At 37.4% G+C, this 55472-nt stretch overlaps 1 protein-coding gene across 1 annotated transcript; it reads left to right on the top strand.

Moving 5' to 3' along the window:
• The first annotated feature begins 8676 nt into the window (after positions 1–8676).
• Positions 8677–39681, top strand: YIPF4 (Yip1 domain family member 4). Its single transcript, XM_080812740.1, has 6 exons — positions 8677–8964; positions 20063–20216; positions 21507–21678; positions 24225–24302; positions 35949–36062; positions 39280–39681. Exons 1-6 carry the CDS (start codon positions 8886–8888, stop codon positions 39415–39417), a joined length of 735 nt encoding a protein of 244 aa, XP_080668866.1. The 5' UTR covers positions 8677–8885; the 3' UTR covers positions 39418–39681.
• The last annotated feature ends 15791 nt before the right edge of the window (positions 39682–55472 follow it).

Here is a 55472-nt window from a genome sequence, read left to right as displayed (position 1 = left end):
TATTTTTATTTATTTTATGACAAATTTTCTTATTTGATTATTGTTGACACACAATGTAACATTACTTTCAGGCGTACAACATAGTGATTCACGATCTCTATGTTATGCCATGTTCACTAAAGTGTAGCTACCATCTATTGCCCTTTAACTCTATTACAATACATTGACTATATTCTCTATGCTGTGCCTTTCATTCCAGTGATTTATTTATTCCATAACTGGGAGACTATATCTTCCTCAACCCTTCACCCATTTTCTGAGTGTATTTTATCAAGACACATATATTTACTGTTTGCTTCCCACACTGTGAAGTGTTTCACCCTTACTATGTCATTTAACTCTTACCTATGATGTGATTATCATCCTCAATTTAGAGAGGAGGAACTGAGGCTTAGAAAAATGAAATAACCTCCCCAGAGTAATATAACTAATACTTAGGATTAGAATTGATGGGCCATATGGTATAGCAGAAGTAAAATTTGAACAGAAATACATTAAAACTAAAAGCCAATGTTTCAGTAACTACCAAAATAAATTTGAGTTTAAATGTTCTTCATTTTCTGCATAAGGTCATCCAATTATCTCTTTATTTTTATTTTAAAATTTTATTTATTCATCACAGGAAGAGAACGAGAGCACAAGCAAGGGGAGTGGGAAAGTAAGAAGCAGGCTCCCTGCTGAGCTGAGAGCCCAATGCGAGACACCATCCCGGGACTCCGGGATCATGACCTGAGCAGAAAGCATATGCTTAACTGACTGAGCCACCCAGGCACCCCATCCACTCATATTTTTAAACAGCTTTATTGAGACATAACTCACATACCTTACAATTCATTAACTTAAGGTGTATAATTCAATAACTTTTAGTATATTCTCAGAATTTTATATCCATCATTACAATTTTAGAACATTTTCATTATCCCCAAAAGAGAATCTGTACTCCTTAGCTATTACCCCTAACTCCAATCCCCCCAACCCTACACAACCACTAATCTACTGTCTCTACACACTTGCCTATTCTGAATGTTTCATATAAATGGAATTACAATATGTGGTTGTCTGGAAATGGCTTCTTTTACTTAGCATAAGATTTTCAAGATTTATCCCTATTGTAGCATGTATCTGCCCTTCATTACTTTTTATTGCCAAATAATATTTCTTTATGTGGATGTACCAAATTTTACTTGTTCTTGTGGATTAGAACTTCTTCATTTTTGGCTATTATGAATAATGCTGCCATGACCATTAGTGTAGAAGCTTTTGTGTGAACATATACTTCATTTCCCTTTGGTATATACGTAGGAGTAAAATTGATAGATCATATAGATCATTTGAGTAAATGACATACTGTTTTCCAAAGCAGTGGCACTATTTTACATTAATGAGGGTAGTGTGTGACAGTCCCAATTTCTCCACATCATTTTAAAAAAGGATTTTTAAAATTTATTTGAGAGAGACAGAGAGTACAGAAGCTGGTGCATGGGAAAGCCAGAAGGAGAAGCAAGCTCCCCACTGAGCAGGGACCTCCGATGCAGGGCTCTATCCCAGGACTCTGGGATCATGACCTCAGCTGAAGGCAGACAGTTAACTGACTGAGCCACCCAGGCATCCCATCTCCACATCCTTGTCAACACTTTTCATTATGTGTCTTTTCTACTACAGCCATCTTATTGTGTGCAAAGTGGTATCTCATTTTGTTTGCATTCATTTGTTCTTTTACTTATTTTTTTTTTTGTAAAAAATAAATAAGTGCTACCCTACAACCTAGCAATTGCACTACTAGGTATTCATCCCAAAGATACAGATGTAGTGAAAAGAAGGGCCATATTCACCTCAATGTTCATAGCAGCAATGTCTACAATAGCCAAACTGTGGAAAGAGCAGAGATGCCCTTCAACAGATGAATGGCTAAAGAAGATGTGGTGCATATGTACAATGGAATATTACGCAGCCACCAGAAAGGATGAATATCCACCATTTACAGCGACATGGGTGGAACTGGAGGGAATTATGCTGAGTGAAATAAGTCAAGCAGAGAAAGATAATTATCATAGGGTTTCACTCATGTGGAACATAAGGAATGGCACAGAGAACCATAGAGGAATGGAATGGGAATGGGAATGGAATGGGAAAACTGAATGGGAAGAAATCAGAGGGAGATAAATCATGACAGACTCTGGACTCCAGGAAACAAATAGGGTTATAGAGGGGAAGGGGGTTGGAGAATGGGGTAACTAGGTGATGGTTATTAAGGAGGGCACATGTGGTGATGAGTACTGGGTATTATACACAACTGATGAATCGTTGAAAAGTACATCAAAAACTAATGATGTACTATATGCTGGCTAATTGAACATGATGAAAAAATAAATAAGTTAGTAGATAATAGAACAATGACATATTTGTGATAAGTGCTAGGAAAGAAATAATCAGGATACTATAATAGAGATTGATGTGTTAGCCAAGGAATCTAGAAAGTTTACATTTAAGCTGGAGTCTTAAGGGTGAATTTAACCAGCCCTGAAAATGCCAGGAAAGAACCTTCCAAGCAGAAGAAAGCAAGCACAGAGGCTTAGATGCAAGAAAGATCTTGGCTAATTCTAAAAAATGAAAAAAAAAAAAAGCCAGAATAACAGATTGCAAGCAGGAGAGTGACATGAAAGGAGCCTGGGGAGGTGAGCAAGAGACAGTAAGGAATTTGGATTTTACCCTAAATACAGTGGGAAGCCATGGAATGATTCTACATTAAACATGGCATCATGGTGTTTGTGTTTTATTTTTTTTAAGATTTTTTAAAATTTATTTATTTGACAGATAGAGATCACAAGTAGGCAGAGAGCCAGGCAGAGGGAGAGGAGGAAGCAGGCTCCCCGCCGAGCAGAGAGCCCGACATGGGGCTCGATCCCAGGACTCTGGGATCATGATCCGAGCCGAAGGCAGAGGCTTTAACCCACTGAGCCACCCAGGTGCCCCGGTGTTTGTGTTTTAAAAGTCTGCTTTAGCTGCTCCATCGTAAAACCAGTTAAAAAGTGATTGCAGTTGTTCGCATGAGAGATAATAGTAACTTGAATACGAGTGGTGGTATCAAAGATGGAGAGAAGTGCTTTCCAGCTCTGTGTGAGAGGAAGAACAAACAAGACTGGATGGGACCCCGGTGAGTGATAGACAAGAGTCAACAATGCCACTGAAGTTTCTGGCTTTAATGATGAAGTGGATGAGGGTGCCACTTACCAAAATAGAAAACCAACAAGTGAAAAATGATTTAGCAATGGTATGGCATACTGGTCCTTATGTAATGACCCCGCAATGTGCTTAAATACATTCTGAGAGCTTTCAATTCCATTTTTCCAGATTTACCATCCATTCCTTTAAGTGTACACAATATCTGCTTCCTTGGCTATAAGTTTAATGACAGTTGCCTGGGGTCAGGGATTTATTTACCTTTACACTACAGTTTTCGTGTTATATTCTTCTCTCACTAGCATTAACTAAAAATTGAAAACACTTCCTTTCATTCCCATTCAGATGTCTCTCCTACCCACTATTTAGATTCCGTCCACTTTTCAAATACTTTGAAGTATCATAAGGCAATTGAAATCAATGAAATGAAAATTGAAACAACAAAATATGTATCACTCATCAAATTAGCACGTTTGAAAAAATGATTATAGCTAGTGTTGATAATGGAAATGGAGCAGGGAAAAAAGTACTCTTACATTCAACCAATGGAGGTACAACTTCTTGTTATTTCTATAACAGGACAAGTTACAATATGTATTTAAACACTATAGATATTTGTACCCTCTTTGACCTCAGTTATTTCTCTTTGAAAATCTTATCCTAGGGCGCGTGGATGGCTCAGTGGGTTAAGGCCTCTGCCTTCAGCTCAGGTCATGATCCCGGGGTCCTGGGATCGAGTCCCGCATTGGGTTCTCTGCTTGGCAGGGAGCCTACTTCCTCCTCTCTCTGCCTGCCTCTCTGCCCACTTGTGATCTCTTCTGTCAAATAAATAAATAAAATCTTTTTTTTAAGATTTAAAGATCTTAAAAAAAAGATTTTATTTATTTATTTGAGAGGGAGAGGTCACAGGTAGACAGAGAGAGAGGGGGAAGCAGGCTCCCCACTGAGCAGAGAGCCCGACGCAGGCCTCGATCCCAGGACCCGGAGATCATGACCTGAGCCCAAGGCAGAGGCTTTAACCCACTGAGCCACCCAGGTGCCCAATAAAAAAAAAAAATGAAAATCTTATCCTAAAGAAACATTCACGAATATGTACAAAGCTGAAAGTTTATTTATCATGGTACTGTTTATAATTATGAAAATTTGGAAGGAAATCCAATGTCCAAAGATAGGGAATTTTCTTTAATAACTATAACATCTTCACTAAATGAAATAAAAGGCAGCATTATAAATATAGAAAAATATATGGTGACATTTAAAATATTAATGTTATAAAACTGTGTATGAGATAATATATTTTATATACAAAATCCTTAAAAAAAGGATTGTAAAAATTTACATGAAGATGTTAATGGTATTTACCTCTATAGGTAATATAATAGGGCTATTTTTCCTTTCTATTTTCTCTAATAAGTATGCATTAATTTTAAGATGAAAAAAGTTATAAAGACAACCAAAAAACAAGCCATGGGGTTCCCACTGGAGTTTGAGGTAATCTCAGTGACCATCACAGTTAAAGTTTCTTAGTCTGAGTAAACTAGCCCTCTTAAACAATAGTTAAAACATGAAAGTCAAATTAGCAAACGAAACATAGCATTTGAAGGTCAACAAAACCATTATTTAAAGAACCAAAAGAGGACATGAATTCCTGAAACAGGATTCCACAGACAAGAATCACAGTCTAAAAATCTCCTGACCTCAGCTGCCCAAAGTCTGGATTGGAGGAATGGATGTCTACAATTTACTAAGATTATATGACAACCCAGTGACTGAGAATACAGCAGCCCTTGCACAGCAACATCAAAACTACTCTTTTAAGTGCTGTTGTGGCCACTGCAAGTTGAATGCAAGGTGTCACATTCAGTAAACAACCAGAGCTGTGTGAAGTGACCCACTAACTGGAATAGAGCCAAAATCCAAACAAAACAAAACAAAACAAAACAGCACCACCATAAAACTTAAACATCAAAGGGGGAATAATGAACTCTGAAGAGTAGCAAAACACAATGAGGTTTCAGAGCATTGAGGTCGGAACCCTGGAGTTGGGTTACCAGGGTTCACATCCTGATTTTGCCAATGAGTATTTCCGTGATCTTTGGCAAGTGATTAATTTTTATATGCCTCATATTCCTTATTGTAAGATGGGAAAAGAATACCTACTTCATGAGTTTGTAATGAGGATTAAATGATGTAATGTAAAACATTTACGGTAGTGGGGTGGGGGAGGCACAGTTGGTTGGGTATCTGACTCTTAGGTTTGGCTCAGGTCATGGTTTTGGGGTTGTGGAAGTGAGCCCTGTGTTGGGCTCCATGCTCAGTGCAGAGTCTGCTTGAGATTCTCTCTCCCTTTCCCGCTGCCCCTCCCCCTCCCTTCTTCTGGAATAAATAAGAAAATCTTTTTAAAAAGCACTTAGAGTATTACTTGGCACATAGTAAGTGCCATGAAACTGTTAGCTAAAAGTATCCTCGAAGGATCACTATTACTGTTATATATCTAATTGGAGTTTCAGAAGGAGAGGAGAGAGAGAAGAGTAGTGGCACTATTGGAAGAGATAATAACTAAAATACTAAAATTTTCAGGAACTGAAGAAAGACAACAACCTTGAGGTTCAGGTTACCCAATAAATTCCAAACAGTATACCCAAAAAGAAATCCATACCACTTACTCATTTCCATTTCCATTCTCTGCATACAGAAAGGCAAACACATATTAAAAGCAACCAAAGAAAATAGAGAAATCATCTTCAGTCAAATGAAGCTCATTTCCCAACAGCAACTAGAAACGAAAGAGAGTGGAATATCTTCAATGTGTTGAAAATATTTTTAAAGATTTTTTTTATTTATTTGAGAGAGAGAATCTTGCTTCCAAAGAAAGGAAAAAGGAATGAAGAAAGGTGATCAGGGGTTTGTGGGGCACCATCGAGTGGACCAAATACATATTATGGAAATACCAGAACGAGGAGAGAGAGAGAAAGGGATAGAGAAATTATTTGGAGATAAAATGACTGGGAATGTGCAGGTTTTAGAAGAGAGAGTTGAAGAACCAGAGGAGTCACCAACTGATTGAGAAGCTAAGCACATCCAACTCCTGAAGTGAGCGTGACAGTTCATCTGGGTAACTATCACCTCTGTGGGGTCACAGCTAATTGTCTAGTGGCCTCTGTTGGTTAACAGGGTTTGCAAATAGCAAGAACACTTGAATGTAAACCACAGGACCATCAGGAGTAGCTGGAACTCACTGCATTTGTTCATCACCATATCTAAGAAGAGGCTCACAGTGCAATGGCTACTGCTTCACTTCTACCTTACAAATCTTGTACAAACTATTCTTTTGAGAAACTCTAACCTGAAGGCATATAGGAATATAAATTCTACAAATCATAGTTCCAACTTAACTGAGTGTATCCAGTACAAGTGATCACATCCTTCAAATGTTTGCTCAACTGTCACTTTCCCAATTTTGCCTATTCTGACCATCCTATTTTATTTTATTTTTTATTTTTAAAAATATGGAACACTTCATGAATTTGCATGTCATCCTTGCACAGGGGCCATGATACTCTTCTCTGTATCATTCCAATTTTAGTATATGTTCTGCCGAAGCGAGCACCTGACCATCCTATTTTAAATTGCAACTCATCTCACCTCCTTTGCAAGCTAACTGTTCCTAGATTGCCTTTAAATGGTGGTGTTCCAAAGAGTATCATTCTTGGTACTCTTCTCCCACTCACCACACTCTTCCTGGGACATCTCATCTATATTCATGGATGCAATTACCAACCATACACTGATGATTACAACACTTTATCTTCAGTTCAGAACTCTGTGCACTGAGTCTTTATTACCGAAGAGTAACTAGTCAGCTCAACCTGCATATTCTTAAATGCATAGTGTTCAAAACTTTCCCCTCTCCCCATATAAGGTCCTCTTCTTCCTCTTCTTCTGTTTCATCACTTGACAAATAACAAACACTTCCAACCACCTAAGCAAGAAACATGAAATCACACTAGGCTCTTTCCTCTTCTTTAATCCAAACTCTTCCTATTGATCATGAAGTTCTGGGAGTTCTTAAACTTAGTATATCTCATATATGTTTCCTCTTTGCCATCTCCAATGCTGCAACCATAGTCCAATACTTATATTTCTGCAAAAGTCTCATACAAGTATGTGCTCTCGATATCTGATATGTCATTCCTTTGCTTAATTCCTTTAATGGTTCCTCCAACACTTCCAGAAAAGAAGGGGGAAAAAGCCAATCTTTTGAATAGCATGCAAGATTATTAATGATCTTTTTAAAAAAGATTGTATTTATTTATTTATTTGAAAGAGAGCAAGTGAGCGCACACAAAGGTTGCAGGCAGAGGGAGAAGCAGGCTTCCCACTGAACTGGACCCTCAGTGCAGGACTCAATCCCAGGACCCTGGGATCGTGACCTGAGCCAAAAGCAGATGCTTACCCAACCCAGCCACCCAGGCGTCCCTTATGATCTCTTCTTTACCTATTCATGCAATCTCATCTGTAGCCATTTTCTCCTATGAGACTTAAACTCCAAAAAAATCTAAATGACTTCCGGTTTCCCAAGTCCATTAAACGATCTCTGGAATATTAGGACCCAAGCTGACAGCACCCCACCCCCCGCCTTCTTCCCCAGAAGTTTTCACCATCCTCTAGGTACCAACTTAATTGTTATCTCCTTTGCAAAAACTTTCAATATCTCCTTCTACTCATTGATGGCCATACCACGCCTTCCCATTGCTCTACTGCTGATGCATCATGCATCTCTGCAACTCTGTCTCATGTTTTACCCCAAACCCTCTCTCTCCAGATTGGAAGCCACAATGTAACTTGTATATTAAATTTAAGTATATTTATTTAAGCATTTAAAAACGTAGATGGGTCCGTAAATTTGGTTAAGTTTATCAACAGACAGGGCCTTGTAGTGAAAAGAGCACTGGACTAGAAGTCAGCAGATTTGAGTACCATCCTAATTCTATTCCCTCCTTATTTGGGCCTCAGTGGTCCCCCTCATAATGTAGCTAGAGTACAGCCCCAGTTTCCGGGTGGTAATTTACAACTTATCTGTTTCTTTATTATTACCCAATCCAGCCCCCTTCCTTTCACACGTGACTCTCGGAGGCGCTATATAATTTACTCAAAATCCCATTACAAGTAATCAATGTAATGGGAAAGCAAAGCAATCTTGGTATCCTAGACCGGAGCTGACCTCTAGGAACGTTCCTAGTTCTAAAATTCTGTAACCCATCCACTTAACAAAAACGTTGGAAACAAGTAAAGAAAAGCTACAAGCGAAGAGACATAAAGTAAACAATAGCAGCCAAAAAAGTAGGCGAAACATTGAGGTTCCACGAATTAGAGGCGAACTTCCCGTCCTTGGGTCAACTTCCGGAATCAACAACGGAGAGACCCAATCAGAACCTTTCTCCCGGGAGCCAATGGGAGAGCACATTACAAAGAGCCAATCCAAGGGCCGCTGTCACTGTTGTGGTGCTGTCAGGGCGCCGGCGTCGTGGTGCTTGGGCGGTCGCCACCAAAAGGACTTCGGTGGGGCAGTCTCGGGGGCAGCTCGTCTCCGGCCTCGCTGCCCGCCTGCTCTTCCCGGCTCGCGGGCCTCAGCGTAGGGTGTGCGTGCGGGCGGGTGCCTGGGCCGCCTTGGGGCCTGGGCCCAGCCGCAGAGGGGTCGCGAGATGCAGCCGCCGGGCCCGCCCCCGGCGTATTCCCCTACGAACGGGGACTTCACCTTTGTTTCTTCGGCAGACGCGGAAGGTGAGGCTGAGCCCCAAGAAGGCCTGTCCCCCCCAGTGGACGCGGGGTCCCACGCGGCGGGCTCTCTCTGGTGCTGAGGTGGTTGCGGCCGGGTGGGGACGGGCAGGAAGCTGACTGGGGACCGGAGCCCTCTGCGCCTGCCCGGCCTTCGGGAAGGGCCTGAGTGGCGGGCGGGGGACGTCCCAAATTACTCGTTTGGCTTCTGACTCGCCCCGCACCTCAAGTGAGCCCACGCAACAGTAAGATTTTATTTCTGCAGTGACTTGCTGTTATTCAAAAAAGCGGTGGTTGGATTGGCCAGGGTAGGTGTCAGAATGAAAACAGTGTAGGGGAGCGGTGTTCCTCTTGTATTTATGGATAACTTTATGCTGGAATTAGATTCGGTACTGCGAATACAAACTTCCCTCTGGGAGTTCGTGGGGGGTTTTTTGTATTTTGGTTTTTTATGGACTCTGATATCTTGCGGAGGTCCCAGTTTTCCTCCCGTTTTATAGTCTTTGACCTCAATATTCAGAGAAGTGGGCCCAAGTATGTTTGAAACTTCTTGTAATGCAGTTGGGTTGTTCCCAAAGGCTTTTACTTAATTCCTTGTCCTGTTGTGAGGAAGCAGTTCTGCTAGATTTTTTTTTTTTTCTACATCACAGGAAAGTTTGTTTTGCTCTTCTCTGTTCCTTACCAGACTCTTTGTAACCCGAATCTTTCTCTGCTAGTCAGTTTCAAATTTTACTTTTATTAGACTATGTATAGCGGACTTACTGCCTGATAATAAAAAAAAAAATAGATTACACATAAAGCTGTAGAACTTTCAGTCTAGAGAAGAAGAACCTGGAGTTTGCCGAGAAATCTGGTTTCAGGGGCGCCTTCGTGGTTCAGTCGGTTAAGCATCTGCCTTAGGCTCAGGCCAGGATCCCAGGGCCCTGGGATCAAGTCCCACCTGGGCTCCTTGCTGGGCAGGGAGCCTGCTTCTGCCTCTGCCTGCTGCTCCCCCTGCTTATGTTCTCTCTCTCTTTCTCTCTCTCTGACAAATAAATAAAATCTAAAAAAAGAAAGAAAGAAAGAAATAGGGTTTCAGAGTGCATCAGTTAGTGTAGCTTGTTTTCCTTTTCTCTGTTTTGTTTTCCTCTTGATTTGTGAGTGGTGGTGTTTGAAAAGAACCAATGTTGCACTGTATGTTAACTACCTAAAATTTAAATTTAAAAAAAAGAGGGGGGGAGGTGCCTGGGTGGCTCAGTGGGTTAGAGCCTCTGCTTTCAGCTCAGGTCATGATCCCAGGGTCCTGGGATTGAGCCCCGCATCAGGCTCTCTGCTCAGCGGGCAGCCTGCTTCCCATCTACCTCTGCCTGCCTCTCTGCCTCCTTGTGATCTCTCTCTGTCAAATAAATAAATAAAATCTTAAAAAAAAAAAAAAGATTTTCTTTAGGGGCGCCTGGGTGGCTCAGTGGGTTAAGCCTCTGCCTTCGGCTCAGGTCATGATCCCAGGGTCCTGGGATCGAGCCCCGCATCGGGCTCTCTGCTCGGCAGGGAGCCTGCTTCCCCCTCTCTCTCTGCCTGCCTGCCTGCCTACTTGTGATCTCTTGTCTGTTAAATAAATAAATAAAATCTTAAAAAAAAAAAAGATTTTCTATATTTTTCAGAGCACAAGCAAAGGGAGCGGCAGAGAGAGGGGGAGAAGCGGGCTTCCCGCTGAGCAGGGAGCCCAGTGTGGGGCTTGATCCCAGTACCCTGAGATCATAACCTGAGTTGAAGGAGGACGCTCAACCAACTGAGCCACCTAGGTGCCCCAAAAATGAAAAAAACTTTTGAAAAATGAAAAGCACACATAATATTGTGAGGTATTTAAGATGTGTATAAAAGCAAGTTCCTTAAGTACAAGTTAAAAGGACATGAGCTATGTATGAATAAGCCAGTAAATGAGTAAATAAATGAATAGTGAAATCCACCCTGAATACTCAAGTTGATAGTGAAAAACCGTATCCAAAAGCAGCAATGAAATGCATGTCCTTAAATGCAAGAACATAATGATATATATATGTAAAGTGTAGTATAGAAGTCTTCAAGGATCCTTTGACTTTATTGTGTATCAGAAAAGTAAGTAAGTCTTTAGCTGGTTTATGTCCTGGGCACTTAGTAATAAAGAATCTGCCTCAGTCAAAATTTGCATTTTAACAAGATTCCACTGTGACTCATATGCATATTAAAGCTTGAGAAGCACTGATTTAGAATGTTATGAATGGTTAGAAAGGGAGGAAGGAAATTTTTTCTAGCTGTAAGATCAGGGACAGTTTAATGGAGATATTTTGCCAAACTTTGAAGGATAGATAATGTTTTATATATAGGATGGACTAAGTACCTCCATGTGCAGGGGTCTGCTTATGAAGAAGTCCCTGACGGCAAGAAATGGTCTAATAAGAGAGATGCATTTCATTGTACATAGTAAATGGTTTAAAAAGTATGGTTCAAAGGAGGAAGTGGTTTCTGCAGGAAGGATGAAGGAAGTCTTCAGGGATGACTTATGAGATGAGGTATATTTTGAAGTTTTTTTTCCAGTTGAACAGAGGGAAAAACATTCAGTTAAGAACTGTGCAAGCACAGTACCTGTTGGAGGCTGTCCCTTGGTCTTATACTTTCTCATCTTCACAGACCTAAAACAATGCTGATTTAGACCATGAGCTCCTCACAGTTGGAAGCTGTGCTTTGCTTATTTGCATTGCCTAGCACGGAGCTCAACACTTGCAGGAACTCTGTGATGAATGAATGACTACATGATACTTTTTGATTAAGATAAAGGTGTTGTGCTCCTAGAAGTGAAGCCAATACTAATTCAAGAGAAATTCAACAAATAGTTTGAAAGGTAATGAATAGAGACAACTAAGCAAGAAAGATTATCTAAGCCACCTGATAGCCATTTTCCTGTCTTCATATTTTTCTACCTCTAAATGTCTTTGTATCTATTTTGAAACATTTATCTTTCCTGCAAATCTGAAAGGAAAGGTTTCTTCTCTCCTTTCCTAGGATAAGCCTCTACTAGTGCTTTTATGCCCATTATCTTCCTGCCTTTTATGGAACCTTTCTTTCTCTTCACTGTTTTTCTCTCTAGCATTTTCAATGTCTCCTGTTTTTTTCCATCTCTACCATCACTCACAGGTACCCTCCTAGCTGACGAATTGTAAATTAAATCTACTTCCCTTTTTCCTTATTTTCACAGCCAGACTGTTTTTTCCTGTTTTTTTTCCTGTTTCCTCAGCATCCAACAATCCCTACCACTCTGTTGGCACTTCCCTTGGCTTCCTTTCATCTGCAGAAATATCTTCAACAGGTTTCCCAGCAGGAAAAGGTCCATGAGAATATAAATTTGACATATGACAAATAATGTGTTAAGCTAAATTCCTTAATGCAGAATTCCCAGAGCCTTTAATATGCAGTATTAGTTCTAAAACGCCAAGTGGGGGTTGTGGTATGCAGGATTTTCCAAACTTAGTGAACATCAAAAGCCTTTCGTGAAGGGCATGTCATAGGATCCAGATTCCAGATTTATACACAGAATGTGTATAAAGAAACACTTAAGCTATAAAGACAAGTTCATTTGCTTTTTGCTTGATTATTTATGTTCTTAATGATTTGTCTCCACCCTATCTTCTACAGCTTTTGGAGATGAACTCTGTGCCTATCAGAAGCCTTCAGCTTCAGTGCCTTTGTTCCTGCCATTTTTTTTCCTCGGAGTGATTTCTCTTCTCATTACTTCACTGTTCATCGGCTATCCCTCATAGCCAAATTCAGGTTCTGCCTCCATATAGCCTTCCTGCCCACTTCTCTGGTAGCTTAGGCCTATTTACTCCTTTGGCACCTATGATCACTGGGCAATTTGCATTGTTGTTTACCTACAGAAGAGTGTGTTTTACAGTATAAAGAGGGTTTTGTGTTACCTGTTAACCTCAATTAGATTTTTAAATTGAGGTATAATTTACATACCCTAAGTGTCACCCTTTGAAAGCATACAATTCAGTGGTTTTCAGTTTATTCACAAAGTTATACAACTACCACCACTGTCTAAGCCTAGAACATTTCATCACTCCAAAAAAAGCTACCCTATACTTGTTTTTAGTCATTCTTTGTTGCCACCCAGACACTGGCAACCACTGATTTACTTTCTATCTCTATAGATTTGCCTGTTCCAGACATTTCATGTAAGTGGGGTAATATGTGACTTTCTGTATCAGGTGTCTTTTTTTTTTTTTAACTATTTTTTTAAGATTTTATTTATTTATTTGACAGAGATCTCAAGTAGGTGGAGAGGCAGGCAGAGAGAGAGAGAGAGGAGGAAGCAGGCTCCCCACCCAGTAGAGAGCCCGACGAGGGGCTCAATCCCAGGACCCTGGGATCATGACCCAAACTGAAGACAGAGGCTTTGACCCACTGAGCCACCCAGGTGCCCCTGTATCAGGTGTCTTTTACTCAGCATAATGTCTTCAAGTTTCATCCATGTCGCAGCCTGAATTAGTGACTTTTCCTTTTTCTGGATTAAAAATGTTCCATTGTTTGGATATATAGTACTATCAGTTAGATTTTAAACTCCTCACAGTATCTCACTTCTTTATATCACTCTCAGGTCATCAAAGAAATAAGCTAAGTAATTCAGAAGAAACTGTTAGAGTAATTGATTGATATTGAAAAAAGGACGATACTAAAATAAAAATGACTTAATGTTTGTGATATAGTTCCTCTTGCTAAGGGCCAGAAACTTATCTGTAGTCTGTGTCTCACTTTCTCATATTTACTTGGTCATCAGATTATTTCATACTACCTCCAGAATAACTAAATAATGAATCTATTCTTCCTTCTCACTGCCTTGAGCCTTTACCATTTCTCATCTCTGCTGTAGCTACCTGACTGTACTCCCTGTTCAGATCTCTCCCCTCTTAGGTCAGTCTTCCATCTTGCAGCTAAGATTAGGTTTCCAAAATACAAACCTTGTTTTGTATATTTGCTTTTTTTTTTTTTTTTGGATATTTGCTTTTTTAAGGGCTTTAATATCACTTACTGATTTAAGCTATTGGAAGCTATTTGCCCTTCCGTTCATTCGTTAATTCAACCAGTACACATTTGTTGGCTGCCTACTATGGGCCAGGCACTGTTATAAGTGGTGGGGAGATATGTTCAAAACAAAACTACAACAAAACACTTAGTTCTTGCCATCATAGAACTTACAAACATTAACCAAATAATCACACAAATACGTTATTATAAACAGTGATAAATGCTCTGAAGGAAAAGTCCAGGGTATTATGAAAGGAATCTAATCTAGTCTGGGAGATCAAGGAAAATTTCCTTAAGCAAGTACATATGAGAACTGAAGAATGGATGGCATTTAATTATCTGAAGTTGGATTAAACAGCCTGGTATTCATAGGAGGTAAAAGGGATCCTGGTTTGTTTAATGAACTTGAGAGGCCTAGTGTGGTTAGAGCACAGTGCAGAAAATTTTTCTGGAGGAGTAGGTAGGGTGCATAGAGATTGTTGGACCTGAGCTGAAAAAGCCGCGGAAGGCCACTGAAGGATTTGAAACAGGAGAGTGAAAGAATTGCGTTTTAGAAAGAGTCTTCTGGCTACAATTTAGAGAATGGATTGTAAGGAGACAAGAATGATTAGGGAGAAGGCGGTTAGTAGACTATTACAGTCAGGCAGGCAGGAGATACAGTTTGGTCTAGCTTGTGCTTGGGGTAGAAATGGAGAAAAGTGGATAGGTTCAAAAATATTTAGAGGTGAAAGTGACAGAATTTAGTGGTGGATTGGTTGGAGCAGAAAGCATGTGAGTGAAGGAAGTTGTCAAGGATTATCAAGCTTCCAGTTTATAATGCTAAATGAATAATGGTACCATTCACTGAAAGAAGAAACTGGAGGAAGACCTTAGATACTAAGAATTTAGTTTTGGAATACTGAGTTTTAGGTGCTTCTGACATAGTTAAAAGGAAATGTTAAGCTGATAGTTGGTTATATAAGTCTGTAGAAGTGGACTGTGCTCAATACATTGCTTTTTGAGCTCAGTCTTCTTCAGTCTTCTTGCCCCCTGTTATGGTCTGAATATTTGGGTCCCCTCCGAAATTCATTATATTGAAATCCTAATGCCCAGTGTGATGGTGTTAGGAGGTGGGGAACTTTGGGGAGGTATTTAGGTTATAAGGGTGGAGCCCTCATAAATGGGAATAATGTTCTTGTAAAAAAGATTCTACAGAGCTTCCTATCCACTACTCCTGTGTTAGGATACAAGGAAAAATCTGTAAGCCAGGAGAGGGCCCTTATCTGACCCAGCAGATCTTAGACTTCTAAACCTTTAGACTTTAGCCTTGAAAGAAGACTAGCCATGTAAGCCTTTAGATCTTAGACTTTAGAGCCTCTAAAACTATGAGAAATAAATTTCTATTGTTATAAGGCAACCTGTCTGTGATCTTTGGTTACAGCAGCCCGAACAGACTAAGACACTCTTACATAGAAATTGTAATAGCATAATAATCCAATAGTTACTGTCGATGCTCTTTTGAGTGATAATTTTCTGTTAAGGTACCCAAACATTTAGCCTGTTCCTTGTGTGAATTTCCCCCTCCCCAAAATAGATATTATCTCTAATACAAGTTAGTAGTGTAGACAAGAGAATTGTTAATTTTTCTTTTATAAAAATTTCCTACTTGATTTTTAAAAAATTATATCCACGTGGGGCTCCTATGTGGCTCAGTTAAGTGTCCGACTCTTGATCTCCACTCAACTCTTGATCTCAGGGTAGTAAATTCAAGCCCCGGGCTGGGCTCTGCAGTGGGCATAGAGCCTACTTTAAAAAAATATCTGTGTCCATATAGATATTATCACAAATATCATCTATACAATTGGCTAATGAAGTATGATATGTGGTGTATAATGGGGCAAGAATAGCTTTTCTTTCCCGTTTGAAAGTTGAAAATGACTTTTTAGACAGCCTTTCTTGGGGAGAAGAAAGGTAGTTAAGCAAGGTTTATTACTGTTTTAAAAAATTAAACTATTTCCATAAATTTTAAATTCATAAGGCATTATATACATTTATAAAAGTGATAAAATTACACAGAACTATATACACATACACACACAAATAAGTGGATATAAAACTGGTAAAATATGAAAAAAAAGCAAACTGTATCAATGATAAGGTCCTGGTTTTGGTGGTTATATAACATGGTACCATTGAAGGAAGCTGGGTGAAGGGTACATCTAACTTTTCTGTACTAGTTTTGGAACTTCCTGTGAATCTATAATTATTTCAAAATAAAAAGTTTGGTTAAAAGATTCATAAGACAAAAGAAATTTCTGTTAAATACGTTTATGCCAAAATGAGATTTAATTTTTCCAAAGGTAGGTTCAGGAGATTTAATTGAATTTTTTTAAGTTTCTTTTTCTTTTTGAGTCATTTTTTACATACAACTTGGGGCTAGAACTCATGACCTTGAGATCAGGAGTCACATGCTGTCCAACTGAGCCAGCTGGGCACCCTGATTTAATTGATTTTAATTAATATTGTATACAATATAAAAATGTACTAACAGTGTTGAAGAGTAAAGGTACTAAAACCATAAAACAGTATAAATAAAAATATAACCTAAGACACAATCTCATATGAGGCTTTAAAAATGTTTCTTACTGTGTGAATAATAAAAATTATTCTTCCTTGGTGCCTCAGTCAGTTAAGCATCTGCCTTCTGCCCAGTTCATGATCCTAGGATCGTGGGTCTGCTTCTCCCTCTGTCCCTCCCTCCCCCTACTCCAGCTCTCTCCCCCTGCTAATGCTCTCACACTCTCTCTCTCTCAAATAAATAAAATCTAAAAAAAAAACTTTCTTATGAAATAACGTCAAAATCCAATGTAAGTCTAGGAATTACAAGATTGTTATTTACTTCCATCGGTTTCTTTGTCTCTTTTCATTGCCTTATGTAAGCATTAAAATGTTTTTATCTCTAAAATGGAACAATAGAATTTATCCTTTCAGTGTGAAACATGTGCTTGTTTTATTTTGTTGCACAAATACTCGGTTCTGTTTTAGATTTAAGGACACATGAATTTTGTTTTCACATGAAATGAGAATTTTTATCCTTGCCCTTGTTGCTTGTTAAATAAGAAAAAGCTTCTCCACATATATAATGTTAACAGGTATCAACAAAATGTTAATTATTCTTTGCAAAACACTCTTCTTTCTCAGAAATTTAGAATTCATCTAGTTGCAGATCAGTAAATCTCATCCTGAGTATAATATCCTATAACACTAACCGAGTTCTTCCTCCTCTTTCCAAGTGAAGTTCTCAGGCTCAGAAGATTCACAGAAAAGATCCCTCATCTTTTAATATACTTGAGTTTAAAGGGAGGGGAAAATTACTATTAAATCTTATCCTGCAGTATTTCCAGGTGGCTTTCAGTAAAACTTGACATTCACACATACTCTTCCTCATTCTCAGGTAAACTAGTGGAAACGTTTTTAAGATTTCCTTTTGCAGTAGATTTTTTTCAAAGATTAATTTATTTTATATCCACTTATATTGGGGCGCCTGGGTGGCTCAGTTAGTTAAGTGTCTGCCTTCAGCTCAGGTCGTGATCCCAGGGTCCTGGGATTAAGCCCCACATTGGGTTCTCCGCTCAGCAGCATGTCTGCTCCTCCCTCTCCTTCTATATCTCTCACTTTCACTCTCTCTCAAATAGATAAATAAAATCTTTTTTAAAAAATCTACTTATATTTATTATCTTTACATTGGTTTTACTTAGCAAATGACAAGAATATTATAAATAGTATAGCAAGAAGGAATTAATTTAAAATTAATGTTTTATAATACCTATCCTGGAGTTGACAACCAAGCTAGCTGATTCTTAACTCTGGTTTAACTTAAGAAACCTGTGCTCCTGGAGTAGTTTGGAATCTTCTTGTTTTCTCACATTCTTGTTAACATGTTAAGCTAACTACAAGTTTTTTGACTTTCTGTTGCTTTTTCATACCCCCACCGAATTATATCTTGGGAACACTAAGGGATGTGTCAAACTGCTATTACTGGCATTCCTGCATATGTCCATGATATTTTCCTACTTTATAGTAAATGGGATGGAAAAAAACCCCTACAAAATGAAGCTAAAGGTACCTTTTTGAGGTTCTGGCATCCATGCTATGACAAACTGCTGAACATAAAATTCTTCACCAAATTCTTCACCACAGCATTTTTTAGTACTATAGTTTATATATCCTTTTTTGGTTTAGATTAAGGACTGTTAGGTGCAGTCCTTTCTGGAGTCCAGGAAACAGTTGTTAAGGTCCTTTCCTGCCTCATAATTCTAAAACCTTTAATGGTATTGCCATACTGATGACTTCCTGATCTAAATCTTCCTCTTGTTAAATCGAGAAAAGCACTCTTTTTACCTATTGGAAATGGAATTTTAGTTATATTTCACCTCTTTTATTTATTTCTCAATTTAGATTGAAACAAGCAGAAAGTAATTTCAGGGAATATTTTAGTCCCAAGATTCTATGATAGCATTTACAGGAACTATTTTTAGACTAAATAGGGAAGGACATGAATTCAAAAGTACTTGCATTTTATTTCAAGCTGAGTTAACTCCCTTTTAAAAACTTTTTAGAATCATATACTTCTAAACCTGGAAAGTATTTTGAGTAGGAAACTGGAGACAGAGGACATTAATGATTTGCTGTATCAGTAGCTAAACCAGGATTTATCCTCAGAATACAAACTTTGTGGGGCGCCTGGGTGGCTCAGTGGGTTAAGCCGCTGCCTTCGGCTCAGGTCATGATCCCAGGCTCCTGGGATCAAGTCCCGCATCGGGCTCTCTGCTCAGCAGGGAGCCTGCTTCCCTCTCTCTCTCTGCCTGCCTCTCTGTCTACTGTGATCTCTCTCTGTCAAATAAATAAATAAAATCTTTAAAAAAAAAAAAAAAAAGAAACTTTGTTACAATTAATTGCAGGAGTTGTCGCAACCAGAATAAGATGTGACTCATAATTGAGCCACTCATTAATTGAAGTGTAAGCCAAAATTTTAATAGCAGTTCTCGAAAAGTAACCTAGAATTTGGAGTAATGTGCAAATTAAGCTCTTTATATTGTATATGATCTTCAGGGAAGGAAAGTGTGTGTTAAGACTATTCTGGTTTGTCTTTGCCAAGATTTTTGTCTCAACTACCACTCCAGTGTTGAGGCTTCTAGTTAACAGCAGTGATGGTTGTTTAACAGTGTGTATTGTCTGGTCCTACAGATTTTTTTTTTTATACTTAATTTCTGTATGACCTCAATCCCTTTACTATTGCCATTTGTTTTTCAACCAGATAATGCATTTGTACTATTTTAATTATCTGTAACCTCTAAGGCACTGTTGAGACTATGAATGGAATTTATTTTGTAATGTGGGTAACTGAATCTCTTTACTCCTTTTTAGAGTTGCCCTAAAAGCAAAACAAAAATCCCCAAACATCTTCATTTTTGCCCAAACTAAAGATGAATGATGTCATTATGTAAAGAAAAGGGCTGAAATAGCTGGGAACTGTTACTAGTCAAAGTTATCCAGAACCAAGCATTAATATACAAAGCACTTAGCATAGATATTTGGTGATTTAAATGAAAAGAATGTGTAAATAAATACATGAAATGTAGGGGAAAGCCATTTGCAGTTTTTCTTTAGCAAATTCTATTTAATGGCTTACATGTGTATGTATAATGCCTTTAGAATTTATACAATTTGTTCTGAAGCACATAGTGTGCATAATAATGAAGGGAATCCAAAATGATACCATGTAATATATTTTGTATATATCATCCATATAAAGTTGCTGTTATAAGTCTAAGATTCTTTTACCGGTCTAGCCAATTATCTGAAATCTTTTAAGTGTCTTCACTTCCCTCATCTTTCATTTTTTTGTTGTAAAATAAAAGACGGTTTTTAGATATTTATTAGCTGTAAAATAGGATTATATGCATTAGCAGATATTCATAGAGATCTTCAAATTATAATTATTTTACTTGAATATTATATTCATGTTGGTTAAGATTCACACATTTTTACCTTGATTTATAGTTTTGTCCTCTTTCCTCCTAAGATCTCAGTGGTTCAATAGCATCCCCAGATGTCAAATTAAACCTCGGTGGAGATTTTATTAAAGAATCTACAGCTACTACATTTCTGAGACAAAGAGGATATGGCTGGCTTTTGGAAGTTGAAGATGATGATCCTGAAGATAACAAGCCACTCTTGTATGTAAAGATCATATGTGTTTCTTTGTTTTTTAGAACTAGTTTATGGGATGATTATATTCTTTCGTGTTATTTAAATACAGGTATGGCTGATCTTAACCGTTTTGGTTAGACTATTAGGTGCTTTTCAATTTTACTAGTATTTAGAAAAATTAAAATAATGAGAATATTTTAACCCAATTGAGTGTCAAAAATGGAAAGAATCATAATTCTGTATATTTGTCTCGCTCACATGCAGAATCGCAATTCTGTATATTTGTCTCGCTCACATGCGGGTACCTAAGCCCACACACAGACACACACACAGATATTCCAAACTGTTAGGGCTTGGGCTTATAGCTATCTCAAGTAAACATCCAGTCTAAGTAAAAAAGCAGACTGCTTGCTGTGGAAATTAAGTTTAAGGCAAATTAAAACTTCCACAAAGATTAGCACTCCAAAATCTCTCCCATGCAGAAATTGTAGACGTAGCACTGGCAGGACTAGAGGGAGTCTTTCACTTTCTTCATAGTACTTGAAATTTTTCAAGTGATTATCATTTGAGAAAAAAAAGTAAAGAATTTAACAGCATTAGAAAGAACCTGTAGCTCTGTGAAATCAAAGCATTATCAGGTTAATTTCTGTGGTAATTGTTGGTAGATTAAGTGTTAAAATGTTCTGTTTCTTAATATTAATATACTGTATTTCATCAAATTTAAAAGAGTGAATTATAAGATGCAGTTATTTTATGTTCATCAATAAGGGGTAACAGTATGTAAGGCAGCATAAAGCTAAGACATCAGAAGGCTATCTTGTTAGTGTAGGGATAAATGAGAAACAACCCACCCTACAAAAAGAGGCAGCAAGGATGTTTGCTTGTCTCAGTTTGGCAGGGGTGGGGTGTTAGAAGAAAAATATCCCCTGAGAATGGAAACCCCACACCGGTTCTCATAGGATTGCAGTCTGAATTATCAGTATGGTCAAGAAGGGCTCAAGCAGAAGATTTTATTTAAAGTCATCTCAAAATAGTGGCTCCAGGAGACTGTAAAATGGAAAGGCAGATCTTGGAAGAAGTTGGCTTCACTCCAGGCTGACAAGGTAAGACACCAGCAGTTGTGACAAGCATCCTGATTTTAGAGAGGTTAAAATGTTGAAAATGTACACCATGGAATCAGGGAAATGCTGTACTTAAAATGCAGTGCTTTGTTGACCAATGGAGATGACACTGTCATATTTAAACTTTAATTTTATTGCAGCTGTCTCAGTATTCAGAAATGCATGCTTTTCAAGAATTTTTATTTTATATTATAGGGAGGAACTGGATATCGATCTAAAGGATATTTACTACAAAATCCGGTGTGTTTTGATGCCAATGCCATCACTTGGTTTTAACAGACAAGTGGTGAGGGACAATCCTGACTTTTGGGGTCCTCTGGCTGTTGTTCTTTTCTTTTCCATGATATCATTGTATGGACAATTTAGGGTAAGTATATGTTACTTTATACAAATTTGAAATATTTCAAGAGCTTTAAAATTAAAAATAGCCAAATGTTAACTGTAATGCTACATTATGTTTAAGAAATGCTTTACTTTTACCCATTATTTCTAACTTCTTCATCTCTAGAACTCTTTTTAATTAAATAAGTGAGGTGTACTTTAATGCTTTCCAAACTTTTACATCATCATTGTTATAGATAGTACTAACAATTGTATTGCAACTGGGTAAACAGATGAGACTACTCTCAGCTGAGCGAAAGTGACCAAAGTGACCAAAAGGGCTGCCCTTGCCCTTTGTGATTTCTCCCAAGGGATGAAGAGTTTGAAACACAATACTCAGCATGTTCTTACCTTTTATTTATTTTCAAAATAAATATTTTAGGGGCTCCTGGCTGGCTTGGTCAGTGTAGCAAATGACTCTTGATTGTGAGTTCACACCCCACACTAGGCCTAGAGCTTACTTTAAAACATAATAGTAAATATTTTAATAAATAATGACAAGGATTCCATCAGAATTTGTTTTTATATAATACTTTGTTCTACTCTCAGGGGTTTTATCTTTATTATCAAAACAACATACACACATTACTCCTTAATCCCTAGTTTAAGGCTTTATGGAAGTAAAAAATAACTCTCTATCACTGAATGATTGAGAAATGAATTCATTTCTTGTTGCTTCTGTAACAAATTTCCACAAGTTTTGTGGTTTAAAACAGTGAAAATTTATTTTACAGTTACAGAAGTTGGAAATTCAAAATGAGCTTGAAGGAGCTAAGATCAAAATGTCAGCAGGGCTGGTTCCTCTGTAGGCTCCAGGACAGATTCTGTTGATTGCCTCTACCCATGTCTAGAGGCTGTCAGCTTTCCTTGGTTTCTGGTGGCATGACTATCATCTCTGCTACTGTGGTCACATTACCTTCTTCTCTACTGTAGTCAAAACTCCCTCTCCCTCCTTCTTTAAAGGACAGTTGTGATTATATTTAGTGCTCATTTGGATAATCCAGAATAATCTCCCAATAGCAAGATCCTTAATGTAATATAACACTAGTCTCATTAATATTTACCTTAGATCAATAGTTTATATCAAGTATTCTGTTGGAAATATGAGTTGAAGAAGTCGAGTGGGGATTCTGATCTACTACTCACCACTAATCCTTCACCTAGAACATCTCTAATTTTATCTATTTTGTATAATCTTTCATTTGAACAAAGGATTATAAGGCTAAAAACAGATTACTGCCTCCATAGAACATCACTCAGTTTGGTTTTACTTGATGTTTTCTGTGACTAGATTGGGGTCATGAATTTCTGGCAAGGATACTATTTTGTGTCTTCAGTATACTATCAGGGAATATGTAATATTGATACATCTTTTACTGGTGCCTTTAACATTGGTTGCTTGATTAGGTGATAGGGTGGTATCTGCCCAGTTCCTCCACTGTAAAGTTGCTATTTTTCCCTTTTAATTAATAAATAAGTATCTTGTGGAGATACTTTATGACTATGCAGACATTGTGTTTCTCATCAAACTTTAGCTCACTAGTTTTAGCATCTGTTGATGGATCTTGAGTTCAGCAATTACTACCATAGTGTTTACTGCATGGCGGTGTTCTGTTTTCCTCATTCCTTCCACATGTATTGATTGGTATCCTCTATGGAATAGCTACCCATACTTTGCCATTGCTTAAATATTGTTGTATTTATTTATGTCAGTATGGAATCATGAGTATTTATTTTATTTTCTGGATTATAACCCAGTGCTATCATTATTTATTTTATTGGTGAGATTATTCCAGCTTAAGCATCAGGAACTCCTTCAGGTTAGCTTCTGTGTTCTTTCAACATCTTCCCATTAGTTTTTTGAGCATTTCCTTTTCTTCTAAGTCCATAGAGTGTTCTGGGCTCACCTTTTATCTCCCCTGCCCCAACCCTTGTCATCAGTTATTTATCAAAAGAATCCTAGTTCCTTTTATCAGGGAATGATACTTAGAAACCAGGATCTGGGCAATAAGTATGCTTATTTTGCTGTTGGGTCTTCATTATTTCTAGACCCTGCAAGCAGACAGAACTTGGAGATAGAGGCATATATGATTGTCACACTAAGTCTCAGGAGTTAAAATTACCTGAAACATCTCCCAGTTACATATATAATTAATGTAAATTTTAAAGACCTTGGAAGAAGACCTATAAGTCCTTATAGGGATGAATTTTCCTTGCAAGATGTTGTAAACCAGAGGTTTGGAAGTAAATACTTTGCTCATTTTTTACAGTAATTTTTGATCAGAGATCTTGAAATACTGAGATTTCCTTAGGCAATTGATCATTGCTAAATTTTCATCTTGGATATAAAATCTTATTAACATACTGCATTCTTACTAGGTTTTGGAAAGATACCTGGGAACTCGAACTCTCTATGACCTGAAATTAGATATAGCAAACTGTCTTACATAAGCAGAGAATTGACTTCGAGGGAAATTATCACCGTATTTGGTACAAAGATATTAATTGCATGAATTTTTTTTTTCCCTTAAGGTGGTCTCATGGATTATAACCATTTGGATATTTGGTTCCCTAACAATTTTCTTACTGGCCAGAGTTCTTGGTGGAGAAGTAAGTAGTTGATTTTGAAAATAGCCTTTGTTTCTGATCATAAACTTTATTTTTGGCATTGTACATATTATCAGTAGCTATATTCATCATAATTCTTTCTTGTCCCAGAATTGCTTTTAAGTTACACTACTTCCCCTAAGATGATCAACATACTAGTATTGTGCATACTCAATAAAGGTTACAAGAAAGGAAGAAGAAAGAAAAGATCCCATACCACTCATAAGTAATGTACAGCTTTTTAGGGAAACATAATTTATTTTCTAGTACAGCATTTCTCAAATTTTTGATCTCAGGTCCCCAAGGAGATTTCTTTGTGTGGGTTTTATTTATTAATACTTACCATATTAGAAATTAAAATAAAATTTTTGAATATGTATTTATTCATTTAAAAATAAAACCAGGGACACCTCAATGGCTCAGTCGGTTAAGTGTCTGCCTTTGGCTCGGGTCACGATCCCAGGGTTCTGGGATTGAGTCCCTGCTGAACAGGGAGCCTGCTTTTCTCTCTGCCTGCCTCTCCCCTTGCTTGTGCTTGCACACTCTCTCTCTCTGACAAATAAATAAAATCTTTAAAAAATAATGAAAATAAAAATAAAACCAAATACATTTTAACATAAATAATAAAAAATTTTTCTTTTTAATTTATTTACTTATTTATTTGAGAGAGCATGTGACAGGGAAGGGCAGAATGGGAGGGAGATCGAGAATCTTAAGCAGACTATGCTGAGTGCAGAGCCCAACATAGGCTTGATCTCATGACCCGAGCCAAAGCCAAGAGTCCATGTTCAACTGACTGTGCCTCACAGGTGTCCATAAATAATATGGTGGCTCAGTGGGTTAAGCCTCTGCCTTCAGCTTGGGTCATGATCTCGGGGTCCTGGGACCGAGCCCACATCGGGCTCTCTGCTCAGCAGGGAGCCTGCTTCCCCCTCTCTTTTCTCTGCCTACTTGTGATCTCTCCCTCTCTCTTTGGCAAATAAATAAATAAATCTAAAAAAAAAAAAAAAACAACAACACCAAACTGCTTTTTAAATAAAATCTTAAAAAAAAAAATGCTTATGGATACCCAACTCTGAATAACCATAGTTTGTCTTTCATTTGTTCTTTTAAGTAAAAATGGTGTTGCATGGTAAACACATCTAATTCAACGCTTCACTCAAACAGTTATAGAAGCGCTTTTCCTTGGGATAACTGTTGAACCAGGATACAACAGAAATGCTTTCTATGGGAATACCTAGGTGGCTCAGTCAGTTGAGTGTCTGCCTTCAGCTCAGGTCATGATCCTGGGGTCCTGGAATCGAGTCCTGTGTCAGGCTCCTTGGGGAGGAGCTTCTCCCTCTGCCTACTGTTCCCCCTGCTTGTGCTCTCTCTCTCTGACAAATAAATAAAATCTTAAAAAAAAAAAGAAAAAATTGGGGGCACCTGGGTGGCTCAGGGGGTTAAAGCCTCTGCCTTTGGCTTGGGTCATGATCCCAGGGTCCTGGGATCGAGCCCCTCGTCAGGCTCTCTGCTCAGCAGGGAGCCTGCTTCCTCCTCTCTCTCTGCCTGCCTCTCTGCCTACTTGTGATCTCTGTCTGTCACATTAATAAATAAAAATAAATAAATAAAAATCTTTAAAAAGACGAAAAATGATTTCTATGTACTTCCCATTTGTTATACAGAATGTTAAAGAGATATACTCAAAAGCTGAGATTTAATAGAATTAATCATTTTAACTGCTTCATTAAGGACATTCTTAAGTGAAACTAGCTTTTTTTCTTTTTCTGTGATTGTATAGTAGTGAAGAGTACAGTAACTACTAGTTTTTGCCACCTTGATTCACAGTAAAGCAGCACATTCTGCACAGTGTTGTTTTTCCCTGCTATAATGAATCCAATGAGAAAAGGCAAATAATGTTTTATTATTTTTATAGTAAATAGTTTTGACCTTCCAGTCTTCTGGAAGAGTCTCTGGGACCCTCGGTAGCCCATGAACCACAGCTTCTGAACCCATTAAAAAAGACTTTGTGTATTACTGTAAACCTAGGAATTCTAGCGGTTTATTCTCTTTTCTTTCGTTTTTTTTTGTTGTTGTTGTTGTTTGTTTGTTTTTTCTAGCAGTTTATTCTGTGGAGAGAGTAAAGCAGTGAGGATGCCAGGCAGAGTTACCTGGTGGGTGCTGACTCTCTATGAACATTGATGGCTAAATGCAGAGACCTTAAGCCCTTTTCTCATATTTGATAGAAAGATCTGCCAAGTCTGTTACTTAGCTTATTAGTTAGTTATCTGCTTTCCAGTTTCCAAAATTATGTTGCTGTTGTCCCATCTTCTCTTCTTCTGTTTAAGCCTCTCTTTTAAAAGAAAATTATGTCACTTATTAATACAATAAAACAAAGCACATAGTTTTATTTTGTAATACAGAATATGTACTTATACACCAGGCAAAGAATAATATGAAAATACCATCATTCATAAAGTGTCACAACTGAAAATTATTATAAAAGAGGAGGAAATAGCTTTCATCAAACTTTATTTTCTCCAAAGTAATGCAGTTATCTTACACAAAATAACACTTTGATTCTAGTAAATGGCTTTTCTTTCATTACACCCATTCTCTTTATATCATGTGTCTTATCTAAACTTACAGAGTTTAGTACCAGACTTTTTTTTCCTGGTCCTTTTGATGGTGTTATTTTTTTTCCCATTTTATTCGTATATATTTTGGGGCTTACATTATTGTGACTCATCTAAGGTATATGAACAATGAGAATGAACTTGATCTGCATTATCTATATTTGGAGGGTGCACAAAGATTTCATCCACAACCTGGTGAGCCTTTAGTTATCACTTCTTATGTGTGCTGAGGTGTGTGCCTTCAGGTTTATACATTTTTAATATATCAGTTAGGAACCAGTTCTCCTTTATACAGTGACCAACCTATATGACCTCTATGAATTTTTCTGTTACTTTGTTTCTCCCAGGTGTGTACCATGTTTTCAAATCCCAAGATATTTTATGGTTTAGTTTCCATTGTTTATGCTTCTTTTTTTTTGTTTTGTTTTGTTTTGTTTTGTTTTGAGGTGTGCAATAAAATGGGTGTTTTATTTGTTTTTTTTTTTAATTAAATTTTTTATTTATTTTCAGCGTAACAGTATTCATTGTTTTTTCACCACACCCAGTGCTCCATGCAATCTGTGCCCTCCCTAATACCCACCACCTGGTTCCCCCACCCTCCCACCCCGCCCCTTCAAAACCCTCAGGTTGTTTTTCAGAGTCCATAGTCTCTCATGGTTCACCTCCCCTTCCAATTTCCCTCAACTCCCTTCTCCTCTCCATCTACCCTTGTCCTCTATATTATTTGTTATGCTCCACCAATAAGTGAAACCATATGATACTTGACTTTCTTTGTTTGACTTATTTCACTCAGCATAATCTCTTCCAGTCCTGTCCATGTTGCTACAAAAGTTGGGTATTCGTCCTTTCTGATGGAGGCATAATACTCCATAGTGTATATGGACCACATCTTCCTTATCCATTCATCCGTTGAAGGGCATCTTGGTTCTTTCCACAGTTTGGCGACCGTGGCCATTGCTGCTATAAACATTGGGGTACAGATGGCCCTTCTTTTCACTACATCTGTATCTTTGGGGTAAATACCCAGCAGTGCAATTGCAGGGTCATAGGGAAGATCTATTTTTAATTTCCTGAGGAATCTCCACACTGTTCTCCAAAGTGGCTGCACCAGTTTGCATTCCCACCAACAGTGTAAGAGGGTTCCCCTTTCTCCACATCCTCTCCAACACACGTTGTTTCCTGTCTTGCTAATTTTGGCCATTCTAACTGGTGTAAGGTGGTATCTCAATGTGGTTTTGATTTGAATCTCCCTGATGGCTAGTGATGATGAACATTTTTTCATGTGTCTGGTAGCCATTTGTATGTCTTCATTGGAGAAGTATCTGTTCATATCTTCTGCCCATTTTTTAATATGATTATCTGTTTTGTGTGTGTTGAGTTTGAGGAGTTCTTTATAGATCCTGGATATCAACCTTTTATCTGTACTGTCATTTGCAAATATCTTCTCCCATTCCGTGGGTTGCCTCTTTGTTTTGATGACTGTTTCTTTTGCTATGCAGAAGCTTTTGATCTTGATGAAGTCCCAAAAGTTCATCTTTGCCTTTGTTTCCTTTGCCTTTGGAGACATATCTTGAAAGAAGTTGCTGTGGCTGATATCAAAGAGGTTATTCCTTATGTTCTCCTCGAGGATTCTGATGGATTCCTGTCTCACGTTGAGGTCTTTTATCCATTTCGAGTTTATCTTTGTGTACGGTGTAAGAGAATGGTCAAGTTTCATTCTTCTACATATAGCTGTCCAGTTTTCCCAGCACCATTTATTGAAGAGACTGTCTTTTTTCCACTGGATATTTTTTCCTGTTTTGTCAAAGATTATTTGACCATAGAGTTGAGGGTCCATATCTGGGCTCTCTACTCTGTTCCACTGGTCCATGTGTCTGTTTTTATGCCAGTATCATGCTGTCTTGGTGATCACAGCTTTGTAGTAAAGCTTGAAATCAGGTAACGTGATGCCACCAGTTTTATTTTTGTTTTTCAACATTTCCTTAGCAATTCGGGGTCTCTTCTGATTCCATACAAATTTTAGTATTATTTGCTCCAGCTCTTTGAAAAATACTGGTGGAATTTTGATCGGAATGGCATTAAAAGTATAGATTGCTCTGGGCAGTATAGACATTTTAATGATGTTTATTCTTCCGATCCAAGAGCATGGAATGGTCTTCCATCTTTTTGTGTCTTCTTCAATTTCTTTTAGGAGTGTTCTGTAGTTCCTCGAGTACAGATCTTTAACCTCTTTGGTTAGGTTTATTCCGAGGTATCTTATGGTTTTTGGTGCTATAGTAAATGGAATCGATTCTCTAATTTGCCTTTCTGTATTTTCATTGTTAGTGTATAAGAAAGCCACTGATTTCTGGACATTGACTTTGTATCCTGCTACATTACTGAATTGCTGTATGAGTTCTAGTAGTTTGGGGGTGGAGTCTTTCGGGTTTTCCTTATAAAGAATCATGTCATCTGCGAAGAGAGAGAGTTTGACTTCTTCCTTGCCAATTTGGATACCTTTTATTTCTCTTTGTTGTCTGATTGCTGTTGCTAGGACTTCTAATACTATGTTGAACAAGAGTGGTGAGAGTGGGCATCCTTGTGTTCCTGATCTCAATGGGAAGGCTGCAAGCTTTTTCCCATTGAGGATGATATTTGCTGTGGGTTTTTCATAGATAGATTTGATGAAGTTCAGGAATGTTCCCTCTATCCCTATACTTTGAAGCGTTTTAATCAGGAACGGATGCTGGATTTTGTCAAAAGCTTTTTCTGCATCAATGGAGAGGATCATGTGGTTCTTCTCTCTTCTCTTATTGATTTGTTCTATCACATTGATTGATTTGCGAATGTTGAACCATCCTTGTAACCCAGGGATGAATCCCACCTGGTCATGGTGGATAATCTTTTTAATGTGCTGTTGGATCCTGTTTGCTAGGATCTTGTTGAGAATCTTAGCATCCATATTCATCAGTGATATCGGTCTGAAATTCTCCTTTTTGGTAGGGTCTTTGCCTGGTTTGGGGATCAGGGTAATGCTGGCTTCATAAAAAGAGTCTGGAAGTTTTCCTTCTGCTTCAATTTTTTGAAACAGCTTCAGGAGAATAGGTATTATTTCTTCTTTGAAAGTTTGATAGAATTCCCCAGGGAATCCGTCAGGTCCTGGGCTCTTGTTTTTTGGGAGGTTTTTGATCACTGCTTCAATCTCGTTACTAGATATCGGTCTATTCAGGTTGTCAATTTCTTCCTGGTTCAATTTTGGGAGTTTATAGTTTTCCAGGAATGCATCCATTTCATCTAGGTTGCTTAGCTTATTGGCATATAACTGTTGATAATAGCTTCTGATGATTGTTTCTACTTCCTTGGTGTTGTGATCTCTCCCTTTTCATTCATAATTTTATTAATTTGGGCTTTCTCTCTTTTCTTTTGGATTAGTGTGGCCAATGGTTTATTGATCTTATTGATTCTTTCAAAAAACCAGCTTCTAGTTTCGTTGATACGTTCTACTGTATCTCTGGTTTCTACCTCGTTGATCTCTGCTCTAATCTTGATTATTTCCCTTCTTACGTGTGGTGTTGGTTTGATTTGTTGTTGATTCTCTAGTTCTTTAAGGTGTAGAGACAGCTGGTGTATTCTGGATTTTTCAATTTTTTTGAGGGAGGCTTGGATGGCTATGAATTTCCCCCTTAGGACCGCCTTTGCTGTATCCCATAGGTTTTGGAGTGAAGTGTCTTCATTCTCATTGGTTTCCATAAATTGTTTGAGTTCTTCTTTGATCTCCTGGTTGATCCAAGCATTCTTAAGCAAGGTGGTCTTTAGCTTCCAGGTATTTGAGTTCCTTCTGAACTTTTCCTTGTGATTGAGCTCCAGTTTCAAAGCATTGTGATCTGAGAATATGCAGGGAATAATCTCAGTCTTTTGGTATCGGTTGAGCCCTGATTTGTGACCCAGTATGTGGTCTATTCTGGAGAAGGTTCCATGTGCACTTGAGAAGAATGAGTATTCTGTTGTTTTAGGGTGGAATGTTCTCTATATATCTATGAGGTCCATCTGGTCCAATGTGTCATTCAATGCTCTTATTTCTTTATTGATTTTCTGCTTCGATGATCTGTCTATTTCTGAGAGAGGCGTGTTAAGATCTCCTACTATTAATGTATTCATATCAATATGACTCTTTATCTTGATTAATAGTTTTCTTATGTAATTGGCTGCTCCCATATTGGGGGCATAGATATTTACAATTGTTAGATCATCTTGGTGGATAGTCCCTTTAAGAATGATGTAGTGTCCTTCTGTATCTCTGACTACCGTCTTTAGTTTAAAATCTAATTTATCTGATATGAGAATCGCTACCCCGGCCTTCTTTTGAGGCCCACTGGCGTGAAAGATGCTTCTCCATCCCTTCACTTTCAGTCTGGGTGTATCTTTAGGTTCAAAATGGGTCTCTTGTAGACAACATATGGATGGGTCCTGTCGTTTTATCCAATCTGCAACCCTGTGTCGTTTTATGGGTGCATTTAGGCCATTCACATTGAGAGTGATTATTGAGAGATACGTTTTTATTGACATTGTGTTATCTTTGAAGTCTTTCTTTCTGTCGATTGTCTCTATATTTCTGTTCAATGCTATTCTTAGGATTTTTCCTCTTTTATAGAACCCCCCTTAATATTTCCTGCAGTGTCGGCTTGGTGGTTGCATAGTCTTTTAAGCCTTGCCAGTCTTGGAAACTCTTTATCTCTCCATCCATTTTGAATGTCAGTCTTGCTGGATAAAGTATTCTTGACTGCATGTTCTTCTCATTTAGTGCCCTGAATATATCTTGCCAGCCCTTTCTGGCTTGCCAGGTCTCTGTGGACAGGTCTGACGTTATTCTGATGGGCTTTCCTCTGTATGTAAGGAGCTTCTTTGTCCTAGCGGCTTTCAAGAGATTGTATCTACAATTATGATTCCTCAATTTTACTATGAGGTGCCTGGATGTTTTTTTTGAATTTATAATCTTGGGGGGGGACCTTTCTACTTCTAGTACATGAACACTTGTTCCATTCGCAAGATTGGGAAAATTTTCATGAAGAACTTGTTCCACTATATCTTCTAGACTTCTTTCTTTCTCCTCCCCTTCAGGGATTCCAATAATTCTGACGTTGGAACGTTTCATGGCATCATTTATTTCCCTGATTCTGTTTTCGTGGCTTCTAAGCTGTTTGTTCCAGGCTTCCTCCTGATCCTTTCTATCTGTTTGTCCTCCAGATCACTAATTCTATCTTCTGTCTCAGTTACCCTAGCTTTTAGAGAATTTAGATTAGATTGGAACTCATTGAGAGCGTTGTGAACCTCATCCCTGGTGGCCTTCAGCTCTGCCCTAACATTATGAACCTCCTCTCTGTTCGCTTTCAATTCTGCCCTAATCAATTCCGTTTGGTCATCCATGGCTTTCTCCAACCTAGCTATTGCCTGGATAATTGTTAGCCTGAATTCTCTTTCTGACATATTGTCTGTGTTGATAGCCGTTAGCTCTGTTGCAGAAGGCCCATCCTCTGTATTTTTCTTCTGTTGGGGATTCCTCCTCCTAGTCATTTTGGTGAGAGATGACTGGACAGATGTAGCTGGATGTATCGACCGTGGTGCAGTCAAGGTGCACCCTGGAACGCTTCTGAGCACTCAGGATTCCCCACCCAAACGAGAGAAAAAAGAAAAGAAAAAGAAAAAAGAGGGAGAGAGAGAGACAGGAAAAAAAGGGAAGATAAAAGAGAAGGTTCAGCCCAAATGGACCCCAGGGTAAGATTTATGATGTATACAAACAAAAACAGACAAACAAAAAGACTGATAAAAGTATATGACGAGAGAAAAAATATATATATATAAGCAAAAAAAGGAGGAGCCTTGTCAAGAAGAACCCCAAGTATAAGATTTATATACTATCAGGACAAACATAAATACACAGAGACACTGGCAGAAGAAAAAGATGGGAGCATGGTTATAGATTCTCGGTGTGGGCGAGGAAGGTTATTTTGATTCTTCCTGGATGTATCTTGATATCTTTGTTAAAGGACTCAACTTTCCTAAGAAAAAGGGGGATTAAAAATTGGTTCACCTATAGGGGTAGCATTGCTTGGAGAAAGGGGGTTACCTTGAAGTTTAACTCTATATGAATATTAGAAAATAAAAATAAAAAAGGAATAAACTGGACTAAACTAAACTAAAAATTTTTTTAAAAATTAAGAAAATAGAAAAGCAAAAGAAAAACACGTGTATGTATCAAAAAATTCAGGTTAGAAGTTTATTATGGAATTTGATGTACTGGACATCTCACGGTGATGGTAAATAGGTTAAAAAATTATCTATATAAAAAAAGAAAAAAAATGAACCAGACTAGTGGGAAGGAATTAAAAATAAAAGTTCTATCTATGAAGTAGTGGTGGTTGTTCTCTTGTAGTCTTTTTTTTTTTTTTTCCTTTCCTGATTTGTTTTCTGGGGGAGGGGGCTGCCACGTGGGTTTTCAGTCAATGATGTTCCCTGAGTTAAGTCCTTCCGACCCCCTCAAGGGGGTGGGCTCTGAGAAAAACAGTTTTTTCAGGTTTTTGTTCTCTGGAGGTTTTTATGTTTGTTCACTTCTTTTCTCTCGCCTTGACAGCTTTTGATGGTTTTTGGAGGTTTAGAGGAAAGAAAAGTGCACCCCAACCTCCCTCTCAGAGAGAAGCCTCAGTTTGCTCCCCTGCAGGTGCTGCAGCCGCTGGGCCGCTAGCAGAGCAGGTTCTGAGTCGCGGTCCCTGGGGGCGCAGGATCTCCTGCTTGTACGCAAAACCAAGGCAGCTGTGGCTGTCTGGGCAGCTCCAGACCGCCAGAGAGGTTCCAAGCAGCGATCGCACACTGAGATTTTCCCGCTGGCTGGGGCTAAGAGCGCCAGGCTTGCGCGCACCTCTCCCAGGGGAGGGTTTGGGGCGCGGCGTCTTCAGCTCTATCGGCTCTATCGGCTCTATCGCCGCGTGGGTCCGAGAACACCAGGCTGGGCGTTCGTGCACCTCTCTCAGGGGAGGGTGAGGCACGGGCGCATCTCCAGTAAGGTGCGCGTTCTGCCGTCTGGTGTGGCTCCCAGCCCCTCACGGGCGCCGGACTCCACCTGTTCTCCGGCGCACTGGTGGCTCAGGGACAAAGACCAGGTTTCTCCGCCGCACTCTGGCTCAGCGCCAGGGGAGGCTGTCCTGGGTCTGGGGACTTAAGCCCCTGTCCCTAGCCGCCCCGATTCCCACAATTTCCCCGCGCGATCCTTTGCTCTTTTGAGTGCTTTCAACAAGACTCCAAGTTAATGCTGGTCCCCAGATGCAGGGCACTCTCGTATTGGGGTATTATTTTCCAATCCGTCGCCTCTGGTGGCTCCCTCCCCCTTTTGTTTATCTTCCCATATCAGTCCGACGTTCCCACTCCACTTTACCTGCCCACTGGCGTCTTCTGGCCCCCGTAGAGATCCAGACGTGTATAATTCTGATCTCAGGCTGATTTCATGGGCGATCGGAGTTCTTTGGTAGGTAATCCCATTGTTTATGCTTCTTAAAAAAAGTTCATGGGTGCACCTGACTGGCACAGTCTCTTGAGCGTCCAAATTTGATTTCGCTCCATTGAGATCGAGCCCCGCATCAAGCTCCCTGCTCAGGATGGAGTCTGCTTGAGACTCTCCCTCCCTGTATCCCACTATAGAGGGTTTCCCCCGCCTTCCCTTTTAGTACAGTGATATTAGAGAAATGTGTTCAATCCATCATCTTAACCTAAAACTGTTGAATAAATTTGGAATAACATTTATCTATGAAACTTTTTTCACTCTGCATATAAAAATTTAAAATAATTCTAATGGAGACTTAAGATTATATTTGTTCACATATTATTTGTTATATCTTTGATGCAACCCCATGTAATATTTATATGAAAATAGGTATCATTAAATGTTTTGGTAATTTAGGACTGTTGATGTAATAGTTAAGAAACTTAGATCTTAGGGGCAGCTGGGTGACTCAGTTAAGTGTCTGACTTTGACTCACGTCATGATCTCAGGATCCTGAGAGTGAGCCCCCTGACAGGCTGCACATTCATCAGGAAATCTGCTTCTCCCTGTCCCCTTCCCTCTATCCTTCTCCCCCCAACAATCTGAACCTGCCTCCCCAACCCAGTCACGCAGGTGCATGTGCTCTCTCTCTCTCTCTCTCTCTCTCTCTCTCAAATAAATAAAATCTTTTAAAAGAAGATCTAGATCTTAATTTGAACTCTTAATCCTACCAGTTTTACTTTATTGAACAAAGCATTTTGTCTCTCTAAAATTCAGTTTCCTCATAGTGGGGTATTAATACCTACTTGATAGAGTTGTTGCTGTAATTGATCTCTCTTGATCTGTCACAGAGCTTGGCACACTGTAGCCACCAAATATTTTTTCCTTCAGTCTCTCCTGCCTGCCCTCCCTTCCACACATAACTTCTTTAGACCTTGAATTTTTTGTTTAAATAAGATAGTTGTCATCCCGGGGCGCCTGGGTGGCTCAGTGGGTTAAAGCCTCTGCCTTCAGCTCAGGTCATGATCCCAGGGTCCTGGGATCAAGCCCCACATCAGGCTCTCTGCTCAGCAGGGAACCTGATTCCCCCCCCCTCTCTCTCTGCCTGCCTCTCTGCCTACTTGTGATCTCTCTGTCAAATAAATAAATAAAATCTTAAAAAAAAAAAAAAGATAGTTGTTGTCCCTTTAAATAATCCTTCTACAACTTTAAGGGAGGTAGCAAGAGAGTATATTGTAGGTATAGTGAAGATAATTGGATGTATAAGTCTCGAAAGGGACAGAGGGCTGGAAATGTAGATTTGGGTATCATCAGAAAGTTGATTATAATTGAAACTATGGTGGGTTGATGAGACTATCCAGGAACATAGCAGATAATATGATAATTTGAAATATAAAGCATATACTTCATGATTTCTTCTTGTCGTGTTTATGTAAGTACAACTAAGAATATGTGATGTTCTATAGTGATTAAAATAATTATCTTGATTTCTATGATATTTACTTAAAACATTAAAATTCACAGGTTGCATATGGCCAAGTTCTTGGAGTTATAGGATATTCACTACTTCCTCTCATTGTAATAGCCCCTATACTTCTGGTGGTTGGATCATTTGAAGTGGTATCTACACTTATAAAAGTAAGTAGTGTATATTATAAAAAAGTAATTAACTGTTTTCCAGAAACAAAAGTATACTTGTTATCTGCCTAAGAAGATTGTAATTTGTAACTGTCATATATTTTTAAGTGTTTTGGAACAGTGATCTCACTCATTGGTTTTACCAATTTTATTTCTTTTGTTTTCCCATTTTAATCACCAGAAATTAAAATGTATGTCTAGAAGGGGAGTAAAGAACAAAGAGCAAACAAGGCTACAAGATGCTACATCCAGATAATTTTTTAATGTTGAGTTTTTCTTCTCTGTAATACAACTTCATATGACTTAGATTTTGTGGGAGATATTTATTTAAAATTTTACTGGACATTTATTTAATAACTGTTACTCCTGTTTGAATAATAACTGCCTTATCAAATATAATAGACATGATTGTAATAAATTGGCTTTTCTATATTGCAGAGATCAGGATTTCTTTATACTATATTAAATTTAAATTAACATACAGACCCATATTAAATATTTAATGATAACATAAAGAATTAATAAGTAGTAAAGTAACTTAAATTTTGGTATTTATTAGTTTTGAACAACTTTGGGAAATAAATGCACATGTATGTATATTGTATTGTGCTATGTATATAGCACATGTATGTATATTATACGATGAATGTAATTTTTTTCTTTATGAAAATATGTAGAACTTAAGACTACCACTTTCAGAACTGCTGTTATGTAGCCTTCACCTTAAAGTATTTGTTTTTAAGTAGAGCCACTTAATTTTTATAACATTTGGTTTTGTTTAAAGTTGATTACTAATTCATATATAGAAAAAATGATTGCTTTTAGAATTGAGTAACTACAGGCTAATACTGACATATAAGCATTAGGTATTAAAAGTATGGATTTTGGAACCAGTCAGTTCTAAATTCAAATTCTGTTTCTTCCACTTACCTGCTGCCTCCCTTGCGGGGGGATATCTTTTCTTATCCTCCTCTGCAAATTGGGAATCTTGACAGCTATTTTTTAGGGTTTGTTATCTAGATGGTAAAGGATGTATATTTGATACAGAGTAGGCACTCAAGTGGTAGCTGTTGTCATTACAAATATTATAAAAGAATATTTTGAGAACATCTATGTATGTTAGAACTGCATGAACACTTTAGAGACCAAGTAGAATGTCATTCTTTTCTCTCCATTCTAATCCTAAAATCTTTTTTTTTTTTTAATTGGCATTATTAGCACTTAGCTTACAAGTCTTGCAATACAGAAGCTAGTCCCATTGCTGGCCTAACTTTTGTGAACATAACACTTTACTGAATCATTCAGTTTTAACTTGGGTTAAAGACTGTTTGAATACTTCTGAGACTACTCCCAAAATTGATAAAACTGTGTGTCCTCTGGTCACTTTTAGTAATCGAGTTTAGCTGAAAGTTGGTCTTTAATATTCTTTATGCAGCTTAAGAATGTGTTATTACAAAATGGCAGTCTTTTATATTGTTAAAAATTTAGGATACAGTTGTTTTAAACTTCAGATTTTTCTTCACCAATTTTTTTCCTAGTTATTTAATCTTCTTTGTATAGTGAGGTATTGTATGTTTGTTTCAGTCCAAAATTTGTTGAGAAATATGTTGCAAAACTCTTATCATTTAAATCTAGCATTAGAATACAGATTAATCTACCAGCACTATTTTTTAACATTAAATCTCTATAACTCTTACCAATCTTTAACCATTTATTTATAAAAAAAAATTTTGACATACAAATGCAATTTGATCATAATCTTATTTTTTTCCTTATACTTTTCTGAAAGTTTAAAATATTTTGTAGTTTTTTTTGTTTTAATTTAAAAAACACAGGAGAAAATTGGACCATCTCAAATATATTTTCAGCCTGCCAATATTTATTTTTGACCTCTCTACCAGTGGTTTTCAAGGGCAGTTTTGCCTCCCAAGGACATTTGGCCATGTTTGGAGACATTTTAGGGTGTCACAAATGGGTTAGGAGTGGAATCTTACTGGTAATATGTAGTGGGTAGAGGCCACGGATACTGCCAAAAATCCTCCAATGCACAGGACAGCTTCCAACAACAATAATCCAGCCCCAAAATGTCAGTAGTGTAAGGTTGAGAAATCCTGTCCTGTGTCAAGTCTTTTTCTATCATAGTTTCCTTGATTTCTACTCTTGAAGTTCTTCCTCTCATTTTACTCTATAAAATGACTACATCAGTAAGTACTGTATAAATTTCTAGTGGAAATAATTTAAGATTGGTTATGTGTATAATCAGAAAATCATGGTACATTTTATTTAGTTAAACTCTTGACCAAAATGTTATTTTTTTCCTGCTTTTTATTTAACTCTGTACTTTTACCTATTCCTGGGAAAACGCTGTTACACTTAATAAACATTGTGTAAAATTTTCACTTAGTCTGTTTTCCTACTTCTTAGAAGAAGCAGGAAAAGGTTAACTTTGTAATGATCAATTCATTTTCTTTCAGCAACCAAATTTCTTGAAGTAGTTGGCCAAAAGTTGCCCAAATCACAAGGGACACTGTTAAAAAGACTGATAACAAGACCCTTTCCTCAGTGATTTTGATTCAACAGAGCTAGAATGAATCCCAGGATTCTTTTTTTTTCTTTTTAAGATTTTATTTTTAAGAGGTGCCTAGGTGGCTCAGTGGGTTAAACCTCTGCCTTGGGCTCAGGTCATGATCTCAGGGTCCTGAAATCCAGCCCTGCTTAGGACTCTCTGCTCACAGGGAGCCTGCGTCCCCCTCTCTCTTTGCCTGCCTCTCTGCCTACTTGTGATCTCTCTCTCTCTCTCTGTCAAATAAATAAATAAAATCTTAAAAAAAAAAAAAAGATTTTATTTTTATGTTAGCTCCACACCCAACATGAGGCTTGAACTCACAACCCCGAGATCGAGAGTCTCATGCTCCACCAGCTGAGCCAGCCAGGTGCCCCTTGGGATTGATTCTCTTTTTAATAGGCACCCAGGTGATTTCTATGATGAGACAAGTTTGATAACAAAAGATTTCGTTTGCATAAGACAAGGAACAGAACAAGCACAAACATTCTTAATAATTTTAAACATTCTCAATAAATTGTACTGTTTATCGCAATTGGTTGTCAGGGTTGTTTTAAGAAAATACCGTTAATTTTATTTTACTCTCTGATACCAAAAATGTTAATTGACTTGCTAATATGCTGTCTTTTGTCTTTTTTGTTTGTTTTTTTAAAGCTGTTTGGTGTGTTTTGGGCTGCCTACAGTGCTGCTTCATTGTTAGTGGGTGAAGAATTCAAGACCAAAAAGCCTCTCCTGATTTATCCTATCTTTTTACTATACATTTATTTTTTGTCCTTATATACTGGGGTGTAATTTAAGTCATATATGAGTAGAAAAAGGCAATGTTACATTTGTGTGTAGTTGGGGAATTCTTGCTGAGGTGATTGAAGAAAACCTGTTGATGGTAAAATTTTACATGTTCTACATGTAAAGGCAGTTTTGAGGTCTTTTTAAAACCATATTTTTTGTATTTAATTAAGCGTTTGCAGTTTTCTGGATTTTTGGGGGTCAGAATTCCAAATTCTGTTTGATTCTTCATATTCCAGTGAATAAAATATAAAAGCATTGTGTTTTTAAGATTGTGTCAATATTCACCTAAAAACTTGTGCCAAAAGCACCTGGAATGGTAATTATATTTCATTCAAAGGGTAAATATGGCAGCATCCTGATAATCTAAAAGTGCAATTTTTTTTTCTTTAAAGGGTTTTCTCCTGCATCACAGATCCTGTAGATATATATTTATATTTATACATATATATTTATGAAATAATTCTTATTATTCACAAAATATATTTCTGAATAGCCTAAAAGTTAAGATATTTTAAATCTGATGCTTAACCATTCTTTAATTTGGCCATTAATCTTTTTATTTATAAATTTAAATTTGTTTTTTGAATTGTATATACTTTAAAAAGTCTCATATGTGCTTCAGTATGTCCTTATTAAGAAGTCTAACTAAAACTAATTTTAACAGTTGCTGATGTAGGTTTGCTTGGGTATGCTTTGAAAAAACTGTTTTGAATGCCTAACTGTCTGATTTCAGTTTCTGTTCATCTTTCTGACCAAAGGAACAGAGGTTTAATGGATATGGCATTATTATAATTGTTAATATGTAGAAAAATAGTAATATTTATAGCATCAGTAAATATTTTTAAGTGGTACTCCTAAGTTATAAAAGTTGCTGGAAAGAGACCTTTAAAATCTTGTGGTCCTGAACAATGTTAAATGAAGTAGAAAAAAATAAAATGTTTCCCAGCTGTGTTTTGCTTTATAACACCTTGTCCTGTATTACTAACAAGTTTCAGGTACTCTTTAACAAATGTACAGTATTTGTTAAGCCCTGAGAAATTTAACTAGTAAAATTTTTGTTGCAAATTATTTCATAGACTCTACATGTACTTTAGTTAATATTACTTTGTAAAGTAGATAAAATATTTATGTCCATAAAATGGCAAATGCCTGATAACTGTTAGCAAATTATTGTATTATCCTTTCTTGTCTCAGCTGGAAGAGTTAACTGCTGTCCTCAATGTACTAACATGGCCATGGCCATCTCTTAGTATGTATTCCTTTAGCAGCTGAATGTGTCAGGAAATATCCAGCAACTCTCAAGTAAGTCTTAAAATTAACAAGGTACCAAGCCTGTCTCTCCTCCTTTCACCCTTCTCCCGCTAAAAAAAAAAAAAAAGAAAGAAAAGAAAAAGAAAAAACTTATTTTAAGCTGCAGGAAAAGTGTGAAACTATCTTTGAGGTAGAGTAATGTGAAAATTACATATACTAATTTTTTTAAACAAGCTTAGGGCAACAGATAGAAGCACCCAGAGGGATAGAATTTCTAGAGCCTAAAATAATATGAAGTTGTGAGAAAGGATCAATAACTACAGATGCAGCAACTGTAAAATAAACATTTGTCACATATAAGGAATTTCTAAAGTCAGTACTTTCTTACAATGAATTATTATATTTGATGTACATGGTGTTGACCCTGGAATCTTCCCTAAGAAGCTGGGAGTTTGGTACCAGGGGGTAGTATTTTACTAAGCAATAAGTCAAGGCATTTTGGGACCCATTCTATCAAAAAATGGCTTAATTTTTTTAAGCTATCATTTCTTTAAGATGTGAGTGAAAGGTTACAAATGTGGTTCATGTTTATTCCCTAATGATGTAAGATAAGGTATTTGTGTTCTAAAAAGGTATTTAAAAATAATAGCATTTAATCATGAGAACTACCCTGCTCAGGGTCTATGTAGATACAGTTTATAATGTTACAAGCTCAGCCAACATCTTCATGTGCTAATAAGCAAAGTCGTTAAAACAAATTGTCAGTTTGGAAATGATTTGTAAATTTGTACAAGGTACAGTACTGCTAATAGTGATAAGCTGACCATGACAATGTCCTTTCCTTGAGTTTTTATATCATAATATTTTCTAAGTCATATTGATTTTAAATCATGATTCCAACCTAATTATTAGTTTATTAGTATTTTTAAGACAGAACTAGCCAGATCGTCTCTTCTAGTTGTGTGTGTATGTGTGTGTGTATGTCTGTTTTTAAGTGTTATCAGTTGTAGTAATCATGATGAATGTTAATCCTTAAAAGGAGAGTTATGAGAAATATTTGCTTCTGTTTCAAAGTGATTGTAAAATAATTGAAATTTTGATTAAAAATTAAAATCTATAATTTTCATTGTATTAATAAACAAGTTAGGAAGGTTTATAAAGTTTTATGAACCATTATTAAACTTGCTTATTTCTAAGGTCTATTCTGAGACAGTTTTATATATAACAATGTATGTTTCCAAAAATTCCCCAATATTAAAATGCTAATATAGTTTTAAATTAGTGAAAATTTACATTGACTTAAAATAATGAAGTAGATATTTTTATTGTTTAAAATTTAGTCAAATTTATTTTTTAAAATTCCAGTGTAATTAAACATTGAATAAAACAAAGCTTCTACAAACTAATAAAAACAGTATTTTTCATATTCAGCAAAACTAGTTGAATATTTTAAGATGATTGTTATTTACTTGTCTTTTACATTTTTATGTATATTTTAGCCAGTTTTAGGCTCTAGGGAATTGTGACACATTTTGAAGTTATAATATCTTCCATACAATTTTTTTTAAGATTTTTATTTTTAAGTAGTCTCTACACCCAACATGGGGTTCACAACCCCATGATCAGGAGTTGCATGCTCTACCTACTTAGCTAACGAGGCGCCCCTCATACAATTCTTTTTTTATTTTTCTTTGTTTATAGTTGAACAAGTTGGGTTTGTTGTGTTGTTCTTTGCAACAAAGGAAAACAACACAAATCAGAGGCTTGTATTAATACATTTCTTTCTGGTTGCATGGCATGGCAGACTGAAATAAGGCTTAATAGAGCTAAAAATCACCCTAAGCAGTTCTCTGCTCTGGTAATGTAAAATAACAGTGCTTTATCATCCTTTCATAAATGGTTTCTTTAATTTCCTTTAAGAAACTGAATCACAGTGTCTGTATTATTTCTCATTTGTATGATTTCCTGGCAGTAGTTTGTATGTTTGAGAATCTGTTGCCACTTCTTAAATAAATCCAAAAATAAGATTTTGACATCAGTAAAGTCCAAATATTGTTACATCTTTGAACTTCAAATCATGATGTTTTCTGAGGAAAGTTCTACTTGTGAATATATTTTCTTTGCAACAGACTGGTATAAACTTTAGACACTACCATGTCTCTATGGAGTGTAGTGATCTGAAAGAATTCCCTGTACACGGTATATTATTAAACCTGAAGCTTAAGGTTAGGTTTCTCATTTGAAATTCTTTTGATATGCTGAGGTTGCAGCATGGTTGGAGGTTAATTAAAGGAAAGAGTGCCAGGATGATTAGGGTGGCATTAGTAAGGGGCTCCTGGGTGACTCTGTGGTAAGCATCTGACTCTTAATTTCGGCTGAGGTCATGATCTTGAACCTGCATCAGGCTCCAAGATCAGCTGTGAGTCTGCTTGAGGTTCCCTCTCTCTCCCTCTACCCCTTTTCCCTGCGTGCATGCGCACTCTCTCTCCCAAAAAACAAAATTTTTTTTTAAAGATTTTATTTATTTGACAGAGAGAAAGAGAGATCATAAGTAGGCAGAGAGTCAGGCAGAGAAGGGGCTAACAGGCTTCACACTGAGCAGAGAGCCTAATGCGGGGCTCGATCCTAGGACTCAGATCATGACCTGAGCTGAAGGCAGAGGCACTACCCACTAAGCTACCCAGACGCACCCCCCCCCAAAATTTTTTAATGACACTAGTAGAATAATTCCCAGTCTTACACTGTGTGTTGGTAGTAACCCTGGTTTTAACTTTACTTAGTTTCAGTTTCAGTTATTTTCAGTTTCAGTATCCACAAGTTTTTACTTTGAAGATATTAATAGTTTGCAAGGGCTTGAAAAAAATTTCTTCAATGGCCCTTCTAGACCATTCAGTGCTATACAAATGCTGTCACTGAGATTTTCTTATAAGTTAGATATTGATAGGAAAAATACTTTTTGTAAAATTTTTTCATTCAACTTGTAATTAGAGCGTATGAAGGTTATTAATATAGTGGGGAAGTAAACTTTGCTACCTGTAATAGTTTTGTTAAATTAACACTTGGAATATAAGTAAATTAGATGTATCAAGAACAGAAACCTTGGTTTTTCTACAATAGTTGCCACTAAGCAATTTTTATTAAAAACCAAACGAGCAGAAAAAGCTTACCAAAGTATTTATACAGGATTAATTACACAGAATGACTGGTTATGGGAGAAATTTGTCATCTGGTGATAAAGAAAAAAAATAATAGAAAAGTAGATTGCTGCTGTTCACATTATGTTGAAGGTAAATGATTGAAATTCCCTCTTTTTGCTTGATTTTATGATGACCCTGCTCACTTTTATGAAATTAATCAGTTGCTATGTGAAGTATCACTTAAATAGTATGCACCATTTGATAAACACTCCATGTTTTGTAAGCTTTATGCAGAATTATTCTCTATGATGATGGGCCTAGGTGCTAAGTCCCTCATATTCAATCTTCTTTGGCCCATGGGACTTAGGACAGTCTTTTGCATAGTAAAAATTCATTTTCAAAGGATGGTATCGGTGGTGGCCCCAAGAACAAAACATTCAGAAGAAACAACATTTGAATTGGGTACCCTGACTGTGAAGAGAAGGTAGATATGCATCAAGTATTTATTGAGTTCTTTGACCTATTTGGTGCTTGACCTAAGGTGCAAGGATACTGTGATGCAGAAACCACCTATGCACACCCTCACTTCAAGGGGGCAGTATTGTTGGAGAGATCGCCAGTTAGTTTCACAATTGTTAAGCAATTGCAGCAAGTGGAGAAATAAGAAGTATAGGTCTGATGTAGCAAGAGAATCTATCATTGAAGAAAAGCCATGATGCTCAAGCTAAAATCTTAGGGTAAGTAAAAGTTAATTAGGCAAGGGCATCTGGGTGGCTCAGTCATTAAGCCTCTGCCTTCAGCTCAGGTCATGATCCCAGAGTCCTGGGATCGAGCCCCACATCAGGCTCCCTGCCCAGCGAGAAGCCTGCTTCTCCCTCTCCGACTCTTCCTGCTTGTATTCCCTCTCTTGCTATCTCTCTCTCTCTCTCTCAAATAAATAAATAAAATCTTCAAAAAAAAGAAGTCAACTAGGCAGAGATAGGAGGGAAGACTATTTAGACAGAGAATAATAGGTATGTAGAAGGAAATGAAAACCCATTTGGCTGAAGTTCAGTAGTTCATGAACTTGAACGGGTTAAATTGGCAGCAGTCCATATCTGACATTCTAAGCCATCTTTTCCTTGTCAGAGCTTTTGTTTAGAAGTACAGTATCAGAAACGTGTTTTTAATTTTAAAAGCTAAGATACACAATTCTATTCTTGATATATACCCAACAGAAATGCATATACATATGCCACGAGAGACATGTACGTAGTAACATGATTCATAATAGCCAAAAATTGGAAACAGCATGTCCATCAACATAGAGTGGATATATAGGTATAACACAATGAAATGTTACGTGATGAAAATGAATGACTAAAACCACATGTAACGTGGAGAGTTTCACAATCATTATGGGTGAACAAAGGAGAAGCCAAAGAATTTATCCTGTATTACTCCATTTATATGAAATTCAAACACAGGCAAAATTAAGCATAGTGTTTAGAGATACATATTGAGGTGCAAAGTGTTTTTTAAACAGTTTTAATGAGGAAATTGCACACCACAAAGTTCATCCATCGTAAGTATACAGTTTGATAATTTTTAGTAAGTTTGTATAGTTGTACAACCACTACCACAATCCAATTGGCCAAGTCATTTTTATAAAAAATAGAGTGACCACTATAAAAAGTTAATAGTGGTTACCCTTAATGGGGAAGGAGAAGGTTTGTATTTGGAGTCATGAGAAGGACTCCTTTCATGGGTGTTTGGTTTTTAATATCATTAAGCTGTTATGTTTTATGTCTTTTCTGTGTGTGTGTTATAATGCAGTCTTATATTTTTTAAATTGTTTTAGACAGGTGACACATTTAACAGACGTAAATTATCACTTCCCATCTTTATTATTATTATTATTCTCCACTATAATGGAAGCTTCACTGGGGTAGGGACTTTTTCTGACATGTTCATCAGTTTATCCCGAGTACTTTTTGAATGCATACATAAACCTGATCATTGAATCCTGAATTCAAATCCACATCCAGTGAATTTCAAAGCCTTAATCATTAGTCTTTAAGAGTGTTAGAGTTAGGCAAAACCTTAGAGATCATCTAATGAGTATAATCATTTCTCATTATACAGATGAGGAAATTAGTGTCTGAAATAACACTGTTGACCAACCAATTAAGAGTTTGTCTCCAGGGACGCCTGGGTGGCTCAGTGGGCTAAAGCCTCTGCCTTCGGCTGAGGTTATGACCCCAGGGTCGTGGGATCGAGCCCCGCATCGAGCCCCGCATCAGGCTCTCTGCTCCACGGGGAACCTGCTTCCTCCTCTTTCTCTGCCTGCCTCTCTGCCTACTTGTGATCTCTGTCAAATAAATAAATAAAATCTTTAAAAAAAAAAAGTTTGTCTCCAAACCCCAAATCTAGTGTTTTCCATTACAGCATGGCATAACAGTGTTGCCACTTAGCAACATAGGTATAGTTGCATTTTACCATAGTCCATCATAAAAATAATGGAAACAAAAAAAAAAAAAAAAGGAAACATCTTTGCTTTCCTTTTTACTCCTTTCTTTTCCGCTTTTTAAAGTCCACTGTTAGTTTTAGGCTTTCAAGTACTACACATTAATATTAAATAATTAAGGCTCAAAGGGTTGTCATCCTTTGAATTGTCCTAGTATTCAGTAAACATTAGCTTACATGTTAACTATTAATAATACTGAAGTCATTTAGATTAATGAAATAGGAGCATTTCCAGAAATATACCCAATTATATGTGGAAAATATATGTGGAAATATATATGTGGAAAATTAGTATATGATAATGGTGGCATGTCAAATTGATACAAAAAGATGAATTATCAGGGTGCCTGGCTAGCCCAGTCAGAAGAGCATGCAACGCTTGATCTCAGGGTTGTGAATTTGTTTTGTTTGTGTTTGTTTTTGTTTTTGTTTTAAATATTTTTATTTATTTACTTGAGAGAGAGGCAAAGAGTGAGAGAATGCAAGAAGGGGGAGAAGCAGAGAGAGAGGGACAAGCACACTCCATGCTGAGCAGGGAGCCTGACTTGGGGCTCCATCCCAGGACCCCGAGATCATGACCTGAGCCAAAACCAAGAGTTGGATGCTTAGCCAACTGAGCCACCCAGGCACCCTTGGGGTTGTGAGTTTGAGCCCCACGTGGAATGTAGAAATTATTGGAGAGAGGGATATGAATTATTAAATAAGTGGTAATATTGCATCAGATAAGAACATATGTGGTTACAAGAAGCAACCCTATGATCAATGGCTTCATTAAATAGGAGTTTATATTTCTTGCATAATAAGAAATCCAAGGATATATAATCCAGAACTAATATGGCAACTTAATGTCATCAATAACCCAGGCTCGTTTTATCTTCTTGCTGAGCCATTTTGGGTGGGTGGCTTTCATTTTCATTGTATCAAGGTAGGTGCTTCATATTAGGTATTATTACATCTAGATTCCTAGCAGAAAGAAAGGTGAAAGAGGCCAAAATGATCATGTCAGTCAAATTTGCCCTCATTTAGAAATGGCACTCCATGACTTCCCCTTATATCTTGGTACAGAGCTGCATCCCTTGGGCACCTTTGCTGCAAGAGTCTGGGAAGCTATTTTAAGCTGGGCACATTACTGCTCTAAACAAAGTCACAGTTCCGTTAGTAAAGGGAAAATGGATGCCAGGTAGGTAAATAGCAGTGTCTTAGAAAGACATGGCAGGCCACTTGGAAAAATACAAAGCTGAATCTGCACCTCACTTTTTATGCCAAAGTAAATTAGAGATCTATCAAATATTTTAAAAACAAAAGCCAGAAAAAAAAACGGGATTTAATTTTTCATATAATTCCTTGAGAAATTAGGGCTTTCAAAGCATGATGGCATAAAACACAAAAACCAAAAAGGAAGAGATTAAGAAAGTTGGCTACATGGCATTTAAAATGATTCTATAAATAAGGATAGTGCTCAGTCGGTTAAGCGTTTGCCTCAGGCTTGGGTCATAATCCCTGGGTCCTGGGATCAAGGTGTGTCCGGGCTTCCTGCTCAGTCAGGAGACTGCTTCTCCCACTCCCTCTGCCGCACTCCCTGCTTGTATGTTCTCTCTCTCAAGTAAATAAAATCTTAAAAAAAAAAAAGATAAACTACAAGTTGAGGAGAAATGTTTATAAGACTTACATAGACAAATGACTAATTTCCTTAATAAAAAAAATTAACTAGTAATTTAAAATGTTCAAAGGATATATAAGGGCAATTATGTATTATGTAATATGTAATAGTAAAAGAATATAATTAAAATGGGCAGGGGATATAAATGAGCAATCCAAGAGGGGAGAAATGATTTAAAAATAAAACCAATGCGTATGTACAAATGCACAAATTCATTTGTGATTAAGTGCGGTTTAAACAGTGGCAACATTGGCCCCTCTGATTGCCAAAGCTTAAAAAGATTGGTAATACCCAGTGTTAGTTCAGATTATGAGCAGATTTGATTTAACTGATAAACATGAGCATGGCTATCTAAATTGCTGAAATATTGAAATGCATGCTACCATTGGTAAGTAGTAGTATTGTTACTGTATTAGCATTGAAGTTAATTAGGTAAGTCCTGGTAGACATTTATTAGTTCTATTGTGAACATTCATTGGTAATGGACCTTTTGTTGTAATGGCATAGGAGAAACATTTGCAACTTTGTTTAGCGTGGTCTTTGTCTTGGTAAATAATGTTGCTACATTTTGCTTTACCTGTGAAACTTTTCATGCCCCAACAATTGCTACTTCTAAATAGTTTGGTTTTAATTTGGTTTTACTTTTAGTGCATTGTAATTCTTAGGCGAAAAGTATATACATTTAGTATTTTAAAATAGGAGAATTTATAACAAAATGTTAATAATGGATACCCCAAAACTGTTTGACACTGTCTGCTATCAATGTGGAACATGTGCATCTCCTGTGGCCCAGCAATTCCATACACACACCAACACATAAATTCAGCACTGTGTGATGGAACTTGGTACAATGATGGAAGTAGTCTGTATTCTGTGTTAGCTACACAGCAGGTATGTGGGTTTTGGGTACTTGGAATGTGATTAAATCAACTGAGAAAGTTATTATTATTTTTTTGAGTAAGCTCTCTGCCCAACCTGAGCACTTGAACTCACGACCTTTAGATCGAGAGTCCCATGCTCTACCTACTGAATCAGGCAGGAGCCCCTCATTTTTAACTTAATTTTATTTAAACTTAAGGAGTCACCTGTGCTTATTAGGTACTGTATTGGTCAGAGTGAGTATAACAGCACCATTAATAATACACAAAACTGGAAACAACCCAAATAGACAAATTATGGCACTCTCACACAATAGAATATAATTAGATTGAAAGATCTATAACTACATGTAAAATTACAGATGAGTTAAAAAACCGAATGCTTAGCCAAAGAAGCCAAACACAAAATAATACATACTTTATGGTTCTATTTATGTAAAGTACAAAAACAGGATGTTGGTTACTCTTCGGTGGGGTAACTGAAAGAGGGTTCAGGATTTAGGCATCTAGGATGCTGTTCTATTTCTTAATCTGGGTGGTAATTACATGGGTGTGTTCAGTTTGTGAAAATTTATCAAGCTGTACACTTGTAACATGCATACTTGTTTTTAAAGATTTTATTTATTTATTTGACAGACAGTAAGAGAGGGAACACAAACAGGGGGAATGGGAGAGGGAGTAGCAGCCTTCCCACTAAGCAGGGAGCCCGATGCGGGGCTCAGTCCCAGGACCCTGGGATCATGACCTGAGCCAAAGGCAGACGCCTAATGACTGAGCCACCCAGGCGCCCCACATGCATACTTTCTATAAGGATACTGTGTTTGAACCTTGTAAATTGGAGAAGGGAAAAAAAAAAAAACACCCAGAAAGAAGTGTCAGCAAAATGTTGGTAAGCTTCTTAACATTCCTTTTAAATGTCATAAATGTTCATGTTCTAAAACTGTGGAAAAATATGATATTGAACTTTAGCTTAGAACATTTCTTGAAACATCCTGAAATGTCTTTTGATACTGTGTAAGAATTAATATAAAATAAAACAAGTGATTTTCATTTCTGAGATGAAAACATGACTTTTTGCAGGTGATGTGATTGATGAATGCAAACAGTGATCAGAAATGTGTTGAAGTTTGGAAGTGCTAACTCATACTTCATCCAAAAAGCAATTGTGCTTGCTTAAAGCTCATAGTTCAAAGATTTGCAGTCATCAATGAGATTAAAAAGATCATATATCATTTTCAACAATAAGGAATTTGAAATAGTGTTTTATATAAATTTCACCTGAGAGTTCCAATTGATCAAAGAAAAAATATTTTAAAAGTACCATTCACATTGTTAATACCAACTACTGTGTGTTAATGTTAAGTACAAAGAAGAATTTTTAGGCATGAAATGTTTAATAAAACTTATTAATACAGACTTTGTAATTTAGATTAATGGTCTCACTTATAAAACATCTGACAAAAAGAAGAACTTAAATTTCAATCATTACCACAAAGCTTCAATTGTTACACATAAAAATGTCTCAGTAATTTACTTAAAAGGCAAAATATCACAATTTTTAAAATAGTTTAATGGCTTTCATTGCTGCTGTGGAGCTGAAAGTAACATCTGGGGGGAAAATATCAAACTTTATTGTAGGCGTTCCAAGGAAAATGATTCCAATAAGAACTATACTGCATTTTGAACAGACAGTGTTATGAAATGCTAGAGAAGAAATCTGAAATTATAGCCAAAGTTTAGAAAAACTTCCAGGTGTTTTAAATTGGCAAAAGTCAGTACACTTGAGTATGCCTAAATAATGCAGTAAAGATATAAATAAATGAATCACTTTATTTTCCCAATAAACTGTGTATTTACTATCATAAATTTACAAACAGGTAAAAATTTCTGATAAAGTTAATATCAGAAGAGCTCAGAATTATGATAATAATGGTAATTGGATTTATATTTTGGCTTCAGTGGCAGGCTATAGTTTCAGAACTACAAAGGTGATTTGAAAATCATACCAAGCCTTGCTTGGTTTCTTCATTCGAAATTTGGAAATCAGAGCAAACATTTAGAATATGAAAAAATTTTTAAGATAATATTTATTTATTTGACAGAGATCACAAATAGGCAGAGAGAGAGGAGGAAGCAGACTCCCTGCTGAGCAGAGAGCCGGATGCAGCTGATCCCAGGATCCTGGGATCATGACCCCAGCCGAAGGCAGAGGCAGGCGCCCCATGGAATATGAAAATATTTTTAGAAAATTGGCCTTACTAAAAAAAAAAAAGAAAAGAAAAGAAAAAGAAATTTGGCCTTACTGGGTAGCTGGGTAGTTCAGTCATTGAGCATCTGCCTTCAGCTCAGGTCATGATCCCAGGGTCCTAGGATTGAGTCGGGGTCCCTGCTTGGGGAGACTGTTTCTCCCTCCCCCACTCCCCCTGCTTATGTTCACCCTCTCTCTGTGTCTCTCTCTGTCAAATAAATAAAAATAAAATCTTAAAAAAAAAAAAAGAAATTTGGCCTTACTAAAAGATATTTGATCAGACATTATTTGGGGGTTTTCTATGAGAGTGTTTTGGATGAGATTAATATTCAAATAAATAGACTGAGTAAAACAGATTGCCCTCCATAAGGTGAGTGGACGTCAGCCTGAAGGCCTGAATACAACAAAAAAGCTGACCCTCCTTCCCACCTCCCAAGAGAGAAATTCCTCCTGGCTGACTGCCTTCGAGCTGGGACATCTTTTTTTTTCTTACCTCTGGACTCAACTCTTCCTGGGTTTCAAGCCTGCCAGCGTTTGGACTGGAACTACACCATTGGCTCTCCTGCATCTCCAGCCTGCCTACTTACCCTGCGTATCTTTGGACTTGTCAGCCTCTAATCGTGTGAGCTAATTCCTTATAATAAAACTCTTTGCATATGTATTATACATATGTATATTTATACATTTATATATTTACTATTGGTTCTACTTCTCTGGAGAACCCCAATATACTTTCTTTCCTGTTCATAGTCTTAAAACATGGACCTTTTTTTATAACTTTTGTACAGTCTTATTCTAAGTATACTTTAGTGTCCATTGATTTTCAGAAACCTATATTAGAGAAAATGGTTATATAACATTTACCTTTTTAAAGCATAGGGAATGCAAATCTTTCTGTAAGTGTGTTATCATACTTGTGAACAGCTTGTCACAGAATATGGTTACCTGAAATTGCCACTCACTCCTGAGTATTTTTTGGCTAGTCACTGTTCCTCAACCTGGATGTGGTCTAACTGGCACCCTGTGGGATTTCTCTCTCTCTGGTCATCTGACCCTCAGAAGTCTGGCAGTGCAGTCGGCTACAGGGTTTATTTTTTGGAAGCTGAATCACAGCGATGCCCAGTTGATTGGTTCATCTAACACATTGGTTATACAAGTTCTCTTATTAATGAACCTAAATTTTCTTGTTTTACTATTGGTCTGGCCTGGTGCTTTGGAGGTTATTTTCTTCCCTTGAGGAAACTAGGAAAAAGAGACTCCTAGCTGTTTCCTTCCTGTTACCTTCTAAGTCTGCACTATCTTCTCTGTATTTGGACCTTTTCCTAATAATCTCTAGCCTTTGCTTATTCAGTGTGGTAGCTCTCTAATACTAATTTAATGTGTATTCATTAAGGTGCAAGAAACATCATATTTCTCTGTTTTTCTAAATTAAATCTAACCTTGAGCTTCCTCAGGCCTGGCTAAAGGACTTCCAGTATGAGTGGAATATGGGATTTTCTAACACCTTCACTGGATCTTACGAGAACCCCTGACCTTACTGGCTGCCAAGGATCTTTCTTCTGTGGTTTTTTGAGTTTTCCATTGTTGCCATTGCTTCTTTTAGAGAATGCTATTGTTGGGGGATGGTCATTCATCAGGCCCTGTTGCTCTGTAAAGTTCATCAAAATGCCCTCACTGCCATCTCCCCACTGACCACAGGCTGGCACAGCACAGAAACTTCCGCTTTGCTCTCAGGGCCCCTGCACTTATGCCAGCCTTGGCCACTCTGGACACAGACACATTAAAGAGACACATCCAAACCTCTTTTTTTTTTCCTTCTTCTTCTTTTTTTGGAAGTGGGAAGGGGCACAGGGAGAAGGAGAGATAGTCTTAAGCAGGTTCCACACCCAGGGTGGTGCTCAATGTGGGGCTCAATCTCACAACCCTGAGATCATGACCTGAGCCAGAATCAAGAGTCAGATACTTAACCAAGGTGTCCTGACACATCCAGCCCTCTTAAGAACTCCCCCAAACCCAATCCCTTTCCCAGTCCCTGGGACTCCTTTTACTCTAACCAGGCTACTCCTTTTTCCATCCCAAGCACCGATATCTTCCACATCCATGTTCCATTGTCATCACCAGGTTAATTCCTTTTCAACGAAGTACTGGAAGAATTTTTTTCCATGACAGCCCCTGAAATACAAAGGAGCTGCAGCACACCCCACTCTCTACACACAACCAGTGGGGAAGAACCCCAATTCTGGAACATAAAGTCTTGATTGGAAAATAGGTGATACCTCTCTATCAAAATGAGGAAATACATTTCTATCATGAGGAGTTACAGCCAGGAAAATAAAACAAACGTGATATTTCTTTTATATATACTATGAGACATTTCAGACTTAGAAAAAAGATGTGCACATTAATGTAATCAGCACCTGTGTTAAAAAATACGGGCTCCTGGGTGGTTCTGCTTTCAGCTCAGGTCATGATCATGATGTCCTGGGATTGAACCCCATGTCGGGATCCCTGCTCAACGGGGAGCCTGCTTCTCCCTCTCCCTCTGCTGCTCCCCCTGCTTGTGCTTTCTCTCACGCTCTCTCCCACTATGTCAAATAAATAAAAAATCTTTTAAAAAAGTAAAAACTAAAGTTTAAGAAATAAAGCATTACTAACAGTTTGTATTCCATAATCATATTTTCCTTACTTTTTCTCCCAACAGAAATGAAGACTCTTCCTAAATTTTGTGGTTCTCATTTCCATGCATTTCATTACAATTTTACTACATATGTATATATCCTTGAGCAGTATATGTATGATTGTTTTGTGTGTTTTAAGTTTGTATGTCAGTAGTATCTTCTGGTGTGTATTCCTCTGCATCCAGCTTCATCTGTGGGGAGACAGCTGCAGATTCACACTTTCGCTGCTGTAGAGAATTTCCTTGAATGAATAAACCACATCCTACTCACCCTTTCTCCAGTAGATGGGGTAGGTTGTAACCAAGTATGTATTACCAGATATTACATACGATGTAGCTATGAACATTCTTTTCCATAGTGCCTTGTTGACTGAAGGAACATTTCTCTAAAGGAAACTTTACCTAGGAGTAGAATTGCTGGGTCCTAGGGCATGAACATCTTCTAATTCAATATCAGCCGCAAATTGGTCTCCATAGTTGAGACACCCATACACCAGCTTACCTTTTGCTTCACATCTTTACCAAAGCTTAACATGCCCAGAATTCTTAGCTTTTGCCAATGTAATGATATTTCATTGTGGTTTTAATGTCCCTGATTACCAATGAAGTGGAGCATTTTTCATATGCTTGTTAGCTGTTCAGGTTTCCTTTTCTGTAAAGGGCTCTTGTGCTTGATCATACCCTCTGTCGTCATCATCATTATTATTATTTTACAATATTGGGTTGTCTTTTTTTGATACTGATTTATAGGAGTTCTTTATTTGTTCAAGAAATGAATTCCTTGGGGCGCCTGGGTGGCTCAGTCAGTTAAGCATCTACCTTTGGCTCAAGTCATGATCTCAGGGTCCTGGGATTCAAACCAGGCATCCGGCTCTCTGCTCGGCGGGGAGTCTGCTTCTCCCTCTCCCTCTACCCCCTCCCACGGCTTGTGTGCATGCTCTTTCCTTCTCTCAAATAAATAAATAAAATGTTTTTTAAAAAAACAAAACTAACTCCTTATTGTTGGTTTGCATTTGCAAATATATTCTTCCAATCTGCAGCTTGTCTTTTTATTTTGCTTATGGTATTTTTGAATGTATAGAATTTTAAAACTTTAGTATAGTTAAATGTCAGTTTTCTTTCATGTGTGCTTTAATCTTGTTCTAAAAAACAACTGTTTGGGGGGAGCCTGGGTTTCTTAGTCAGTTGGGTGTCTGCCTTTGGCTCGGGTCATGATCTCAGAGTCCTGGGATCTAGCCCCACATCGAGCTCCCTGTTCAGTGGAGAGTCTGCTTCTCCCTCTCTCTCTGACCCTCCTCTCCGCTTCAGTGCACTCGTTCTCTCTCTCTCTCTCTTTCTGTGTTAAATAAGTAAATAAAATCTTTTAAATAAAAAGAAAAGTTTTCATATCACTCCCAAAGTTTAGGGTATATGTCTAATGTATGTTCAACATCATTCCTTTTGCTGTTATAGTATCTTCCAAGGATAAATTCACACTGGTGTCATGATATAAGTCTATCTTTCTGGTCAGAATTCAACTTGTCTTACAAGTCATTCTTAATATTTTTGCTTCCTTTAGAGAAACATAATCATGAGCAAGGCAAATGTTCTCTGGATAGATATTAAAAACTTTTGCATATCCCACCGTATAGTATTTCCTAATTCATTTTTAAAGTAGTAAATTTCTCTTGACTTTATCTAAACATCCATGATCCTCTTCATG

The sequence above is a fragment of the Martes martes genome, assembly GCF_963455335.1.
Source record: "Martes martes genome assembly, chromosome: 9".
NCBI classification, from domain to species: Eukaryota; Metazoa; Chordata; class Mammalia; order Carnivora; family Mustelidae; genus Martes; species Martes martes.
This window is presented reverse-complemented; position numbering and strand designations above follow the sequence as displayed.

Excerpts from the sequence above, each read along its gene's own strand:
- YIPF4 (XM_080812740.1), top strand. The coding sequence starts at position 8,886 with ATGCAGCCGCCGGGCCCGCCCCCGGCGTATTCCCCTACGAACGGGGAC. Across the intron at positions 20,217-21,506 it reads GAAGATAACAAGCCACTCTT|GGAGGAACTGGATATCGATC; the intron begins GTATGTAAAGAT and ends TTTATATTATAG. Across the intron at positions 24,303-35,948 it reads CCAGAGTTCTTGGTGGAGAA|GTTGCATATGGCCAAGTTCT; the intron begins GTAAGTAGTTGA and ends TAAAATTCACAG.